Below are 72089 nucleotides of genomic sequence, written 5' to 3' on the forward strand. Positions count from 1 at the left end.
GGAGGCTGAGAAAATCAGAAGAGACAGGAGAGTTTGAAATTTTGCCGCTTGGGGGAGCGGAGGAGCGGTCACGTGACCGCTCCCATCCAATGGGGCTGCACCCTTTTTTTTCCTACTGTGTCGGTGTTCTGAGATAGCAGAAGCAGAGCCACCAGACCAGCACAGCGAGGCAGCACAGAGGTGTGTATGTGTATATGTGTGTGTGTCTGTGTATGTATGTATGTGTGTGTGTGTGTCTGTATGTGTGTGATGTATGTGAATATATTTATCAAAGTTGCACAATGTTAATAAATAATTTATTCTCACGTCTTTTTTTAATTTTTTTAATATTATATAATACACACACACACATATATACACACACACAGGTTCCCCAGTGACACACAAACACACAGACCATTTCAAAGTGACACACACACACACACACACACACACACACACACACACACACACTCTCTGACAGCTAACAAGTGACACACACACACAGTGATACCCGAGGATAGAGGAAGGGGGGATGAGAGGATGAAGGGAGGGAGGGGGTGGCAGAGGATGAAGGGAGGGGGTGAGAGGATGAAGGGAGGGGGGTGAGAGAATGAAGGGAGGGAGGGGGGTGAGGATGAAGGGAGGGGGTGAGAGGATGACGGGAGGGAGGGGGGTGAGAGGATGAAGGGAGGGAGGGGGTGAGAGGATGAAGGGAGGGGGTGAGAGTTTGAAGGGAGGGAGAGGGTGAGAGAGGATGAGGGGGTGAGAGGATGGAGGAAGGGGGTGAAAGAGGATGAAGTGAGGGAGGTTTTTTTTAGGATGAAGGGGGGTTTTAGGATGAAGGAAGGGGGTGAGAGGATGAAGGGAGAGCGGGTGAGAGAGGAGGAGGGTGATAGGAAAGGGGAGACAGGATGAGGAGGGGTGAATACTTGGAGTGAAATTTAGAAAAAATGACGCAACAGTCAGGTAATTTATAAACAACATGGCTTGGGCCGAGTTAGGTTCTGGTGACCCGGGTTTGGGTCCCCTAGTTCTGTTCAGGTTCTCTGAGGTGAGAACCGGTTGCTAAAATTTCTGAATTCCACCACTGCCTCCACTACAATAGATCAAAGCATCAATCATGACTGAGGCCAGAAACCGCAAGTCTAATGAATTTGAATCAATAAAACATCAGCTGTTCCCAGATCTGGCAGCGATTACGCTGCAAAAAAGGAGAAACTTAAAGAGAATCACAGAGATCCTTGGTAACGCTGGAATCAATATCGGTGGGGATATCCGTTCCGCCTCATGGTGCTCAAAGAGGGAACCCAAGTCAGAATCAAAGATCCAAGTGAGGCACCAGTCACTTGAAAAAGTCCTCTGAGAAGGACGAAACGTCGTATTTGGTGCTATTTTGATAATTAAATCTTTTTTGAAAATCCACATTGTGCCCTGGATCATCAATTCTTTAAGCATTAATAACAACATTTAAAATTATTGCCAAAAGTTTAAGACGAGGTTCCATGGGGCTGCTGCTTGGTGCCTATGGGCTTAGCACCACGCATCTTGTGCCTGGTTAATTGTTAGACATGTCGAAAAGTAGGTCAGACATTGATCCTTTCTATTTGTGCGAAAATGGATAAGCGCTGCACACCAAATAGAGCAAAAAGAGGGGTTTGAGACAATTACCGGTGCTCCAGTCAATGAACGAAAGGCTGCATTTAATCCTATAGTGCAAGATGTGAGATGGAAGATAGGGCACACGTATTTGAAAATAACAAATAAATTTATTAAGCTAACACAGCTTGTTAGCTTAATAAATTCATTTATTTTCAAATCTGTGTGCCCCGCATCCATCTCACATCCTTTCTATTGGTGCCGCCTAAATGGCCCAGATTTTTTTCTTTGGTATGTATTTTTGTATTGTTATTGTTGTTTATCCCCTTCCCTTTATTCCTGATGGTGCATGTTGGCACCGAAACGTTGGGTGCTACCGTGACTTTTTGAAGTCATTAAATTAACTTTTTTGCTATCTTTTAATTTTTTTTCATTTTTTGGTGTGCTTGACTCATAATCCCGTTCCCATGTTTTCTCCAAACTTCTGTAGCAGAAAAGGTCAAATGTGCACATATGGTTCTTCCAAGAACATTCAAGTTCCACAAATACAAACAATACTTGACTTTAAGATAAAAGGGAATGTTGTTATCAACTATCAATACAATGGCAGTCCATAAAATCATCTCACACAACATTAAAGGTCTTAAAAGCCAGGCTAAACACCGGATGGTGGTTTCCAATTATAAGAGGGAGTCCGCGGATGCCATCTTTTTACAAGAAACTAACTTTTCGAAACATCATCAACTCACTTTCCTGCACAGACAATTTTCCCAGGTATTCGATTAATCTGTAATAGTCAAAAAGAAAGAGGTGGCCATAGCCTTCAATAACACTCCATTTCAGCTAGAGCATACTAAAATGGACAAAGAATGGCGATTCATTCTCCTGCTTTGTCAGTTTGGTGGGACACAGGTCACACTGGTGAACATCTATGCCCCCAATTCAGCTAGGTTTCCCTATTTTGAAGAAGTACTAGGATTTAATCCAAGAATTTAAAAGGGGCCTCCTGATTGTGGCAGATGATTTCAACTTGGGACTTACCCCAAAACTAGACATATGTGGAGGACCCAAGGGTGAGATACATCGGTCAAATAGTAGGGAATGGAATGTTTTGTCTAGTTTACTAAAATAAATCCAAATAGTAGACATCTGGAGGTCTTTGCAGACAAACAATCGGGACTACACATTTTATTCAGCCCCCCACAAATCATATTCTAGGATTGATATGATTCTGATTGATGCTAGGTTGGTGGGGAAAAACTCCCTGGGCAAATATTCAATGTATTACTTGGTCAGATCATGCATTAATAGATATCACAATCATATACTTGGCTGATCCCAGGGTGGCTGGCCAATGGAGGGTAAATACGTCTCTCCTATGAATCTGTAAAGTGCTGATACCTCTAGAGGAAGAGGGATTTTTTTTTTTTTGCGACAAACTCTTCCCAAGGAGTACCCTCTTCTGTAGCTTGGGAGGCCCACAAAGCCATCATAAGAGGCTCATTAATGAGTAACCTCTCACAAGGGGAAAAAAACAGGAAAAAAAATAAAATGGAAGAGCTAACAAAGGAGTTAACTAAACTAGAACAGAGCCACAAAACTGTCCAATCAGCTGAGCTTATCGCCAAGATAATCCATACTAACGGGGGAGTTAAACCTGTCTGGCGATCAAAACGGAACAAGCCATGAGATGGACGTCTCAAAAGTTCTATGAGGGAACAAGCCCCACACCATGTTAGCCAGAAAACTAAGGGAGCCTGGGGAGTGTCCAGGCTATTAACCTTAATGGTGGGGCCTTGTTATATGATCCGACCAAGATAGTGGAAGAGTTCAGGAAATTTTTACACATATCTCACTGAATTAAAACCAGAACAATTAATCTTATCCAAAGAATCTCGTGAGAAGAAATAGCTTCAGCAATAAAAGAACTGAAAAAAATAAAATCTGTGGGACCTGATGGTTTTCCCCAATATATACTTCTGGACAATATGTACATCTGCGTTGCCCCAAAGGCGGACAGCCTGATAGGGCTCCCCAAGAGCTTCTCCCCTCTGCACAGGACCAGCGTGCTAAGGGTTAACACTTGCTTGTACTTTGTGGAACGTCAACCCCACCCACTGGAATGTTAATGAGCCAAGAGGACACAAAGAATTGTTTGTTCACAGCTACATTGAATCTCAACAACCCCAGTGTACATCTGCATTGCCCCAAAGGCGGACAGCCTTTGGCACAGCCAAAGGGTGAGCCGTTGGCTGCCATTCGCTGATGTTAAAGCTGCTCTATTTCAATCTAAAACTCACAAGCCCTTTAACCCCTGTACCCAATTTTCCAACTCTTATCTGTCCATGAAATGTCTGTGAATTGACTGTATACCAAAACGTCAAGGTATAACCAATAATGCAGGTCCTAATACTAAAACTGTGAACCCTTCCTTTTACCTCTGTATGAGGGGAAGCAACTGCAATGAGTCTTGTTCCTTCAGCAAATGCCAGAACCTCCCAAGTCAAAAAGGTGGGGAGGGGTGAGCTCTGGGGGGAGGTGCCACCTACCTCCATTTAACTGTTACCAGTCAGAAATTGATTAACACACACATTCCTAGTTAGCTCAAACTCCTACACCCACCACATCATGAATATATATTTATGCCAAAATCAGTGCTACTAGGCGTGGCAAATGTATACAACAAAAGACATGGGTGCCCAATGCTACATCAAATTGACAAAACATATGGTAATAAGTTTGAGGTAACATATGGTAATATGGGGGGTGGCGGGAAAGCCCCTTATCCAGTCTCAGCAGGACCTTAACACAGGTGGCCCTTAAGGTCAGTGGTGTCCAGGTAGGTGTCTGCTGAAGGGTGCAGGCATCGAGGTCTGGTCCCCTTGTGTCTTTCTCTCAGGACACAGCCCTCTTTTTCCTTCTGTCAGCTCCCTTACGAGCTAAGGAATCTCTTTCCGGTTACTCAGACCAGGCTTTTTCTAACAGTCCTAATCAGCCAGGTGGAGTCTGGTTGATTGCCTGTGCAATTAACCAGCACACTGCTGGATTTAGAGGCAGTTTCTCAGTGATAAGTCCCTGTTACAATACTATATAAAAAAGTGTGCGCTGAGCACGCGCATTTTGTATTTGTGATGGTGATGTTTTTAATAAAATATCAAAACACAATTTCAGTGACAACACGCAAAGAAGTTTGACTTAGAACGCGCATGCGTGGCCTACATCCCGTTTTAGCTATTCTTGCACTTCTTTATTAATAGTAACCGAATTCCTCGTGTGTGTCTCTGTGTGTGTGTGTTGCTTCTGCACATGGCACCGGCGGCTACTGAAGTGTGCGACGCTGGCGGCTACTGCACCAGTGACCTCTGCGCATGCGCACCGAGCTGCCAACACTGGCGTCGCCGACAGCCTCTTCTGTCAACAGTGACGTCACTCCCATTACGGTACTTTCTTCTGTCACCATCAAGACGATTTCTTGCAAGCAAAATTTTGGTAGGTGCCAGCAAAGAAGTTTCACTTCAAAAATGCTCCAAGATAATCGCCCCACAACTAATGGCCCTGTTTAATAAATATATGGAAGGTGAATCTATCCAAGAAACAATGTCTTCAGCTAACTCTCACAGTACTATGCGAGCAAGTTGTTTGGAAGACCCAATAAAAGGAATTTATTTTTACTGAAATCTTGATCCAGCCACCGTCGTTTTCTTTTTCCTCGGTTCCAAAAGCTGTGCACTGCCTGCACGTCTCCTCCCAGGACACTGTTTCTCAGAATCTACAGTGCAGACCACAGGATTACACTGACAAGTGCGAGTACTCTCAGATGTTTGATTGTTTATCTCAAGTACTCTGCAGCCCACCTAGTCTTGCCCCAGGGGAGTGACCTTATACACGAAGTCTTTAAGCTAGGTCAGCCCACCTGACAGTTCCTCCCCCTAATCAAAGCATATGACTAGATTTGCAAGCAAGACTTTACTTGCAAGATACCCGTTATCAATGTGGACTTGATGTTATATTTGGCTATATGATATGCTTTATGATGCTGTATGCTCACTTCTGAGCTCGGATACAGAGCTATGCTCTATTTATTCTGTACAGACAGGCGGAAAAAAAGTTTTTTTACAACATTAAAGCATTTCTATTTTTTTCTGACTATATAAATATGAAAAGTATGCTCTTAAAATGTATATGTACAGATGATCTGTTATGCTGAACTCTTATGGGCACCTCATACATAGTAAGGTAAGAGGTCTTTACATTTAGAAGACGTCTCGTCTCATAGAAAAAGGACCAAAGACGTGATTGCTTACATGATACAAAGACGTAAAAGAATCAAATATCACTAAGTGAGACTACGTTAACTGAGGACAGTGGAAATATGTTGTTACAAGTTAACAAAGTAATATTTTATTTTTCCAATGGAAAGGGGAATATTTGCAATACACAGATCCAATGTTCTACAAACCATACAGTACCTATTTGAGTAAGTCTATCAACCAGTGACTGCTTCATGTGCTTCTTTTATATAGAGAAAACTATACCCAAATGTTTATTCATTTTTTAATAAAAATATGGTCTTTTAGCTTTCAAACATTCTAAATGGAGTACCATTTCATAATTTCTTTGTAATAAAACCGCAGTTCTATTTAAGGTCTCAATGTGAAACCACAAACCATAAGCAACATGGTACATCTATACCATATTCTCACCATCAAAACAGACAACACAGTCTATTGTACATTGCAGATAATGTAATTTAATGTAGAAAACCGCATTTGATGATGTTTTGTAAACACAAAATAAATATATATTGATACATACATGTATGACCTCTGACAATGAAGTATTACACAACATGTAAATAATTCATCTTCAATTTTGGTAAACACAAAACCCAGTTTGGGTTTGTAAATTAAATATGAGATTTAGAATACAACATTTCTCAAGCATCTGCCTAACTACAGATAACCAGTGATAGCCGTTTTTAGTTTGGGTTCCTACATTCCACTGCCAAATCTGAAAATCTTGTCTTGCTATGAACCAGACCACAAAAGGGGACAGTTACCTTTTTTATTGGCACAATAAAGTAAAACCACTTTCTTTTGAGTTTGCCACACTTCAAACTTTTTGATGTTTCAAATTTTGATAAAATAAGGAAAGATGTGGAATTTACAAAGTACATAGGGAACAGAATATATATATATATATATATATATATATATATATATATATATATATATATATATATATTTTCCCTCAGTGCTTAGTTGAGTCATCCAACTACAACACCAGTTGTACAATGCAGATTTGTCATTGGCCATACATAAGGTTAATTTCAAGACATATTGTAGGAGCACGGATATTACTCAACCCTGGATATTAAAAGTGTCTGTGGTGTACATTAAAACATGAGGCTTCAGGTATGTTCTAGGAGAGCTCCAAACGCCTGCTAAATAAACCTGATCTACAGTATACTGATTTTTCCAGAACACAAAGAAAAAGGAAATGTACCGCAATCTCTACAAATGATTTTCATTTGCATACGAATCCCAGCATCTGTATGTAACTGGCTATGGAATTATATATGTTTTTCAGAAATCTATACCCAAATGTGAATAACACTTGTACACAGTCATGTAAATGCAAACAATATCATTTTCATGTATCTATTTCTATACATAAGAGGCAGCTACCCTGCAGCTGTAAGGATCTGACATGGAGATCACAGTTCAGAGACATTTCAAAAATATTAAAATGTTTATTTTTTGTTCTTACAAAGCCAAAAGGTCAAGGGCAATTTTGTATTAGTGTGTTGATCTAACAACAAGTGGCAGAAGGCAGTTAACAATTCAAATGCTACAGGACCCGTTGCCATTGTTCCTGTTGTCTCCACAGATACTTTGAAAATGAAATAGGGTGCATTTTACTTTGTAAGAATACGATATGCTTATATATCAATTAAACTTGAACCAGTATCTGAGTATTATACTCTGATTACCCCTGATGGATTAACTCAAAATACTGTTGATGGGATACCAACCAAAAGGTAGTTTATCACAGACATGCAGTAGTTAATTATTATTTTGTTTTTATAAAGTGTGAAAATAAGTACTAATGTATTCCATGTGCTCAAAGGGGAGATTTGCATATTAAGACGACTTGCAGACTGAGCTGATGTATTCAATACATAGAAGTTTAGGCAATTGTTATGCTGTACCAGATTTCATTGTAACATTAAACATGTATAATAGAACAGTTGCGTTTATCCTACTACCGGGCACATGAGCATCAACAAGGTTTCTCTACATTTGTGTTGCAGCAATCTTTCCACTTCTGACAAAACACTTTTGTGATCATGACAGTCTCATAAAATGAGTATGCAGAGCCCCTCCAAATCAAGGTTTTGTTTTTGTGCTGCTGAATTTAGGAACTATAAAAATGGGCAAGCAGCAACTTGTGACATACAAGTAAGGGACAAAGGGAGAAAAATGTAAGTGTTCGTGAACAAAGTAAATACTATTTAGCTTGTGATGTTAACAACATAGCTCCTTTATCTGTTCAGATCAGTTAAAGAAGTGCTACTACACATCATTAAATAAATAACTTCTGAAATGTGAAAAAAAAAAAAATAGCATTTTCCTTCATGAGTTTGGCACGAATATCCCGTTTTCCAACGTAACCTTTTGCAGTTCAACTGCAGTTTCGCTGAAGTCAAGTAGCTACGTGCAGCTGGTTTTAGTACAGTATTACTAAAATAATATTTCAAACATTTCTACAAGAAATCCGAACATTTGCATCTCAAAAAAAACAAAAGTATAAAAACACTACATTATACTTACAATATGTAATAATATAAAAAGCAAAGGTTAGTTCACTGCATCAAGATAAAGATTGACCAGGCAAACTAAAGACTTATAGGTTAATGCTGAACAGAATTTTGTGTTCAAACAGAGAGATAACCAACATGATGAAAAATCCCAATAGAATTCCTGCATTTTGTAACAGAAAATAACCCCAGCGACTGCAGCCGTGATCACTTGCATCATTATGCAACATTTCGGGTACCTGGAAAAGAAACAATGAGACATGAGTTTGCTTATGTACAATAAAATGTGATGAAGGGTTCAATTGTTTAACATTACTTTTAGTTTTTTAAACCATATCATACAGTACAATTTGGCAGCAGCTTAAGGAGTGTTCTTGTTGCATATAAAAATATTTAAATAAGTGTACACCAGTTGTGGGCAATGCAGGCTGCTAGAGGTCAACTTGTATCCCCTCTTTAACCAGCACCCAGATTACCAGGTCTGCCTAATTGCCAACAATTTCTGTGATGAGCCAAAGAGAAATAAGCAAAAATATAAACAAAAGGTTCTCTCTCTCTTCTTCCAATAACGTTCAGTAAACAGATACATTTAATTGATTGATCAAATTTGTTATCGACTAATGGTCACCCAATAGGACCTACCTCAAGTTAAAGGTCATTGATAAATCCTTATGGTGCATATCTACAGTACTTTTGTATTTTACTAGTTAAACAATTTTGCAGCCCAATTTCAGTACAGTATAACTTTTTGCTGTGCTTGTATTGTAGTGCCGATCTAAAGCATTTACAGTAAATCTGGCTTTATTTCTGCCTGAACGGTGCAGAGTTAATTGTTATGCAGGCTGCTGCTCAGCAGCGATTGACATCCCAGGGGGCGTACAATTCGATATGGTCTTCAAAAAGTGCAACCTTCCCAAAATCTCTCTAGACAATAAATTGCTTGAATGTGAAACTTAATTTTCGTTTCTCCTTAAAAAAAAAAAAAAAAAAACCAACACAGTATTATGCATGTGATCATTATGGCTTAAAACCACTATCAGCCATTTTTACCTACAACAAAAACCTTAAAATACAAGTAGATGTCAGCAATACCACAGGGGGGGGGGGGGGGGGGGAAAGCACATCACTAATACTTTACACAATGCAGTTTAACAAGTAGTAGTTCCACTGAAGTAAATTGCTTTCCTATACACCTAAATCTATTTAGTGAATGAGGCATCTAAATTATACTTGTATATTAAAATATTCAATAATATACAATATATTTGTACGCTTTCAATTTATATATAAATGAAACAATTTGGACTGTAATTAAAGCACAGGGACTCTGCAGGAAATCTCATAGATCATATTGGAGATATTGCCGAAGTGTCCTCGAAAACTAACTGTAATTTAAATGAAAATCTGTTCAGTTGCACAAAATTCCTTTTGCTCCAAAGTTTAAAAAAAATAAGGGTTAGTCTAGTCATTAGAAGATTTGGCATACAGTAGCAAATATATGTTGTTGTCAAGCATATAAAAATGGAGTCTTAATGGCCTACATTTAGCTCTCTCGCGGATCAGTCATTTTTCAAGTCTGTTTCTGCCACTGTGCAAGTTGCTAAACAGAAAAAAAGTTAGAAAAGCAAAAGCACTATTTCTCATATTAAGTGTCATTTATAAAAAATAAAGTTTTGCTTGAAAGAGGTTAATATTTACATAGAAAAAATCCCCCCTACATTATGCAGGAGATCTCCCACACATTCTATAGTGCCGGGCGCGCGCTACGCTGTGCGCGTGCACGGAATTTTAGTTGGCTGACGTTAGTCAGCCTTTCTATAATGGCGCCGTGCACGGCAGGGGGCTTGGAGCGGACCGACGAGGGAGAACATGAAGAAATTAATGATTTCGCGCCGCTACCGGCGCTGTAATATATATGTATGTGTGTATGTCTCAAAGTTAAATATTTTTATTACAGCTTTTTTTTATTTAAAAAATATTATTTCATACATTATTCACAATACACACGCACGCACGCACGCACACAGTATAGAACGGCCCTTATGCAGCTTGCTTTGCGACAGAAAAATCCCAAAATGAGCAATTGCTTTTAACAACCGTTTCACTATGTAAAGGCCAAAATACTGATACAATAATTGCACATTGTCACACTGGTAATATTTAATTCTGTCCTGGCTACATCTCCATTACATCACACTACCATACAAGAGCTGCATGGGAAGGGTATCACAGGGCTACTGTATGTATGGCCAGCCAAGAGCCATTCTCTCTCACATTAAGTTGTAAAGTACTGCAAAAACAATTTAGGTTCAGGACATCCAAAATACACACACATTCTATCCAATTAAATCTAATCAGGACAGATTATAGGCAAACTGGACTCATGCACAGATGTGCTGACAACATTGTCCATTTGGGGCCTAGGGGGACCAGGCCAGAGAAACAGCTTGAACCACAAATTCTGCCAACATTGCTCTGGCTTTGACTCAAATTACATGATTGAAGTTCAAAATGAAAATTATATTGTTAATTGCTGGGAGCTGTTCCATTGCTACAGTAGCAAGAAAAAAAAGTGGAACGACAGAGCAACAATCCTAACTAAACTGATTTTTTTTTCCTTCTTAGTCTTGCCTAAACAGATGTAGGTTCACCAGATCTCAACAGCGGTCCTCAAATATCCGGGCACTGCCCCGTTCAGGAGCAGGGGGTCCATCCAGCCAATTGGGAAACAGAATGTTTGCTGTGGCCAGGGCTCGATCCGGCAGACAATAAAAAAACCTGCATCATCAGGCCATGCATACAGTTTGGGTCAAAACATCTACAAATAGCTCCGGAAACAAAGCTCCACGGACATCGGGAACCTACCAGGTAATATTATTATTATTATTTTTTTACGTTTCCAGGTGGGAATGCAGCTTTAAGTCATTTTATTAGAAATGGTTACATTAATGTTTTACTTTTGTTTCATCAACAGTTCGTAGTAACGAAATTTCCATCTCTAGGACTATTTCACAACATAAGTTAATTACACAATGTTGCGTTATACAAAAACCATCTCCAGTTAGACAGGAACTGCAAGTCTTGTATTTGCATCTTTTATTCTCAATTGAATGTAGTGCATTTAACCCTCAGAATTAGCTGCTAGGAACTGGGAATATAAAACCAGGATTGAGTGCCTGTCAACACCTTGGTCTTGCTGCAATGGCTTCAACTGCTGGTAGTGATAGCGTCAATGGAGCAACATAAAAGTACCAGACATTCTAGGGTACATGAGTCTGAGCAAAGTTCGCACAAAGAAAAAACGTACAAAATGGAGAAGTGGCAGAACAGGAATCAGGGTCTTCAGATTAATGGAAATTGTGTGTAGATTATATTCTCAGTTTTATTACACACAATGTGAAAGCTGATGGACATCATTTTTTTTTTTTTTTAAATGTTTCCAAAATTACATTGCAATAGTCTTGAACTATTTGAGCTAGTTGAGCTAGTTGAAGGGTCCCACTTACTGTGAAATAAACTAATGTTTCTTTACTGTTATTTTCGCTCAGTGCTGAAATTTCACTTGCACTGGATATTGATTAAAATCTTAGCATCAACTTTAAACAAATAAGAAAAGAGCTCATGTAGTCAAGATAAAAATGTACTGAGATGGAAAAGGTTACAAAAAATAGCAAAAATATGTTCACTTTATTACAAATACTACCATTATAATTTTGCTCTAGTGCATCCCTTTCTCGACAGATTAACAGTGAAAAACATGTACTTACCAGGTCAACAAGAGCCACATACAAGAATAACCCAGCAGTAAGTGCAAAGATCCACACTGAAACATTTTCTGCATAATGACCGATGAGAATGCCAGTTATCATCCCCAGATATGCAAGCATGGCAGACAGTGCATTGTACAACACAGCCTGCTTAACGGTCATACCAGCTTTTAGAAGAACTGCAAAATCTCCTGGAAACAAACACAAATGACACATGAAATTTTTTTTTTTAAACGGATTGTTTTAATTCATACGTACAGTTTGGAAGTCTTAGGTCTGACTTATTAGCATTTTGTTTTTTTAGCTCTGGTAAAATTTGTTTCAAGTTATTATTGGAGTGGACGCCAAGATTTCATGGACCTTTGGCATTTTGGTAATGGCTTTGGTATCCCAGCTCTAGGTTTAGATCATTTAAAACTGTAACCAAATGTCTAATACATTGTTACAGAGTAGTGTTTGCCATCGCTACCTCTCACCAGGATCCTGTAAATTACAAGGGGGGTTCAGAATGGCATGAGGACAGAAAACGACAATAGACAGGAAGAGGGATCAGAAAGATTGTCAGCAAAGGTTCTCGTTGCAGGAAAATTGCAACTCAATCTATGTGGAATACTTGTAATTTTAAACAGGATTTAAAAGTAAAAATTGGGCTTAAAAGGGATTTAAAAATTGGGCATTGGGCATCTTTCATTGTGCACTGGGACTCGACACAAAACAAAAAACTGTTTGGGGTGTGGGGGTATTTTAGAACGATTGAGAAATGTTGCTGTAAAGTATGAGGGCATAATAACAAATGAAATGAAAGCAATGAAAGCAAAGCAATAAAGCACACAAAACAATAAATAAAGGGAAAACGAATGAGTGAAAACGATGAAAAGAAGCTATATGTGGAAAATGAGGAGGCAGATAATGAATAAATTAAATCCAGATACGACAGCATGCAAGAACTTGCAGGATTATTTTCTAGTTTAATGCTCGTCGGCATACTTCCAACTTTGTCAAGGGAGATGCAGAAGTTCTGAAAGTTACATAGTTAAATACCGTATTTCCTCGATTGTAAGACACCATCCATTTGGCCCTTACAATCGAGGAAAATAACTTTTTTTTCACTTACCATGTTTTAGGAGAGGTCCCATGTCAGCGGAGGATGAAGCGGGCGGCGGCGTCAGGAGAGGTCCCACGTCTGCAGATGGTTGAAGATGGAGAGCGGGCGGGAGTGCGGCGGCAGGACATGTCCCAAATCTGCAGGTGAATGAAGATAAGACAGAGCGGGCGTGCGGTGGCGGCAGGAGATCATAATAGCAGGAGAGCTGATCAGCAGCAGCAGCAGAGCGGCATAGGGGAATAGCTTGGGAGGCGCACACTAACACTGGAAATTGACCAGTGTCTGACTTCGGAGGTGCACACCAACACCAGAAGCCGTTCCCCTATGCCGCTCTGCTCCTGCTCAGCTCTCCTGCTATTATGATCTCCCACCGCTGCCACCGCCTTCTTATATTCATTCATCTGCAGACGTGGGACCTCTCCTGCCGCCCGCTTCGTCCTCCGCTGACATCGGACCTCTCCCGAAACATGTTAAGTGAAGAGGGGGTTAGTACTGTAGATACTTTTTTTTTTTTTTTTAGTACATCGAACCTAAGACGCACCTCCGATTTTCAGACGTGAAAATCAGAAAAAAGGTGCGTCATAGAATCAAAAAAATAGGGTAGTAGATAAGGTTGAAAAAAAGACATATGTTCATAATGTTCAACCTATGCTAAATTTGGACGACATAATTTATCCTATATTTGTATTTACAGTATATTGATCAAGAAAAAGGCAAACAAAAAACCCAGTGAAATATCATCTAATGCTGTCTCATAAGGGGAAAAATAAATTCCTTCCTGACTCCAATAATGGTAATCAGATTAATCCCTGGATCAACATCCTTCCCATGTTTACTTATTTGATATATCCCTGTATACCTCTCTTTTCTAAAAAGATGTCCAATTTTCTTTTAACAAATCTATTGTATCTGCCATCACAGTCTCCATGGGTAATGAATACCACATTTTAACTGCCCTTACTGTAAAGAATCCTTTCCTTTGTTGCGGGTGAAATCTCCTTTCCACCAACCTTAAAGGATGATCCAGTGTTGTTTCTACTGCCCTTGGAATGAATAGTTCTTTTGAAAGCTCCTTGTATTGTCCCCGAATATATTTGTATATAGTTATCATATCCCCTCTTAAACGCCTCTTTTCTAATGTAAACAAATCAAATTTAGCTAGCCTCTACTCATAAATCAGATTATCCATCCTGTTTATTAATTTGATGGCTCTTCTCTGCACTTTTCTAATTTCATAATGTATTTTCTATGGAGTGGTGCCCAAAATTGTACTCCATATTCAAGGTGTGGTCTTACTAATGCTTTGTAAAAGGGGCATATTTTTGAATAACCTTACATGTATCTTTATTAAAACTCATCTGCCATTTACCCGCCCACGTTTCCAGTCTATCCAAGTCCTTCTGGAGAGAAATTAGATCCTGTTCTGATGCTACTACCTTACACAATTTAGTGTCATCAGCAAAGATTGTGACTTTGCTCTCGATGCCAAACTCAAGGCTATTAAAGCTGCAGTTCAGTCAATATCCTGCATGTTTGTTTTTTTTAATAAATCAGTTCTGTAGTAAGAAAAAATACTTTTAGCATTTTCTGTTTTTAAAAAAACAACTTTGAAAGACCAATTTTCTTGTATTCTATTTTAACAGCCATTTGCTAAGGCACTGCCCCTTCATGTCCTGTCACAAGGTCTGGCACACCCCTTTGTCAGCCCTGCCCTCCCTCTAGCACTTGTCAGTGCATAAATTCTCATGAATATTCATGAGCTTCCACTGCCAGTCAAGCAGATTATAAACAAATGCCAGCTTTTAATATGTCACCAAATTTCGACCTATCAATACATGGAAAACGAATTCAGCTGCAGCTATACAGTTCTTTAGCTAATTAGAGATTGCACACATGAAACTATTGAAGTAAAAAAATAAATGTAAAAAAAAAAAAAAAAAGACTGAACTGCAGCTTTAATAAACAAGTTAAAAAGCAGGCATCTCAGTACCGATCCTTGGGATACTCCACTCACAACTTTAGCCTAACCAGAAAAAGTTCCATTTATTACAACTCTCTGTTCTCTATCCTTCAACCAGTTTTCAGTCCAGGTGCAAATATTTTTAGAGTACAATTTGCTTAATTTTGAACACTAACTTGTGTGGAACTGGATCAAAAGCCTTTGCAAAATCTAAGTAGACCACATCAACTGCATTACCCGGGTCTAAATACCTACTTACCTCTTCAAAGAAACTAATAAGGTTAGTTTGGCATGACCTATCTTTCATAAACCCATACTGACTATTACTAAAAAAAATTACCATTGGGTATTTCTGAATATTATCCTGTACTAAACCTTCAAGTAGCTTCCCCACTATTGATGTCAAGCATTAAAGGTCTGTAATTCTCCGGTTGCGATCTAGCTCCCTTTTTAAATATAGGCACCGTGTCTGCTTTACGACAATCTTGTGGTACTGAGTCTGTGGAAATGGGAGTCCTTGAATATTAAATGTATTGGTTTGGTTATTACTGAACTTAACTCCTTAAGAACTCTTGGATGTACAGTATGCGATCGGGCCAGGTGTCTTATTTACTTGAATGTTATCAAGCCATCTATCAACTTCTTCCTCAGTTAACCAATTGTTCGTTAATATAGAAGCTGTGGCTTCCTCCTGCGGCATTACTATTGCAATTGAGCCTTCCCTGCTAAATACAAAAGGCATTTATTATCCAAGGGTATACACACTGAGTGTGCTTTTCAAACAATGTTTTAAAGACTGACCATTTATCTTCTACATTTTTCCGTGCAAAAACCATCCCAATTTATTCCTTGTAGATTAGTCCTTAATTTAATAAAATCTGCCTTTCTAAAGTTTAAAGTCTTTGTTGAACCCATACAATATGGTTTTTTATAATTTATTTCAAATCAGACCATGTTATGATCACTGTTTCCCAAATGTCCCAGACTTTAATATTTATTATTACTTTTACATTGATTGATATTACCAAATCCAGTATTGCCCCTCTCCTGGTTGGGTCCTCAATTACTTGGGTTATGTAATTATTTTTAAGCACCCAAAAAATTGTTTTCTTTAATGCTAATCTTATTGCCACAGTCTATGTCTGGATAATTCAAATCACTCACAATGCAAACATGACCTGGTTTTAAGCCTTCTTCATTTGCAAAAGTATTTTGGCTTCCTCTATCTCAGAAATATTTGGAGGTTTATAGCAGGGGAGCGCAATCTTTTTCCCCTGCGCCCCCCCTGCCGGCTGTCCTGCTCTCTGCGCGCCCCCTCCCTCCTCCTTACTGTCGTTCCCGGCGTCATGTTGCCATAGCAACGTGACGATGCGCATTGCCATGGCGACGCATCTGCAGATGACGGCTGAACCACAGTAAGATTTACATAGGTCTTCACCTCTTCCCCGGCACTTAAATTAAGTGCCTTCGGGAAGCACGCGGGGCCTTTGTAAACCCTGCACCCCCCAGTTTGCGCACCGCTGGTTTATAGCATATCCCTACAAACATTTTATTTGTACTTTTACCTCCACTGCTAATTTCTATCAACAAGGTCTCTACATTTTCATTATTCCCTTCATAAACATCGTCCCTTATAATAGGTTTTAGCTCCGGTTTAACATATAAGCATACTACTCCATCTCCTCATCTATTTTCTCGATCCATCCGAAAAAGCGAATTACCCGATAAATGAACTGCCCAGTCATGAGTTTTATCCCACCATGTTTTAGTAATGCCTATGATATCATACTGCTCCATCGTAGCTATTAATTCAAGCTCACCCATTATCTGTCAGTCTTCTTCCATTAGCAAGCATGCATTTAAAGTTTTTTTTTTTTTTTCAAACCTGTACTATTATCTTATCTGCTCCTACGCCAATTGGGTTTAGTCTTTAGAAGTTTTCTAGTATTATCTGTATTTAATATGGTTGTCTCCCTACTTGCCAAACTCTCTTGCCCCCATTCTGCCTCCATGACCCCTTGCTATTTCCTCATCCCCATCTATTCTATTTAGTTTGTTATCTCTGTTTGTCCCTCCCCCCCTCCATCCTCATTTAAAACCTCCAACTTTTTTGACATCCTCTCCCCTAGCACAGAAGATTCCTCTTCATTGAGGTGCAATCCATCCCTAATAAAGATGGCACCTCTCAGAAAAGGCATGCCAAGGCTCTAAAAAACACAAACCCTCCTTCCTACACCATTTTCTTAACAATGCATTATAACCCCCTAATCTCCGACTGTCTTTTAAAGCCAATAAAAATAAAGCCCACTTCTATATCATGTTTATAATTAAAATTTGGTTTAGTGATTAGAACCACTGGTTTTACATTTATTTTGTACCTAAAATACCCAAAGTTTAAAGAATACCAATGCTATCCCAAGGTGTGAACAGTTGTGTTTAAGCAAAGCCACAGATCTCTTCAGGCAAGAAACAGCATTGTTAGCATGCTAAAATAAAATATAAATTATAAATACTAGAGAATCTTTTAAATAAATACAATATAATCAAATAAAAGATCATACACAGCATAGCCTGTCACCCAATTCTTTCTGAAGGATATAGCATAAGGACTAATCTTGGATGAAACATTCATGTGCTAACAGTAGATCTGCACCAATTTTTATGCATATGCAAACACGAGCTATCATTGGTAGTGCAAGTTTAGTTACTGCGAGAAGCCTTTATCATTGTTCCCGTGTCCTTGGATTTTTTGCTCATCTTTGAAAGGGAACGGCTGACCTTGTTTAGATGCATTTTCGAACAATACATATGGTCATGCAAAACACAGAACTCACTTATTACACGTACCGCTTCATTAAGATAGCTTCACTAAGAATATTCACTAATCTGTAAATATAAAATCAGAAGCATTTGCTTCCATTTAGAAAGGAGACAAAAAGACTAGACTCTTTGGGGCCTATTCATTAAACATTCATAAGTGTTTAGATTTGTACAATAATGGGAAAGAATTTGCAAAATAGAATTCTGCTTTTGCTGCCAGGCAGTATTACAGATGCAAATATCACAGTGACCGAAAGAACTTAAGACACCCAGTTTGTACAGAGAGGAAGAAACCAGGATACAAATGCCTGAAAATACTAATTCTGTATTAAACTACAGTCACAGGAAACTAAACTAATGATAGCAACAAAGGTGCAGATGAGCAGAAGTAAATAATATTAATGCTTTGTGGGACATTGCTGTATATATATATATACACAAGTAAACCGGTAATCTTTTATAACTTTTATATTTTTAATAAAGTGGTTATGATTGTCCAACATTAATAAAAAGATTTAAACGCAATAGCCATCTAAGAAAAGAATAAAACCATTAAGGTCCATATTTAAAGGCTGCTAAGCGTTAGCACACCATAAGTTACATTTATTTGAATGGGAAGCAAGGTGTGCTAAAGCTTAGCACGCTTTAGTGAATCTGGGCTTAAAGAGGCATATGATTAAATACAAAAAGGCACCATATGCAGAAAATAAAAAATTCCCATTGAATTCAAAAGAAAGGTTTTCCCTGATGTATTTAGAGCAAAGTTTTTTTTTCTCCAGAATTACACCACTTTCACCCTAATTGTTGTTCCCATAACACAAAAAAGTTAAATGCTAAATTTAACTGTGATTAAATGTTTCTTAGGAGGCAAACGTCATTGACCATTTTTTTTAAAGATGTTTTTTTTTTTACACCTGCAAAACACACACAATTATTTGAACCTTCACAGTTCTGAGGTAACCAGTAACAACAGTGCGCAAGCGGACCTGCCACACCTCCACATCATGTGATCGTCCCAGGAGTCATTAAGGCATTGCAAAGGTGATTAAGTGAATAAAAGGTTTTACTACCTTCCTACTGTACACGCTACTTTTCTAAATGACAAGACTGCATGAATATTTGTCAGATTACCATACTACTGTACATTGCCTGCCCAGAGCAGATGATCAACTGCCAAATCTGACTCCATGATTTCAACATTGCTAGTCACTAGAGTGAACAGAAAATCACCCGGTGCTCTAGTGGTAGTTGTGAGTGAGATGCCAAATGGCATCAAATAACACAAAGAATTAGTGCAAATTGTGACAGATAGTGATAAAATACAAATATGATATTAAATCAATAAACAAATGAATAGTGTAACCGATAACGTGCTGCTTCAACCCACGATGAACCTGCCTCTTTGGTTCTTAGTGGTGATGATTTTGAAGCATGCGGGGAGCAGAGGATACCGGTTGGTGCATAAAAAAAAAAAAAAATTTTAAAAGAGAAGAAAACACAAAATAGTGCAATACTGTTGTAAAGTAGGCAGTAGCTTGTAGTACCAAAAAGTGCACTCATATTTTCAAAAAATTAATCAGCATTATACCCTGCACTAGTTTGTATTTCTGCGTTTTCTTGTACCCACGTCTGAGTACCTGTCTTCCCGCTCGATATCCTACATCAGAGCCACTACATTCACACTACACCGGAGGAGTTCCCTCTGGGGTATAATGCTGGTTTCATTTTTTGAAAATATGAGTGCACATCTTTTTGGTACTACATTCTACAAGCTACTGCCTACTTTAAAACAGTATTGCACTATTTTTTGTTTTTTCTCTTTTTTTTATGCACCAACCGATATCCTGCGCTCCCCGCATTCTTCAAAATCATAGTCGCCGTAGTGTAATATACACATGTGGTTTATTTCATTTCAGTGCACACACAAAAAAAATCACCATGGAAATGTACACTTCATACTAAAGAATACAGTTTGAGAAGGAAGGTTGTGATTTTTGCTCTAAAAAGTGTTTTATTGAATATAGCAAAATAGTTTTCAAACACAAACAGCTAAACTTCTCATGTCACTGTTGGCTAACTAATGTAAAACAGAATGATGTTATATTTAAGTGTTAAATGAGCTGGAACAAAGAAAAACGTTACTCCACTTCGCAAAGAAATACCAGGAGCCCAGTACATACCAAATCTCCCATATATTGCCAGTCCTTACTTACCTAACTCGTGTGGCAATTCATGACAGAAAACAGCAACCGAAGTGCTTAACCCACTTGATAAACCTTCTGTAAATGCAGCTCCTGTAATAAAAAAATTTTTTTTTTAAAGTGTTAGCATAATTACTTTCTGGCGAATGAAGAATCAAATAATCCTTTACAAAATGTCTTCCAACTCAACAGAACTCCATTTGACCTACTGTACCTACCTCCCACATTTAAATGGTTAAAAGCTCACTCCATAGCATCTCCCACTCTCAGGGGGAACTTTCTTGCTTGCAGTATGATTGTGACAAATCTAATACAGAGTGCTTTTCCTGGTAATGTGCAGGTTAATAAAAGCTTCAGACTTAGAACTATGCAACTAATTTTGACAGATTTATTATAAATCATTCTTCCTGGTAATGCACAGGTTATTAAGAATTTATAATAGCGTTAGGGACCCTTGAGATGTGGTCTGCCGTGTAGTGGCTCAGGGGCTTACAACAACCTGGCCAAAATGTTAAACTAAAAGACCATTTTATTTAATAGATATCTATACATGTATATTTAGGCACTGTACCGTGTATAAGTTTCACTGGATGTGCACTGAGCTCTGTCTGTGTTTCATGTTCTGTCTCTGGTTTTAAATATATATTGCCATGCTCAGTAGCACTCCACTGTGACACCCATATGCTTATATATATGTTGTGGTTATTTTGGGGGTTCAATATGAGCTTGCAGGTGTCCTGTATGTTTTTCATAAATTTAGTCAGATTTTATGAGTCTTTTTAGAAGGTTTTTTTTCCTCCAGACACAAAAATGTCAACCAAGTAGCCGATTTACCCCCGGGGTGGGCTTATGGTGCTCTCAATTGGGGTTAGGATATAGAGCCCTACTTTTTAATAAGGAGTTCAAATTCAACAATGTGTGTTTTGGAATCAGACATGCGAGTTCTCATCTTCCCGACAGCAGTGGCCTCTCTGGGGGGAAAATGTTTTATCCTTTTATTTTAAAGAAACGGTTCTGCATTTATTGTAACTATGTTCTTGTAATAAGCTTTTTCTGTAATCTAAAGAACTGTATTTTTATATATATTAAAACAATCTTAATATGCAACGCTTTCAGCTCTGGATGAAGTGCTGCACGCTTTGTAGAGAGTAACTTACATTTTCGGACACAATTTGCTACAACAGATGTGTGTGCCAAGGGCATAGTTTTCTTTCAATAAACAGGGATCTTAGACTCTGCAAATGTATTTGATATTTCTTGGGTGGTGGCAGCGTATAGATATGATTGCAATCGTGAAAGGGGTAAATATGAACTCATTTGAAATACCTTGTCGAAGAGAAAGGAGAGTTGGCAAGAGTAGCTGTGTGTATTAGGAATTTAGACCAGGATAATGCAGTTGATGTGGTCTACTTAGATTTTTCAAAGGCTTTAGATACGGTTTCACACAAGAGGTTGGTGTACAAAATAAAGAAAATTGGACTCAGTAATATATGCACCTGGAGTGAAAACTGGTTGAAGGACAGACCACAGAGGGTTGTCATAAATGGAACTTTTTCAGGTTGGGCTAAAGTCGTGAGTGGAGTACCTTAGGGATCGGTACTGGGACCCCTGCTTTTTAACTTGTTTATTAATGACCTTGAGGTTGGGATCGAGAGCAAAGTCTCCATCTTTGCTGATGATACTAAATTGTGTAAGGTACCACACATGGAAAACTACAATAACATAAAGGTAGTACCATATATGGGGTGTGTGTGGAGGAAAAAAGTGGAACAAAACAGGGGGGGGGGGGGGGTGGCGCGCGCAACAACAAAAAGGTGGGTATACAGGGGGCAACGTTTCGGGGATTAACCCTTCGTCAGGCCCGTTCCCCTCAGGGGGAACCTGAACCTTTTCCCAAAAGGGACAAAAGGGTACTTCCCTGATCCCAGAACCCACAAATAGGCCCCAAATGAGAAAGAATAAACCCTCCACTAATTCTGATAGCCACAATTGGTAAGTCTAAGTGAATAAGTAATGACAAATATATCCTCCAATAATCTAAGTGTTCAATACTAGACAGAGATAAACATAGTGAGATAAATGCAAAATCAAAACAGGATGCAGCACTAGGCATTCAAAAGTCATAAGAGGTAGGTAGAATAAATCAAACCACAAGGTTCTCTGCACAATAATCAGAACGCGCCTGCTCCTCACTCAGAAGGGTGCCTGCAATCATCTGCACAGTCAGGAAGTGTTTTAAAGCCCTGATGACGTCATCCTCAGTGGGCGGGCTCTGAGATAAGGCAATTGTCAGCTGCTGGTAACCTGCTGCATACTGCTGTACACCTATATCCACCTTCTGGATGACTCCTGGGTCCCAGTGTGATTGCTGGTGATCTGCTGCCTGCTGCTGTGCATTGACACACAAGTACACCATGGAGTACCACTGCGCATGAGGCTTACACTGATCTCCACACATCACGGGGGCTCTCCATGGCAACTGTTCTTGTTTACATTTATGCAGAGGACGTCTGTTAATGATTTTGCTCTGGTTGTCAGCTGAATGTAATTACCTTATCTCAGAGCTGCCCACTGAGAATGACGTCATCAGGGATTTAAAACACTTCAACTGCAGATGATTGCAGGCCCCTTGTTTTGTTCCACTTTTTTCCTCCACACACCCCATAGAGCTCTACTTTGCATCTCATTTGGGCAATTGTGCCTTATTGCTTCATTTATGCTGGCCACATATTCAGAGCTTTTCCCAATTTTGTTTAACCCCAATTCAACTACCCAGAATCTGCAAACAATCTACATCATCTATACTCCAATGCACTTAAATTAATGTGATGTTAAGTCACTCAACTGAGCTTTGTGAATCTGACCCCACGTATGTATTGGCTGTAATGCTAAAGGATACCTTAACAGTTTGTTTACTTCTTAACCCTTAGAGATTTAAGAACAATGCTCCACTTTCACTTACCAATTGCTAGCCCATCACTGAAGTTGTGTAGGCCATCACCCATGATCACCATCCAGGCCAACGTGGCAATGCCAGCATCTTTCAGTTCTTCCCTGGAATAGCGCTGGGAGTGGCTGTGTGGGTGGTGGTTCTGGTGATGATGATGGTGCAGGATATGATGGTAATCGTGGTGATGATGAATAAGGTCATCAGACTGGCCAAGTGTGTCATGAAAATGGGAATGGCACTTGTTTTCACAACCTCTAGATACATATTCCCGGTAACTCGCTTCGTCATGGGAGTGAGCAATCATTATTTCCTCCTCCTCCTCCTCTTCTGGTGCCGTCGGCTGCTGAGCGTGGAACTGGGATACATCTGGTGCCTCAGCTTCCATGTAGCTTTCATGATCTTGGCAATGATGTAAAGGAAACAAAATCATTAAACTACCCTGGTTAATGCTATAAATGACTATATACAATAACGACACTAACCTTTCCATTAAAAAAAAACAGATCAAAAGCAAACTAACAGAAAGGGGAATTAGGTTGTGTGTACTTGAAAGTACCATGTATTTACCAGTGATCTGGACTCAGTCTTCAAATTAAATGCCGTTATCTAGCACAAAGGTCATCTTAGTTTTGTTGAAAATGACTCCAGACTGAAACAAGTCAAACTGTATGCTTCTATTAAAAAAACTGAGTTACATTATTGCATGGAATAGTATAAACAAAATAGAATCAAATAACCGATCTACTCATTATATAGAGAAGGACTGCAGAATATCTTTGCTTATTAAAAGATATGTACACTGCAAACTAAACAGGAGTCGGGAACAGCCACTGATGCGATATCACTGATGAAATCGGGAATAGCTTGGGGTCTGAAGTGTACATACATTTACTACTAGTCTCTTTTACATCTGCTTATAGTAGAACATGACAAGCTATTTCTTGTCTCACTGCTTCAGTATACAACACTGTATGAAAAAAAAAAAAAAAAACTTGACGGGTTTATACAAGTTGAAAGTAGAAATCAGAGTGATTGGTATTGAAGGTCAATGCAACTTTGACTGTGATGCTTCCATTGTTAAATGACGAACAAAAACACAAAACAAAATGATAGTTGCCAAAAAGAAAAAAGTAATATAGTATTTTTTAGCTCTTCTAGTTTATATGTGCAAATCTCAACAGTTGTAGGCTATATTTTTAAAAGGGTGTAGCCAGTGTCAAGTGTTTTTATTTCAGAGTTCGCTGCCAGGTGGATTTGATGCCTACGCTCTTTCGCTGCTAGAAGACCGGTGACCTCTTCCGGGATTCCGACCGCTTGGATTAGCAATCACATGGTTGTGATCCCCAGTGAAGTGGAGAAAACAAAACTGTAAGATGCCATAAGGTCCCCAGACGCGTCGATCCTCATGGCGTTCAAGAAATGTCATAAGGGACACCGAAGAGTTTTTTTTTTAAATGGTTATTTTTAACACTTATGCTGGAGGTAGTGCAAAAAATACTGACAGAACAGCGTCCCAGAGGGGCGGTTGAATCAGTGAGAAACCCTATAAAACAGCACTCGGACACATGAGATGTGTGTGAAGTAATACAGGTGAGAGCTAGGATATCCAAATGAAATGGGTGATATGATGATAATAATTAAAAACACTTTATTAATACCAAAATGTATAAAACACAGGGTGTTAAAAATACCCCAAAGGGCCAAGCTACAATGAATGAAGCTTGGGTAGTCAACACTAAAAAAGGGGGGAATGACTAAGGCAGAGATGCCTGACAAAAATAGGATTGTGCAATTGAGATCTATATTAATGACCAATCAGGTAAGTATGTTAAGATAAATGCATATATTCATATGGTCACTGCAATGGGATGCACAATGCGTGCTAGATATACAAGAGGTAACTCTCAATGTATTACTTCCTGGTAAAATATGTTATAAATAAATAAATACACAACAAGCCCACAACTATCAAATTGTGGGTGGGTATGTAGGGCAAAGGTTTATGCTTAGTAGCAATAAACACTAAACACACAACAAAACATTGGAGTGCTAGTGTGATACTCCTGCATGAATGGTGAGGAGATGAGACCCATACACTAGCAACTAGCAATAACAAAGTATAATACTATGCTGGAGGTATGAAGAAGTCTTTCTTTGTCTTTGAATCAACCCCAATAAAATTTCCAATAAGGTCTTCATTTAAAAAAATAAAAAAATAAAAAATTGCTCAAAAAGCTATTTGGAAATAAAAAAAAAAAAAATACAACTTGTACTCAAATATATTTAGAATGCTAAAGCACCACCTCATTATCATTAATTTGTTACGCTGATACTTAAATCTACACCGCAACTATCCTTGATTCATTTTTATCTCCAAGATGTATTAAACCTCCTAAAGCCTTCAGAGATGTCTGCTACCATGTCAAACAATGGCAAATATACCTAATTTTTTTAAGGTCTTTAAAGTGTGCAATTCCCCACCAAAAAGTCTTACGATTAAATCATAAAAAAACCAAAAAACACAGAATGTGACCTAGAAATTACTTGAGCATGCAATTCACTTCCAAAACAAATCAGCATATACAAGCATAAGTGATGGAGCTGAAATGGCTCATCAAAACTATGCTTATAAAAAATATCTGGTAGGCTACCAAGGCACCTTTATATTCTGCTGTGGCATGTAAAGTAGAATATTTAGTAGCATCTGTTCAGTCCCTGTGTGGAAGGTCAACCAAAGAATAGGATATACTTGCTTGCAGAGCGTTTTTTTTTTTTTTTTTTTTTTTTAAAGATTAATCCCCCTCAACAGCAATTCCTCAAAGATTTCTAGGAATAAGAAAGCAAAGAGACTTCTTTTGTGTTTGTTAACCAATAAAACAAGCCAGTCGGCTCCTTTAAGCAAAGGTCTGTGATAGGTGACGTTATTAACTGGAGTTCCATGTCAATACTTACGGGAACCAGTGTCAGATCCACCCTTTTCTTCATTATTTGAATGGTTAGACAGCTTCTTACTAATTTCCAAGTCCTCTTCATTTTCTGTTTTTTTCTGATTCTTAAAAATAAGAGCAAAGGATCAGGAATTATTTGCCACGAAACAAGCCTGTAAACATTGTAAAAAAAACAAACAAAAAGGCATTATGCCAGTATATTTTCAGTGCTCATCTAGGAGCAGCTTTCCCTAGCGAAGATTTACATAAGCCTCAATAATGAAGTGTTAGACATAGGGGGTCAGTTAATAAAAGTTGTGCAAAGAAAGCAAGTCACCAACAATATGATTGAGTGATTTAAAAATAAAACCTCAAGTGACCACAACTTGTTTGTAAAATGAGATTCAACAGGGTTCACTCAAGGTAAGGCTTAGTGTTTTACAGCAATTTAAATACACAATGACAGAATGCTGAATTGGCATATGAATAGCAGGTGTAATTAAATGTGGACATATCTGTACTGCTTCTAAAAAAACACTTGATGAAGCCAACAGGACACAAAACTAAAATGGAGTACATGATTTCAACCAATGCAAACATTAACCAATTTATATGTAGGAAGTTATTTTGATACCACATAATACACATAAAATAGGTCAGAAAAAGCCACCTTAGGACACTGAAGAGGGACACCAGCAGGAGAGACGGAGAGCATGATCGAACGTGCTACACAAAGCAGCAGAGATTAAAAAAAAAAAATATCTATAAATGGCTTGTCAAAAACTGATATATATATATATATATATATATATATCTATATATATATATATATATATATCTATATATCACAACAAGCAGAAAATAGAAGTAGCGCCTCTAAAGTATCCTGATAAAAATGAATTCTTAGAAGAACCAGTTGCTAATCATGAATGTGCTTAGCGGGGCGGCTAGATGTAGGCTAATACACTATGATACAGACAATAAAATAATACAATAATAGTGCAATCTTTTGACAATAAAACCCTTTAGTACATAAAATGCTGTTCCAATGGCTCAGACTCCAGGTTCTTACAGCCCGTTTCGAAGGGATCACCAGTCCCTAATGATATCTAGAAAAAAATAAAAGAAAGAAACAGGCGCACACCTAGTGCATTACCATAATAAAAATGTATTAAAGGAACATAAAATCTATAAAATGCCCACTCACAAAGGTACAGCAATAATAAGCGTGTATGAGATAGGCTCTCATGTGCCAGCAGCTCAAGCATCAGCGTCCGGCTCAGATCAGTGGCGTCGTCACGTGGACCTCCTTCATGTAGCAGGAACCGGAAATGGAATCCCTCGCCTTTGGTGTTCAGCGTGTACAGCGAAACAGGTCCCACCAGGAAACAAAGTCTTGAGAGTCCTCAGTACAGCTGAGCAATGGCCGCGACAAGCACACACGAGAGCCAAAAATCTCTGTGCAAGTAACAGCAGTGTTCGTGGGCAAATGGCGGCCGCAATCTAGCCACGCCCTACGCGTTTCATCATCGATGATGACTTCTGTAGGACTGAAACGTTGGGTTTCTGGATGTATTTTTGCTTTCACTAATACACTTTGATTTTCAACATTTTGTGCTGTCTCTTGTTTACTACATTCTCTATATGGGACGTGCACCTGTGGCTTACCATCACCTATTGGAGTGCCAACTGCCTTATCTGACATATAGATATATATATATATTTATATTGCGCTCGTCATTAAAGCAGCATATTGAATAGCATCTGTTCAGTCCCTGGGTGGAGGGTTAACGAAAGAATGGGATCTTTAGTTAACTACTTATTGAGTAGTTCAGATGTGAAAAAAAATGAATAATAATAAATACTAGTACTGCTATATATTTTTCATTTATTTTTAATGATTAAAATACAAATTGTGCAACATCTGAGAGGATTCTGAATGAAATTAGGTTTGTTGAAGTTTAACATTTAAAGGTGCATTGCTTTTTCTTCTTAACAGCACAGAGAAAGAGGTGTAACTATCCACAGAGAGAGGGTGTAGAAAACCTGTTTGCATGCACACTCCAAACTGCCTGGAATATGGGAAATTACTCAGTAGGAGGATAATGTACATAGACTAGTAGAGAAAGAAAAAAGACAGCGCACAACTCTCTTAGTATAGTAATTTAGTAATGTGCTATGGTGGGACAGGTAAGTATTGCACATACATCAATTTGAATCTTTCAAGCATTACATGTCCTCAATGCACACCGAAGGAACTCCTTGCGCCTCAAAGCGGCGGCTAATGATGTCACTGGACTGCGTCACTAGCAACGACCAACCATTGGATCATCACTTTGCCAAATGGAACTGCAGACGCAGGTAGCTTTACCAGTGTGTATGGAGGGTGCTCCCATGTAAACAGAATGCAGTCTTAGTGGGGTACTAGTATAAACAAAATATGAACTAAATAGGGGAGATTGACACACACACACACACACACACACACAAGCCACCAATGAATCAGGCTGATCTAGGCAGGTGCAGGTCAGGAAACCGGCACACCTAGGTAGCAGCCGAGTCAAGATACACACTCCTCTAAATAGTCTAGATAAGAGGGGAAAGTCTATACCTTATTCGGCTAAGGATAGAGCCTGTTGGTGGACAAGAACCCGGAAGTTTAATGCTAAGGTGGTGCTGCCTTGCTCACAAGATTTGTAATGTAATCAGACCTATCCTAACCTGAACCGAAATGTCAGTGCATATTAGGTGCTCTGCTCCATAAGCACACAATAACTGGATAAGTGTATAAGAAGTTACGACCCCTTGTTTAGTCAGGGTGCCCCGGGTACTCTATAGGTGCCATATTAACAGACAGATGCAGATTATTTGCCTAGGCTCTACCGGGAACGGTTTACTGGAGCTCTGCAGTGTTCAGATTAGGTAGCGAGTAGACCGATAAGTATATCTGAAGCCAGGACAGTCACCAGACGCTTCCCGACACCCGTGAGGGTGAAGCACTCAGAGGCGCTGGTGACCTGACCCTTTTACCAGCTGATAGCCACTATGTTAACGATGCTGCCGTAGAGACTTTACTGTATCTCCATGTACAGACGTGATGTAGAAATGTCAATAGTTCCTCCTCATTAGTGGATTTAAGGAAGAAAAATACATAAGGATACGATCAAATGGATACCCAGATCAATTTTATTATTCTGGGCAGGGTGGCAATAAAAGAATATGCCACTCGCTTGTTCCCTTTTTTCTCGCCCCACTATTCATTTATACATTCACTTTCTTTCTTTCCTTTTCTGACTAGCTCATCAGGATACTTCAGTTAAGGACTAATGCCAGTAAAGCAGCCGTCCACCCGCTCGACTTTTTTTTTTTTTTTTACCAGAACCAAAAGGTCTCAGATCTGATTCGTGGTCCTCTAACCTATGGGAACCCGTTTTCCCAAGATACTAGCAACTGGCAAGAATACACAAAATGGCCCTGGGGTCAGGCTCATTGTCAAACTAGAGCAACGTCATTGGGACAGGACCCTACGGCTACGTTTGTAATTTGTTCACAAAAACAAATTAAATTAACCATGTATTTTATCTGGCAACTGGGAGGGGGAGGGAGTCACGGGATGGTGGTGGACCATGGATCAGTTCCAAGGGACCACCCAGGTCAGATAAGGCAAAACATACAAATAAAGAGAATGGTGGCGATTGCTGCTTTAAGATCCTGGCAAAAAAAGTCAGCAACTAGATCCTGGCCACCTTGTGTCATTCAAATATTGAATTGATCTCACCTTTTGTTTCTTGTCCTTATATTGCTTGACTAATGTGATCAAATGCTCCACCAGAAACATGAAGTAAAGGCCTCCAAGAGCCGTTAGCCCCTTCCATGTTGCATCTAAATCAGAATTATCTTCTGCATCTACCCAATGGCTGCTTGTTTCCATAAGTGATCCCCCATGGCTGTGGTAATGTTTAGAATGCGACTAGAAAAAGACAAGAACAAATAGAGACCATTAAGATAAACCAGCAATCCCAGTTTTGTTTCATTTTTTTGTTTGTTTGTTTTTTTTAATTGTGTGCAGATGTGTGATCACAGTGAGGCAATCTTTCCTTTTTCGTGTGCGTACTTTCACAAATATATTTACAGTTGTGGTCCCACATAGGACCCAATTGATGTGTAATAGGTAAATCCTAGGTTAATAATTGACCGACAAGTATCAGGGAAGTTTATGCTGACAATGTTTGTCACCTTGTTTTAACCCATCACTGCAACTAGTTCCATCTATATAGTCCTATATAAAATGTCACCCCAAGTTAAATCAACCACTGTTTCGGGCACGGTGTAAGACTTCTCTTCCTTCTGACTTTTTCTGTCTAACAAAACAATTGTATATCATTTCAATTTGTTCCTGAACCGTAAAGTATTGCAATTTCCCCTTAAGTGGAGGCGTGTTTTTAGTCCAAAAAAAATAAATGATGAAGTTATGGTAAGTTTAAAAAAAAAAAAAAAATGTGTGGCACAAATCCTCCACCGTACAGTATACAGCAAATAACATAGCACTTAAAGGCACCTCTTCACACTCTGAGTGCTCATTTGCCTGTCATTTACCCATTATCCATGGCTGAAGTGGAAGCATTGTATGCCAAGAGATAATGGGGAAAGGCAGGGTTGTGGACCTGTTTTGAGAAATGTGAAAGTGCCCATAAGTAGCATCTTTTTTTCCTGCACCCTAAATAAAGAAAGTTACCTTTTTCCTTCTCATTATAATTATGCACTTTTCTTTTAAAATGCCCACATTTCATATTTTGTGCAATGAAAAAAAATAGCCTTTAGAAGGGCTTCAAGTCAACTTTTTTATTCAAACCGTTGTCCAAAGTTGACATTTAAGGAGATTTTGTATAAAATACACAGTTAGACCACCACTTTTTCCTTGAGATGTGAGTGACTGAAAAGTAGTTCCAATCAATTATCTGCAACTTTTGCAAATAAGAATCATTGCCGAAGGATATCACTGCAATAATAAGATCTCTTTGGAGGACAAATGAAAACAGTAGCATTTCTTTAGTGTACAATGTTAGATACAGGACAGGTACAGCACAGAACTCTGCAAAGCTACAATATCTGAAGGAAACAGAACAAAACTGATTGCATTCCTGCAGGTACTCATAAGCACCATAATTAGGCTATGCCTTGGTTAGCCTATATTTTTGGAAATATTGGAAGAGGCCAGAAACCGAATTCTCTAATAGAAAACACGCCGTCTTTTATTACAATTATCAAAGATGATAAACAATTTTTAAAAATGAACTTTTTACATGAACATGTAGTTCCTAACCATAGCAAAAATTGAGATAATACCTTAAATTTAACTGGACTAGTGCTAAGGGCTATATGTAAGTGTGGGCAATAATCCAGTTAAACTTAAGGTATGTTACCACTGGCAGAAGTTAATAGGGATTTTTTGTATTCTTGTTGCCATTGAAGCTTAACGGAGGTCATTAGACATATTATGTTTTAATAGTTTGGTTGTGCTGGGACAAAATTTTACTTTGTTGTGAATAATTTGTTATTTTTTCAATAAATGTATTCTGCATTGAACAATTTTAGTTGTTACTGTTCTATTGAATACATAGTGTACAACTGAAATGTATCTTCATAATGAGATTATATTGTATTGCACGCCCAACAAATGTGTAACTTAATAAAAAATGAATTGCAACAGTTGGACGTAGTTTCCAATAAAGCAGAATGAGAAAAAAAAAAAGTAGTTTAAAAACATTGAAACGGAAATAAAAATGACTTACATGTGGAAGTAGGTGTAAAAAAGCATCTCCACTCAAAGTGCCCACCGCCAGCGCTACTAGGAAGCTCAATAAGAACTTGAAGAACACACGGTTCATCAGGGGCACTAGGATAATGCCCAGCAAAGACAGCACACTGATGACGGTGATGGATATAAAACCACCAAACCAAGCTGTTAAAACAGAAATGAAAAAGGTGAGACAGATGTAACACACCACTTTTAAAATGTGTCTGTGTGTTTATTGTCTAATATGCAGAGAAAGATCTGGTTTTAAATAGGCAGACTCTCTTGCATCAAAGCAAAATAAGCATAGCAATGTGTTTTAGAAGTTAAATGGAAGTCATTGATATGCTGTTCTGTGGCAAATGACGTCTGGAGGGGTGTTTGACCTTTACTTAACCTATTTTTGATAAGACAGTTTGTGAACTCTTGTTTCTCACAATGAAACCGATAAGTATGAGTTTTCTTTTTTTATTATTAAAAATTATTATAAACGCAATCATTAACCAGCTATGCAAAAGGTGAAGGGCACCCAATATCGGGGACAATTAAAGCAGGAATCTCCCCTGCTCGGTTTTTCTCTTGACGGTGGGATCCATGGGGTTCTCTGGTCCTGAACCACATTCATTTCAGTCCTGGGAAGCTCCCGGTGCACAGGACGATACCGGTGAAGTTACTGGTGTTCTATGTCACGGAGGTCAATAGGAAGCAGCAACGTCATCCATTGTGGATTCCAATTGGAGGGCCATTTAAAGCTGCAGAACATGCTGCATTGTGTTTTAAATTGTATTTGTTTAAATTACCAAGATTAAAAAGGATTGAAGCAGGGGTCTTCAGAGCTTAACAGGGTTAAATTTCAGCACCTGGGACCTCCCTGCTTCCAGAGATACTTAAGTAGCGGTGCCGGTATCCCTGTGAAATGAAAATATCCCTGTCACACTGACCAATAGGAAACCGAAAGTGATGATGTCACAGCTTCCTATTGGCCCGTGTGACATTTAAAGCTGCCATTATGTTACACTTAGTTTTTCTGACTGCAGATATCGGCACCCCCTACAGAGGTAAGTATCTCTGGAAACAGGGGTCCCTGGAGCTGAAATTAACAATTCAGCTCCAGAGACCCCCTGCGTCAATCCTGTAATTGTAAATCTAATTTTTTTTAATGTAGACCATTCTATTGCTTTAAACCCCCTGTAGAAACAAGGCAGTGGTACCAGTAACATCACCTGTTTTTGGGGGATTTGGGCCGGTCCCCGGAGCAGTAATTAATGCAGTCCAGCTCCGGAGGACCCATATCCCATCCTGTAAAAATAAGAATAAATAGGAGGTGTTGGGTGGTGATGGTTGAGGAGTTTATGTTTTAAGTTTGTAAGAAGTTACCAAGACTTACCCTGAACGTCATGTGGGCCGGCAATCAAGGGGCCTATGACATGGTATGTCATGATAGAAATGCTCGTTTTCATGGGGAAATTGCGTTTTTTACTACTATGGAGCGGGGATCATGATCGGAACACTGGCGTAACACTTTAATGTAGCACATACATGGGCATAGCTATAGCCCGGGAGCCCGCGCTCTTGGGCAGCCATGCTATCTAGCATGAACAATGCATATTTTTGTTGCTGTGCATGTGCGACCGGCACTTGGCTACTGCACATGTGCAATTGCCCATGCGCATGAGTAGCCTGCAAGTGCCGATCGCGAATGCGCGGTAGGAAAGAGACTAGCGCACATGCGCGGTAGGAAAGAGACTAGCGCACATGCACGGCCAAACAATACAACATTTTTGCCTGAGGACCCGCGCATGCCTTGCAACGCCACTGAGCACATATGCAAGTTATTTAAACAGACAAATTGAATGTTATAGATCCATCCCAAACAAGACACAACAATCTGATACTTGCAAAATTATAGCTTTTGTGAATATTAAAATACTTTTTGATAATTTCTTCAGTCATGGAGGCACAATATCTTAAGGTGCTACAGGTCACATCATCTAGGGATTTAATACAGAGAATGTTTTCAATATTGCAACTTTAATACTTACATTTGTAGTGAAAAACTAAAGAAAATGGTGGCGGACTGCACTAGTTTGTAATGAGGGCTGGAAGCATAAAAGATATATTTAATCAGCATAAAGCAAACAAGTGAAGGTGAAAAAAATCCTGACACGTTTCACGCCAGTCCGGGTACTTTATCATAGTTAGTTTAGTCACCGATATCTTTTTTTGTAGTAGTTTCAAACCGGACAAGCCGCCTCTATGGTCAATAGGATAACTCTGTTAAAGACAGGAAACACAATGTTAAAGAGAGAGTCGTGGCGGTCCACTCTGTGTGGAAGCACAGGGGTCACCAACGTTTTGCAAGCCAAGCCTTTTGTGGGTGCCCACGACTGACTTTGTAAGACGCTATGTTCTAGGTATGGCATTTTTAAGCCGCGTCTCATAGATTTTGCCATGTTTACATCTCTGATTTAGAGATATACTCTCTCAATTCAGATATGCTGAGTTTTTCTCTGAGACCAACATAAACCACTAGATAGCAGCATGTGACAAAGCGTTTAAAGTCTCTTCCGCATGGGACACGGCATTGGAGGCCTCCCCCACAGGGTAAGTGTACCGAGTGTCTATGTGCATGATAATTGGTAGGTGCCCGCCACTCTCTCCTGAAATCTCAAGTGTGCCCTTGGTCGGGGATCCCTGCACTAAGCACTATAGGGCAACAGAAATACAAACACTAAAATCACATCATGAACAAAAAACACAATGTACAGTATCACACAGTATATCAACTGATTAACATACACCATGAATGAATTGACATATCTGTTAAAAAAAAAAAAACAACAATATAACATACCAATATAAATGATATACAGTTGACATATTGTGTGATACATTGGGCTTTATTGATGATGTTATTTGTATTTCTGTCGTCCTAGAGTGCTTTGTGCTTCCACACAGAGGGGGCTGCCACCGACTCTTTAATATCAGTTTCCAGTCCAACGGAGAATTATCCAGGTGACCACAGAGGTAGCTCGTCCGGTTTGAAGTTACTACAAAAAGGATATCAGTGTGTCTGTGCACTTACTCTTTGATAAGGCTCCAGGACCGGCGTGAAAACGCACCAGAGGATTTTTTTTCACCTAACCTTACTCGCTTTGTGAGAATTAAAGACACCTTTATTATATCTATTTGCTTCAATCCTCATTACAAAAACGAGTGCAGCGCTCCGACATTTTTCGTTCCTTGCTTGACTACGACTGGCAGAAGCACCCCCGGAGGAACTTCCAGGGAGCATGAAACAGAGTACCATACATACTCGCCAACAGATTGTGATGGACCTTAAACAGAATTTATTACACGTGTAGTGTCAGACTAGGGCTGACCTGGAACGGAGTTGAGGTTGGGGCTTATCAGAGATCGGGTTAGCACTCTCTCTCCTCTTCTTCTTCACCCCCCACCCAGGGTTGCAGTTTAAACCCATAGTCTGACTGATGCCACAAGCTCATGGGTGCCTTAATTGTATCAAGGACAACAATCACTAACATTGTGAATCCTTTATGAAAGACAGTTCCACATTTATTAAGGATTAAGAACAGTAAAATATTTTAACAGATGTTTACCACTGGTATATAGATTGTTTACGTACATTTGGATACTCCGTATTAAGAACAATGATCTATATTTAAGGTGTCCTTTACCCATCAAATAGGATTCAGGCACATATAGAAACATACGCCTCTGTAACTATGTAATGCTCAGAATACCTCAAATGAATACACCTGAAGATGATCATTAGGAACCATGCTGTGAAACACTTTCTTACCTACTTTCACAGAGTACACATTTTGGTTACTTTCAGCCTTATTTTCCACGAAAGTATGGATCAGGCAGGATTTCCGGTCAATCTGGTTGATAATTGCTGGGCAGATGTAGCCAAACTCTGTTACACCGAGAAGCACCTGCATGTCTATTCCATGGTATGCAAGGAGTTTTGACGCATTTAAACACTGAAAGATAATTCGAAATGAGACCAACCATAACATTCCAGATTATATTATATTATCTTTCTAGACGTACACGTTAAAGTCACCAAGTCTGGTACACACACCTGTCATCTACACCCCCCAGTATTATGCACACCTGTCATAACGCCCCCCCCCCATGCACACACCTATCAAGCCCCCCCCCCCACCCCGGAGGAACTCACCTGTCACGTATACCCCCCATGTGCACACCTGATATATACAACCCCCCACCTGACATATATACCCCCCCATGCGCGCACCTGACACACACCCTCCCCTTGCGCGCACCTCACGTATACAACCCCCCGCGCGCACCTCACGTATACAACCCCCCCGCGCGCACCTCACATATACAACCCCCCCGCGCGCACCTCACGTATACAACCCCCCACCGCGCACATCACGTATACAACACCCCCCGCGCACATCACGTATACAACCCCCCCGCGCGCACCTCACGTATACAACCCCCCCCCCGCGCACCTCACGTATACAAAAAACCCCCGCGCACCTCACGTATACAAAAAAACCCCGCGCGCACCTCACGTGTACAACCCCCCCGCGCCTCACGTATACAACCCCCCGCGCGCCTCACGTATACAACCTCCCCCCGTGCGCCTCACGTATACAACCTCCCGCGCGCCTCACGTATACAACCTCCCGCGCGCCTCACGTATACAACCCCCCCGCGCGCGCCTCACGTATACAACCCCCCCGCGCGCGCCTCACGTATACAACCTCCCCCCGCGCGCGCCTCACGTATACAACCTCCCCCCGCGCGCCTCACGTATACAACCCCCCGCGCGCCTCACGTATACAACCCCCCGCGCGCCTCACGTATACAACCCCCCGCGCGCACCTCACGTATACAACCCCCCCGCGCGCACCTCACGTATACAACCCCCCCGCGCGCACCTCACGTATACAACCTCCCCCCCCGCGCCTCACGTATACAAACCCCCCCCCGCGCGCACCTCCCGTATACAACCCCCCCGCGCGCCTCACGTATACAACCCCCCCGCGCGCGCCTCACGTCATATACAACCCCCCCGCGCACCTCACGTATACAACCCCCCCGCGCACCTCACGTATACAACCCCCCACGCGCACCTCACGTATACAACCCCCCCCGCGCACCTCACGTATACAACCCCCCCCGCGCACCTCACGTATACAACCCCCCCACGCGCACCTCACGTATACAACCCCCCCCCGCGCGCACCTCACGTATACAACCCCCCCCGCGCGCACCTCACATATACAGCCCCCGTGCGCACCTCACGTATACAGCCCCCCCCGCGCGCGCACCTCACGTATACAGCCCCCCCGCGCGCGCACCTCACGTATACAACCCCCCCCGCGCGCGCACCTCACGTATACAACCCCCCCGCGCGCGCACCTCACGTATACAACCCCCCCCCACACACACCTGACATATACCCCCCCCCCACACACCACACACCTCCAGCTGAGCTCCACTGATATATTCCGCCCGCCCATGATGATTCGCCTCAGTGGCCGCTCTCTGATTGGCTGGGCCGGTCGGTGACGTCACGGAGCGCCCTCCCCTGCCGCTCCCCGCAGTCTCCGCGCAGGTGTCCGGGGGCCGGTGATGATGATGATGATGACGATGCTGCTGATGCTGATGGTGACTGTGCTCATGATGCTTGGCCCGGTGGGAGGTCCGAGCCTCCATAGCGATGCTCTTAACCCTCTCTACCCCGAGGTTGTGCAGCAGGCGGCGGAAGCCGGACACGCTGAGGCTCCCGTTGTTATCACCATAGCGCTGGAAGAGCAGCAGCAGGTGGTGGCGCTGCGACCTCTCGGCCAGCACCGGGTCCACCTCCGGGGGGAGAGCACTCGCCGCCATCCCGCTGCTGCTAGTGCTCACGGCGCCTTCCAGCGGCGGGAGGGTGATAGTGACGGTGGTGGCGGCCACATCGCCTCCTGCCGTCCCCGGGCACAACATGGCGGCGGCCAGCGCCAGCCAGTAGACGCCAGCGCGGCTGTCGGTTAACGGGCGCAGCCTCCGCGTGCAACTCATTGTCAGGAAGGATCCCCGTGCGCGCGCTGCTGCCGTAGCACTCGAAAGGGAGAGCGTCTGGCCACGCCCACTTTGGAAGGCATTGTGGGGGTCATAGGCGGGGCTGGCACTCACATACACTACATTCGGAGACAGGCATGTAGGCGGGACTATCAGATTGAAGCCCCGCCCCCTCACTCAGCCACTCCAGGATGTTCCAGTCACAGAAGCCTAGTCCGTGCACCTCTTGCGCAGCACAAGATGTGCTTTTCTGCAAGGGGTTCCTGGGAAGCCTGGTTTTCCTGGGCATCTCTAAAGGGTTCCCTGTAGTTTTCAGGTCTTTTATAAATGGTACCAAATACAGAAGAATTTACAATGCATCTGATCTCAGACGCGCTATTAGAGAGGGTTGGGGTTCCATACAATGCATCTGATCTCAGACGCGCTATTAGAGAGGGTTGGGGTTCCTTACAATGCATCTGATCTCAGACGCGCTATTAGAGAGGGTTGGGGTTCCTTACAATTCATCTGATGTCAGACGAGCTATTAGAGAGGGATGGGGTTCCTTACAATGCATCTGATCTCAGACGAGCTATTAGAGAGGGATGGGGTTCCTTACAATGCATCTGATCTCAGACGCACTATTAGAGAGGGTTGGGGTTCCTTACAATGCATCTGATCTCAGACGCGCTATTAGAGAGGGTTGGGGTTCCTTACAATGCATCTGATCTCAGACGAGCTATTAGAGAGGGATGGGGTTCCTTACAATGCATCTGATCTCAGACACGCTATTAGAGAGGGATGGGGTTCCTTACAATGCATCTGATCTCAGACACACTATTAGAGAGGGATGGGGTTCCTTACAATGCATCTGATCTCAGACGCGCTATTAGAGAGGGATGGGGTTCCTTACAATGCATCTGATCTCAGACACACTATTAGGCACGTTCTATAGTGGTGCTACGCCGTGCACGCGCAGAATTTTAGTTGGCTGACGTCAGTCAGCCTTTCTATAGAAGGGCCGCACGCACGGCAGGGAGCCAAGAGACGGCGGCGAAGATTAAGAAAATCATCTTTTCGCGCCGCTACCGGCTCTGAAATGTGTGTGTGTGTGTGTCAATGATTGCGGAATTTACAAAAATATATATTTATTAAACTTTTATTTTCTTTAAAAAATCTTGCTTAGGTTTTCCTTTCACTCACACAACCCATGCACATACATATACTCGCATATACATGCACATACACACACATACACAGCTCCCTGCTCTATAAACATGAAAAGCATGCGGCACGTGCACGCACGACCGCACGGCCGCATATAACAGCCCTAAGAGAGGGTTTGGACAGCTCAGAATTTCGCCATAGGATTATAGAGTTAATAACCAATAAAATATTGAAAACCACTGAGTATGAACTGCCCTAAAAATGTAATCAGTGATATTTCATTTAAACATACTTGTGTTGATTTAAACAGGTTTTTTTGTTGTTGGTGTACACAGTTTTTCTTGACCTAAGAGTAACACGGCAGGCAGGAGCTTATAGGGGTTCATGTTAAAATGGACAAGACACAAAAAGTTACAAACTGAGTGCTCATTTGCATGTCATTACCCAGAATCCCTGGCAGCAGTGGAAGCACTATATGCTAAGAGATCATGGGGAAAGTCAGGGTTGCGGACAAGTCAAACGTGAATGTTCTCACAAGTTATATTTCTATTTGCTGCACACTGTACGGTGGAGGGTTTTGTCACATTTTTTACTCCGCATAACTTTTTCTGTACCTGGTTGTATTCACAGAAATGAACGTGTGTATTTGGATGTATTGTATATCCATATCTATAGGAAACACATAGGGGTTGGAACTAGACGTGCTGTAGCCTCCCTCCCCCATGGGCTTACACATTTTTACATTATGGTAATGTATCTATGTTACTGATTTTGTATATACAGCACCAGCACTCTTGCATAGTGGAGATAGACTATGATCTACCCCCAAAATGTAATCATTGATATTTAATTTAAACATACCTATGCTGAGTTTAACAGTTTTTACAGGAAGGAGGGGGAGAGGGGAACTGGGGGGTGTACACCGTTTTTCTTGATCTGTGTGTTCTTCTGTACAGAGCTTTAAAAACTCTGGGGAAACCAAGATATTTGGTATGTAATCTATAGCTATGTGTATGTAACGGTTTTTCTGAACCGGCCTGACCCACCCAATCTCATATTGGCCCCTGTGGTCTAACCAGTCCCCATTACAGTGTGATTGTGTCTGGTGGTGCACCTGTTGGCAACAGGACTCCTGAGTCTCCCGCATGATGGTGTGTGGGGAGGACCCGTCCAGACAGGCAGCTGAGGTAGTGTGCTTGAGTCCTACCTAGGTCCAGTGCAGCGCCTCCACCTCATCAGGGTCCCTTCGGTCACTTGGGGATGGTCCTGGCGAGGAACTCCTCTGTGGTGCTCCTCTCTGTACAATCACTCCACACATGTACACAAGAGGGTTTGTAATTAAGAGCATCTTTATTGGACTGTGGGCCATGCTGCCCTCCACAATGGGGTGTATTAGCCCTTCATTGTCACAGCACTTCCCTTTACAAGGTGTAGTTCTCCTCAAATTAGGGATTCCCTATCCCAGCCGGGATGTCTTTACTCTGTGCCAGGTCCCTGGACACAGTCTTCCTATTCAGCTACTACAACATAACTCTTACTCCTCTCAGAACTCTGGCAGAACTACTAACTTTTGATCAGTGCTGTGCCTTATGTACACACTGGAAGCTGACACACCTCTGACATCACTAACCATGGAGTCAGAGCCTGTGACCACTCCCATCCATACATAGGGCACCTCACCAGGGTGTGAGGGCAAACCTCCATAATTACTGCTGGCATGCCCACAACTTACCAGGCCTTACTGTCAGCAGGAGAGATGACTGTAGCCATTTTACATGACCGCTACATGTATATATCTATACATAAGTCATAAATTGAATTAAATAATGTTTGTCATTTTATTATTTAGTTCAACTGCACAATGGAGGTTCTTAGATCTTTCCTCAGCGCAGTATAAGGTTCTATAAATAAATTGTAAGCTGCACTCATAGCGCCCATCATTGTACGACATGGCGAGGAGAAGTTATGCAATTGATGTAACTTTTATGCAGGAATATGGTCTCAGTATATTTGTGTAGCTGCAAATGCTTACGGAGTAAAAATGATAGTGTACAGAGTTAACGTACCAACACAGCTGGGCTAGAGTCAGGGCCGGTGCAAGGGTATTTGGCACCATAGGCGAGCCTTTAGCCATGCTCCCCCCCCCCCTCTCTCTCCACCACCCCCTCTCTATCCCCCCTCTCACTCTCCCCCCTCTCTCTCGCACCCCCACCCTCTCTCTCTTCCACCTCTCTCTCCCCCCACCCTCTCATTCTTTTTTTTTACACCCGCTTCCTCCTCTTTTTGCACCTCTTCCCCTTCCCCTCTCCCTCCATTTTTGCACCCCCTCTGTTTTTGCACACACCCTTCGTTTTTGCACCCCCTCCGTTAATGCATTCCTGTTTTTACAGCCAACTCCCCTCCTCCACCCCCCTCTCCTCCACAGACTTCGAAAAGGATCCGCCGATCCAGCGCAGTCTCTCACGAGTTGGTGATGTCCACCAGCTTGAGCCCAAACCGCTGTCGCCACCGCAGCTTCTCGACACTCTGTCCCTATCTGCTACTACAGTAAGGGAGTAGATGTCTCTCTCTATAGGGCGTCCCTGCAGCACCACAAGCTTATGGTGACTCAGGGTATACACTGGAGCCTGAGGGGAAATCTGGCCTACGCAGGTGGGTCACTGACCCCCTGCACACACACTACCTCTCCCCTTGCTCCTCCGGTGCCCTCTGGCTAGCGTGGTCTCTCCCCCACGCTTCCCTTTCCTGCCTGCCAGCAATCCTGCACTCCTATTGGTTCCCTGGTGTCAGGTGGCTCTGCTGAGGCTCCTGGGAATTGTAGTTTACCCCAGAGCCTCCTACTGATTGGCCAGCCATTCGTGCGCTTCATACTGCGCATGCGCGAACTCTCTCTGCTCCGGGCCGTCGCGCCTAACTATTGCGCAATGCCGGCAAACAAAAACAAAAGTTCCCCCCTGAATGCACTCGAATCAACCTATATTATTTAATGATAGTTGTATAGAGGGGAGTGGTAAACAAATCCATGGCCACCCCCAAAATGGCATACCAACACAAATATTAGCTTTATTAACTGTTTTATACACGTCTACGGAAAAAAGCAAGATTTAAGGAAATACACCTAAACACATTGGGTAAAAGGGGACGATAGACAGCACTCTGATGATGTTAAATATATGCAATTGCAGGGTGCACGGAACAAAAGGGGACCCTTATTCCCCTGTATAGTACTAACAAATCTACGTAAGTACCATCACTCACTGTCTAATAGCTAAATGATGAAAACAGTTGTAATGCAGAATAAACATTTAATAATAAAATGAACCAGAAATAAATCAAATGTGTTTGCAGAAACCAGTATCACAAATGGGCATGTCACAAAGTGAGGGGTGGGGGGGGGGGGGAAGAAGGAAAAGGGGAAAAAACATGAAACACAAGGAATATACACAAAAAAAAAAAAAAAACGGAGAACGGAAAGTATGCTAGGGGGGCGACGTTTCGAGGGACTACCTCTTCATCTGGCCCATTCCCCCTGGTCCAAAAGGACCGAGAGGTACTTCCCTAAGCCTCCCTTCCCCTATACCTGGTCAAATCAGACACCCCTGAAAATAGCTAGTAAACATATAGTGTAAGCTAAATACAGCTAAACAGCTAAGCAGCTCTCCACACGAGCAGCTGAAGGAGCAGAGCCACTGAGGGTTTGACCACTTCATTTATTTTTCTCATTAACCTTTCACTGACTGTGTGGACTCTTGGTGCTCATTTGCAAGCTGCTTTCTTGCAAGCTGTGTTCAGCTTTAACTGTACCATTAGTGGATTCTTGCTGCCCTGCTATTAGCTGTTTAGCTGTATTTAGCTTACACTATATGTTTACTAGCTATTTTCAGGGGTGTCTGATTTGACCAGTTATAGGGGAAGGGAGGCTTAGGGAAGTACCTCTCGGTCCTTTTGGACCAGGGGGAATGGGCCAGATGAAGAGGTAGTCCCTCGAAACGTCGCCCCCCTAGCATACTTTCCGTTCTCCGTTTTTTTTTTTTTGTGTATATTCCTTGTGTTTCATGTTTTTTCCCCTTTTCCTTCTTTCCCCCCCCCCCCCCACCCCTCACTTTGTGACATGCCCATTTGTGATACTGGTTTCTGCAAACACATTTGATTTATTTCTGGTTCATTTTATTATTAAATGTTTATTCTGCATTACAACCTAAACACATTGGTTTAGGTGTATTTCCTTAAATCTTGCTTTTTTCCTTAGACGTGTATAAAACGGTTAATAAAGCTAATATTTGTGTTGGTATGCCATTTTGGGGGTGGCCATGGATTTGTTTACCACTCCCCTCTGTACAACTATCATTTTAAATATAGGATATTAATAAAATTATTAATTTTAATTTATAAATAACACTAATATAGGTTGATTCGAGTGCATTCAGGGGGGAACTTTTCTTTTTGTTTGCCTGCTTACCCCTTATCCCCTTTTGCACCTGATACAATCTCTGACTATTTCATATTAGTTTATGTACTTTAGCTGATGCGGGAGCCTTCCCTATCCCCCTTCCCCCCATCTTTATTGCGCAATGTCCACAACATGGCGGAGATCTGTGCTACCGGGCCGCCGCGGAACCTCCAAACGCTCCCTCAACATGGGCCCTGCACGAAGGTGAGAGGGAAACCAGGACACCCCTACATTCTCCCCCTGGCGGAATCCAACGTCCCCGCTTGGGAACGTAACCAATACACATATTTACACAATAAAAATGCATATATGAAGAGCACAACTTATCACTGTATACTCTATATGAGATTATACATTTCACTGAACATTCCAATCACAGATCTCACTCTATGACGAGCCCACTGCTGAGCCTCATAATGGGGTGCCCCGAATTGATCATACGCCATCCTCATGGGAGGTTGACCAGCTCATTGGCTTCTGTGCAGGTGCTCTTCCGTTACTCCCTCTGGAGAGTAACAAATCTCGCTTGGCACTTCAGTCTCTCCCCTTAAAGCAACAAACAACAGCAAATAGCGCACAGCCAGGGAGCGAGGTGGAATAAAAGTTAAATGCACTGAAATAAAGGACATTTAACTTTTATTCCACCTGGCTCTCTGGCTGTGCGCTATTTGCTGTTGTTTGTTGCTGTTATTGGATTCATCTTCATGGCTGGCACGCCACTACTACGTTCCTTGGAGTATACAGGAGTGGGTAAGAGACATTATTTTTGACTGCAATAGTTGAGTACTTGGATGCTATCATTTGTCATAGTGACTCACAGGTCAATCCATATATATACCCACTCCTTAGATCCAACATTGGAGTTTTTATCTACTTAGAATTGTCCTATTGGATGGAGTGTCACTGGGTGGAGCACCCTATTTGTTTTTCTCTCTTCCCTTGAAGGGCTAAATGTTTCTACACAGTCTCTCTGAGACACAAAGCATGGGCTCTGTGGGTCTAATGGCTGGCTTATTGGAGTCAGCGTATCTGTCGTTGGACCAAGGGGCCCTTTACCCGTAGCTCCTTCAGGAGATGCCCCCGCGGTCGGAAGGCCCCTTTGAGAGGTTCCCTCCATAGGATCCTAAGAGTTGGTATTTACTACAGTCTCTGGACCACCCTCTGTAATATCTGACTCTCCATCGAGCGAAACAGTGGGCACTTCCAATTCGTTATCGCCTACTTGAGGTATGGGAAGGAGATGATTTCTATGCCATACCTTTACCCAGCCGTCTGAGTCTTTGATGTGGTATACCGGGAGGCCAGGCATCTGCGACTCCACCTCATACACGCCATCTCTCCATCGATCGGCCAGTTTGTGCTTCCCGGGACACCCAAATTGCGAAGGAGGATCGCATCCCCTGGGCGGATTTCCTTATGACGCACTTTGTGATCATAGCGCCTCTTGTTACTCGCATTCAGTTGCGCAGCCGCCTTCTCTGCCAGTTTATAGGCCTGATGCAAGCTGTCTTGTAATCTTTGCATATACCGAAAATGCGTCCTGTTGGATACCCCATCAGTAGATATCCGCAGACGCACATCCACTGGTAGCCGAGCTTCTCGTCCAAACATTAGGAAGTAAGGTGTATACCCTGTTGACTCGTGGCGAGTACAATTATAAGCCTGCACTAAAGTCTCTACGTGCTTACTCCATTCAGTCTTCTGAGAGCCTTTCAGAGTACCCAGCATGTCGAGCAGCGTTCGATTAAAATGTTCAGGCATAGCGTCCCCTTCCGGATAGTACGGGGTAGTTCGTGACTTAGTGATGCTCAGTAACTTAAGCAATTCTCGTATGAGGTTACTTTCAAAGTCCCGGCCTTGATCAGAATGCAATCGATTTGGCAGTCCATAATGAAGGAAGTATTTTTCCCACAGTACTTTAGCCACAGTCACAGCCCGTTGGTCTTTGGTAGGAAAAGCTTGAGCATATCTAGTATAGTGATCCGTGATCACCAGTACATTTCCAATGCCCCGGGTGTCAGGTTCGATGCAAAGAAAATCCATACACACCAGATCCATGGGTCCTGAACTCTTCAGATGGGCCATGGGTGCCGCCCGGGTGGGGAGTGTTTTCCTTTGTATACAACGGGTGCACTGTCTACAATGTGTCTCCACAGATTCTCTCATATTGGGCCAATAGAATCGATCACGAAGTAGGCCGAACTTTTTGTCAATGCCAAGATGACCATGATCGTCATGTAATGCCTGGAGCACCATGGTTTGCAGAATCTTGGGCAGAAATAACTGTCGCCTGTCGGGATGATTGTGTTATGGTATGATCCTGTACAATAGACAGTTGTCTAGTTAAAATTTTCCCATCTCCTTCATTAGTAGGGCCACCAGTTCTTTAGGAGCCTGTTTGAGTATGGATGGGTTATCTTGTTGCAATGCTTGACGAACTAGCCCAACTACTGGATCCTGAATTTGATATTGCACCAATTCCTTCCATGCAATAATCTTATCAGCAGTGATGTTCATCCCTTGTGGATGTCGGTATGCCCTAGGAATCGCTCTTGACTGGCATCCTAATGAATCGGCTATCCTTAACTCAGAAAAGGCTACTCGATCATCGACCACTGCGGCTAGGGAGCTCAATGCCCGTATGCCAGGCCCCGGAATTTCCTCCCATACTTCCTCGTCTGTAGTACGGTTGAGCCCAGGTCTTCGAGACAGAGCGTCCGCCCCTATGTTGGTAGGCCCCAGTTTGTATTTAAGGTTGAATCGATAGTTTGACAGTGCCGCTAGCCAACGGTGGCCTGTCGCATCCAACTTAGCAGAAGTATTGATGTATATCATAGGGTTTTTATCAGTCCTGACCTTAAATTGAATACCATACAAGTAATCGTGCAACTTATCCACTATAGCCCACTTGAGAGCTAGAAACTCCAGTTGGTAGACTGGGTAGTTTGGTTCACTTGGCGTCAGACTGTGACTGGCATACGCCACCGGCCGGAGCCCAGTGTCATATTTCTGGTGTAACACTGTGTCAGGAATTGGCGTTCTCCGCGCTCCCCACACAGAGCACTCTCTTCTCACAGGGAGCCCCTGGACACACAACTCAACCCTACCTTACCGGTCTCCGCGGCTCCCCGCCCCTGCCGCAGTCGCGGGATCACTCCCCTCGACGATTCCTCTGCTCAGCGCCAGGCACGCCCACGTCCTCCCGTGTGCACACCTGCACCCTCCTCTGGCGCGGTCCACGCGCGTACATGCGTTATGGAGCATGCTCATTCTGCACACTCTTCTTCCTTTCCTCCGGACCTCAGGCTGCACCCCCGCACGCCGCACGGGCATACTCAGGTTACCAACAAGACTCACCTGGCTTGTTATGCCTGCACCAATCTGCAGTGTCTCACTTTAGCTCTTCCTGTCCCGCCTCCGTTCCTGATTGGATCTCACTGTTTTATCTAGCTCCTCTCTGCCCTTAGTCTTGGCTCGACATAGTCTCTGTATGGAAGTACTCCTGGATTCTCTTAGTGTTTTCTCAGGTTCTGACGCGGTTCGTACGACTACCACCTCTGCCTCTCGATCTCGGCACTCCTTGGACAACGCACACTCTGGTTACCCCTTGAACACGGCTTGGACTACAACCTACCTCCACTCTTCACTCCCTGACCTCGGCAAGGCATTCTTCACTCTATCTCTTCAACTGGTACCAGCAAGTATTGTCTACATTTCTACACCTGGCCTGGCAACACTTTATACCACACTCCGGACATGCTCCCTTTGCTGCGGGAGCGTGTATTACCACTTCCCCCTTCAGCTCAGGGGACGGGTGTGGTCTGCGGGCAGCACCGGCGTAACAACGGGTAATCAGAACTAGGACAAGGTAACAAGACAAGGAAGGCAGAGGCAAACACCAGGTAACGTGAGTCTATGCTCAGCCGAAGTGCTAGTGGCACAGCTGAGCATAAGTAGCAGGCAAGGACCAATCACCCCATGGGGTGGAGCGGAGGCGTCACCACCGCGGGGGCCAGGGATAGGCTGGAAGGGAAGAGACAGCTGGCAGTGCTGGAACTAATGAGTTCCTCTTGACTCTTCGCTTGGGGGCGTTGCGCGTGCGTCGCGCACGTACGTCACACGGCGATGACGCGTCTCACCTCTGCGCTCCAATTCAGCAGGGACTGACGCTCCCGTGGGGAGCGCTCTGCGCGTGCAGGGAGAGGCGCGTGACGGAGGACAGCGCGGATGGTTGCCAGCAGGTGTCGGGACGGAACAGAGGTAAGTGCGGGCACGCGGAGTCCACGAGTCGTGACAGTACCCCCCTCTTCAAGAGAGACCCCCAGGCGATTCCAGTAAGGTTTCAGAGGATATTTCTGGTGGAACCTCCTGATGAGTTCAGGAGCATGGATCTGGTGGTGCGAGACCCAAGAACGCTCCTCTGGGCCATATCCCTTCCAATGGATGAGGTACTGAGTGGTCCTTCTGGAAATTCGGGAGTCGATGATGGCCTGGATCTCGTACTCCTGTGGTCCCTGTACAAGACGAGGAGGAGGTGGTGTGGGAACACGATCTGGTAGCTGTGATTGGCAGGTTTCAACAAGGAAACGTGAAAAACAGACAGTATTCTCATAGATGCTGGAAGTTTTAAATGATATGCCACCGGGTTTATTCTCTCTAGAACTTGGAAGGGACCCAAAAATCTTGGTGCCAGTTTGGGAGTATTAGTCTTCATACGTATGTTTTTGGAGGAGAGCCACACCTTGTCTCGTGGACTGAACTCTGGAATCTCCCGGCAGTGGCGATCTGCTTGAGCCTTGTGCCTGGACGTCGCTCTCTTTAAATTGTCCTGAATTTTGGTCCAAGAGGACTGCAAGGTCTGGACCCGGTTATCTGCTGCCGGAACCCCTGAGGAAGAGCGCGTGATGGGCAGACGTGCTGGATGGAACCCGTAGTTTGCGAAGAAAGGAGAGAGTTGCGTAGACTCATTCCGCAGGGAATTGTGGGCGAATTCTGCCCAGGGAAGAAGATCTGCCCAATCGTCTTGTGTCTCCGAGACAAAGCAGCGCAGATACTGCTCTAGGGACCGGTTGGTCCTCTCCGTTTGACCATTCGTCTGGGGGTGATATCCAGAAGAGAAGTGCAAGGATATGCCCAGTCTCTGTGAGAAGGCCCGCCAGAATCTGGAGACGAACTGGGAGCTTCTGTCGGAGACGATGGTCAATGGGACTCCGTGAAGACGGAAGATCTCCCTGGAGAAGATGTCTGCGAGGGTAGGAGAATCGGGGAGACCACAGAGCGGAACAAAATGTGCCTGTTTGGAGAAGCGGTCAATAATGACCAATATGGTATTCATGCCCTTGGAGACAGGAAGCTCTACAATAAAGTCCATCGATAAATGGTTCCAGGGGCGGTCAGGGATGGGTAGTGGGTGTAGGAGTCCTTGGGGTCTACAGCGGGGAACCTTGTTCCGGGCGCAAATGGTGCAAGTCTTGACGAAGTCACTGATGTCCCTGCGCATGTTGGGCCACCAAAAGGTCCGTTCTATGAGGTCCATAGTTCTTTTGGTGCCAGGATGTCCTACAGTCTTCGAAGAGTGACCCCATTCCAGAATCTTCCTCCGGTATTTGGGAGAAGCGAAGAGGCAACCGTCCGGGACCTCCAGACCCTCCGGAACCTTGGACTGATCCACGAGAATTTTATCCAAAACGTCAAAGGTGTTGGCAGATATAATGTGCTTGGACGGAAGTATGGTTTCTGCTCTGGCCTCGGCTTTGTCCTCGCTTAGGAATTGACGAGAGAGTGCGTCTGCCTTTAGATTTTTGGACCCAGGAATGAAAGAAATTATATATCTAAACGGGAGAAGAAAAGAGACCAACGGGCCTGACGAGCCCCCAGTCGGCGAGCGCTCTCCAAATACATGAGGTTTTTGTGGTCTGTTAGAATGGTTATTGCACTCTCCGTGCCCTCCAAGAGATGCCTCCATTCCTCCAATGCGAGATTAATGGCTAATAACTCCCTGTTGCCCACGTCGTAATTCTGTTGTGCTGGAGAATTTTTTTCTTTTTTAAATGCACAGGGATGTAAATCGGAAGAAGGTGACTTTCTTTGAGAAAGGATGGCGCCGGCTCCAACATCCGATGCGCCCACTTCCAGCGTAAATGGGAGTTTGGGATTGGGATGGATCAGTTTCTGGGATGGATTCACCGTTGCTGTGCTCCGCTTCCGGATTCCACGGACTACCTTCATCTTGCTATTTCCAGCGTGATGCACGCTCTACATGGGGACTAAGCTGCTGCATTTGTGAGTACTCCGTTGGTTGCTGTTATTGCTTTATTGCCAAGGTTGATATTTGTCCTGTGAGTTTAGCTGACAGTTCGGTCATGGTATATATGTATGGACAGTCAGCTGCTCACGGAGACTTATAAATGATTCCACACATGATACCATGTTACATATAGGCACCATACATTGAGTCTCACACAGCCTTCATAACTTTGACTACCCTAACTTCAATCAAGCCTATTGATACATCCAGTTCTGCTTGTTCTGAGCCCTGAACACTGGGACTAGTGCCCTCACGAACTTTGGGATGGATCAGGACCAGTGCTGAGACAAAAGATTTCTTCATAAAGTCAAAGGCTTGAACAGTTGCGGGAGGCCAAGAAGAGACATCGGCTCCTTTCCTAGTGAGGGCAGAGATGGGTGCGACAATATACGAGAAATTACGAATAAATCTTCTGTAATAGTTCGCAAAACCGAGAAACCTTTGAATGCCTTTGAAAGAGGTGGGAAGCGGCCAGTCCAAGACGGATCTCAGCTTGGAAGGATCCATCGCAAACCCGGAATCCGAGATGATGTACCCCAGGAAGGTGGTAGGGGATTGGTGAAAGTGACACTTCTCCAGCTTGGCATAGAGGTGGTTCTGACGAAGGCGTAGTAGTACCTGTTTGACTTGTGCAATGTGTTCGGGAAGACTCTTTGAGAAGATCAGAATATCGTCGAGATACACTATGAGAAAAACATTGAGAAGATCCCTGAATATTTTGTTTACGAAATCTTGGAAGACCGCAGGAGCATTGCATAGGCCGAATGGCATAACAAGTACTCATAGTGCCTGTCTCTGGTGTTAAAGGCCGTCTTCCATTCATCGCCTTGTCTAATCCTTACCAGGTTGTATGCGCCGCGTAGATCCAATTTGGAGAAGATGGTTGCATTTTATTTACGTTAATACACAAAGATCGGGCGCTTTTTCTTCTTTTCTAGGTCTATTAAGGGAGGTTGTTGTGGCCAAGAAGAAGACATCATGGTCAGACTTTTCCAGATCCCATTGTTGGTTTGGTATCTGAATACTTTACATGCACATAATTCATTTACTTGATTTTTAAACTATTATTGTGTTTTTATATTTTATATTGGTTTATGCATTGTTACACACTATAGTATAATACTATTGTGTGCACTTTAGAATTTGTCAGTAATTAACATTATATTGAGATCATTCTTTACATACTAGAGGTGTCTCATTTATATTATACATCAAAACTATACACCACACTAGTTAAATATATCCAGATACTAGGCGCAGTCTTTTCTGTTTCTAACAAAAAACAAATCAGTGCTAGGACTAGCACAAAGTGAATACATTATATGTGATATATTAAGTTTATAGGGTGAAAAGTATAATAGAAATATGCACTGATTGAGGAGAAATGAGCTATAAGGGATGCAGCTCTCAATAAGATATGCCTACCCTAAATAAAGAGAAAAGAAGAAAGCGCAAACCTACAGTAAATACTATAAAATAAGGAAGAAATTTAATAAAGACAAATATTGGCTTGGTTGCAGGATAAACAGAAGGAGAAAACAAACAGTAAATATCAAAACATAACAATACAATACATAGGGGTATATTAGGAAAATAAATATATATATATAAATATATATATATATATATATATATATATATATATCCAATAACTGTGTCCAAAAATAGTCCAAAAAGGTCTAAAGGGAGGAAGTGGCACTGGTAAATACCAAAATGCTGAATTGCATAGCAATTGATAGTGAACGTAGCAGCAATAGGAATGGATGGGTGGAGATAAATAGCAGTGTGGAGTGCTAAGTAGCAAGAAAGGCTACAAATTGCAACTTATTGATGGATCCACGGGATGAAGGCAGAGGGGTGTATGGGAACGATCTCACCAGGTAAGTGTATCCGCGATAGACCCTACGAGGTCTCCGCGTCCCTTTGTCAGCTGTGCCGGCAGTTGCACAATAAAGATGGTAACGCTGATCCGGGCTAGCACTAGAGATGCCGTCCTGTCTCCTCAATATCCCCCTCACACGACAGCCAATTTCCTCCAAAAGGGTATGTGGCAGCAGATGAGAAATGACTGTTGGAAAGCCAAGTGCAGCCGCACACGCTGCAAGTCCCACTAATAACCTCCGATATAGACAAAGCCAGTGCTCTCCACTCTCCACTCTCCAAACTCCTAACGTTGCTCGGCCCTCCTCCCACACCAGCTGGTGGACACAGTGACGTAACCTACACGTTTCGTCAGCTGTAGCGCCGACTTCTTCAAGGGTGTGACATAGGGAGTAATTGATGAGCTTATATAGGATAAATATGAACCTGAAAGGTTAATTGAGTAGAGATATAAATATCTTTAACCCTGTAACTTTAAAAGAACATAATCATAGAAATATACACAATAATTGGAGAAGTATAAATATATATATATAAAATAATATAACAATATTCAAAACAGTGACCAATTAATATCAATATATGAATATAATATAATAACTCAAATAGAACATTTAGAAAATAAAATATATATAAATAACAAAATACATTTTAAAAGTATAAATCTAAAAAAAAATATTTTATATAGAAAAAACTTATTTATATATATTAAAAATATATATATTTATACATATGTTTGGTCATTGTTTGAAACCAATATTTGTCTTTATTAAATGTATTCCTTATTTTATAGTATTTAGGTTTGCGCTTTCTTCCTTTCTTTCTCTCTCTCTCTCTCTCTCTCTCTCTCTGTGTATATATATATATATGTACTGTCTATGTGTGTGTGTGTGTGTGTGTGTGTGTGTGTGTGTGTGTGTGTGTGTGCGCACAATGGGTATATCTCACATCTGGAGATTGTTTGAAAATGCATGGATATGTGCACCCTTTATGTTTACAATAAAAAAACAAGTTTCTTATTGTGCCATTCAGGTGGTAGAAGTGCCCCAAATTGTAATAAATCTGAAGCAGGAGGAGCTTTGTCTGTGTTTCTCAAGCCCCCTTTTTTCCTCGTCAGGATTAATATCAACTTTGCCTTGGCTGCCCTGTGCTATATTGCTAAGTTAAAATGATGATGGTGTTCTCAAAACACATTAGCATCATCAAAAATAATAAAAGGTGAGCCTTGCACTATAGTTGGTGCCCTCTTCAAATTCTTCCTGCTTTACCTAACCACACAGTACCTTAATACTACCCATATCCCATCATATTTCCCAAATGAGCCAGTGATGTGTGTGGCAGACACCTCCAGCACTGACAGGGTTACTTTGTAGCGTCTCCTGGTCTTTATACTATTCATGTTTCCCTTTCCCTTTATTCTCCTTTTTAATTATTAGTTCTGTTGTTCCTTGGTCATGTTTATTTAGTGGTTTGATTTTGCTTTCCCTTTTCATCCCACACTTCATATTAGCTTTTCTCTCTCCACTACTTAAAAGCTACAATCCTCCCCCCTCCAGCCCCCCCCCAAAAGATTGTATATAAGCTTAGCAGAATCAGAGGGTCCAATGGAGCTGATCTGAGGTTCCGCCCGGGGTCCTGGTGAAATGGAATGACATTGTTATGTAGTTTCTTTAAAAAAATAAAATAAACTACATAATGGTCACCAATATACTTTCTATTGGCTGCCTGTGCAAGCTCTGACTCCGTGGCTATTTTATGTCCACTGCGTATGAAAAAACCCATTGGTGCTCAGAAACTGCGGGGTCGCCAGATCAGCTCCAGGGACCGCCTGGTTCGAGTATGCTGCTACACTTAAAGCAGCAAAAAAAAGTGTGCAGGCGGGACTCCTTTTTTTCTGCATGACCTGATGTGCTCTTTGCAGCTCGATCACAGATCAAACAAATTCCAAACAAAGTAGATATTTTGTTTAATTCAAAAGTCCACAGAAATAAAGCACAAGCCGGTAGATGCCAAGAAGATCAGATTCTCCCGGTGTATCTTTAGGGTCAGAGTTACTTTATCTACATATGTGCATATGTCATATTTTTCATCATACAGTATGTGTCAGTTAGAAATTTAAAAAAAAAATTGTCTCCAACATTGTGCTAAAAAATGTTTAGCCTATGAGTAAATATTAATGCTAACAATGTTATGGTTTGTTAAGCTGCAGTTACTCGCATCATTACTTGCTTTGCATAATACCCTTACTTCACTATCTGCGTAGCTGTCCTCCTTGTTTCAATGTGATAGAGTGACGTTTCCACTTCCTCTTTTTGTGTCTTCGGACAATAATTATTTTTATACACAGTAGCAGGGAGAATGTAAAAGTAAATGATCAGTGGGAACTAAAGAAAATCTTATATTTTAACAGTGAGGTCTAAAACAATGTTACCCATTGGACCCAAACCCAAGGACATTGTGAGGGAGCACCTTATTTTAGAGGAAATAATTAATCATTTATAAGGCCACAGGAAAAAAATGAAACGTCGTGGAAATTGGCTGGTCAGCATCTAGGAACTCCGTTCAGAAGGAAAAGAAGAGGAGAACCTTTAGAAGAGGAGGCAGAGGAGGAAAAAAAAGCTTAGCAAAGATAAAACATGAACTAGTGTCTCATCCAAGTCATTTGGTATATTGAATTTTTTTATTTTATTTCTTATTCCCTTAATTCTGAACTTTTTATTGAGTGGCTGGTGGTTGCCTGGACGATGCTTGACATCACAGTGCCCAGGAACATATGACATCACAGTTGCCAGGAACATGTGACATCACACACCTGGAACTAAGTACAGTCAGACGCCGCATACTCCTGAAGAAAGACGGCACACTGGGAGGAAGTCGATTGGCAATCCTACAGTACATTTCAAGCTTGTTATACACGTTTGTGAGTGCATTATGATCTATTTTTTACATTTCATAGAGTAAAAAACGTACTTCCTTTTAAAACGTAAAAAACGCTTGCTCTTCCTTTTCTGTGTTCTCTTGGGGGAAAATGCAATTTGTCCATTAGGTAACCGCCTCTTATTTCTCTGAATGAGGCAGTACCACAAAGAAAGTGACCACTACAGATGTAGGCAACAGTATTACTCCTATAGACGCTGTGTTAATGCTATCTCGTTATTACTACAAGAGTTTCCACGAGCCACATTGAAAATAATGCATGACATCACCTGAAACGTACTTCACCTGTACATCTGCAACAAAGATCTCCTCCGCGGAGTTGGAGCTTCACTAAGCCGCGTCCTAACAAAACCCAATTTCTATCCAGATCAATAAGCTTCAGACGGTGCCTGAAATCCCTTCTTGTCTACTAGGAGTATACGTATGAGACTATTGTTTTAACAGATTTTGCTTTTATCCCACCCTTCTACCATGCTACAGTTTTTTATTTTTTTTTGTTCTAGCCTTGCATATTTCGATTCTCCCTAACAGATATAAAGCAAATATTTGTATTTGTTAACATCTGTTTGTTCTTCTACAGTACTAGAGTTTTTAAAGTCTTGTGTGGGTTCTAAATCACAATGAGAATAAAATGTGTTGTGGCCTTACCTCCTATATCATCCCAAGATTTATAATCCGTTTTTGTATTTTTGGGTCTAGTAAATTGGAGACGTCACCCTGTCTAGTTGGACTCTGCCATGTCCCCCATGAGTAGCCAATTGTGTCCCCTCCCCCACTCTGTACAGAACTAACATTCCTAGACCTGTTCCGTATTTTTTGGAGTCTGGGAGTTCTTTATACCCATTTTTTCCCTTTTATCGATCTCCTCTATTTGCTCTATTCGTCCCTAGTTTTTAGCCTTTCTCTTTTAAGACTGAATTGTGCTAAGAGAATGTAATAAAAATGTTTTCACACAGGCTTATGGTTATTAAACAGAGTTGTAATACATTTATTGTTATCTGTATCTATAATACACTTGTGACCTTTGTTATAGCATCTTTTGACTAATGACATGTGTCATGAATCCCACTAACCTTGTGCACGTGACTGTGTATGTGAAATTGCCACTAAAAATGAGCAATAACTCCCCCAAAAACATCACACTGCACCTCAATTACGCTTTCACCAACAAGAATAATTGAAATGTCATACTCTTAGGAGTGACGTTATCACGAAACGCGTAGGGTCAGAGGTCACGGCGCCTTGGAAGTAACCGGAAGTGCGTCACGCGGTGGATCTTCTCACAGCACACGTGTAGGAGCAGTCCCTGTGTGGTGCTACGTTTGCTGCGCTATTTGTTGGGTTCTTTGCGGCCAACGGGAGGAGTGTACGACTACCCCCCACTTGTGCAGGTGTCTGCAGAGGATTTTTCTTCGTCCAGAGGAATTCGATATTGCCTGGTGTTCTCACGCTTGTTTTTCCAGTCCTGTTGTAAGTAGGTTTCTGGTTTTAACCCCTGATGACCCGCTGCAACAGGCATCCTTGTCTTAATAAATTAGTTTTATTTCATCAGCTTCTGTGTTACATGTTCTATGTTGTTAGTTGGTATTGTTTTATGTTTTATGTTGTTGTGTTTACTGTACACACTATGATTATTTTCTTGTCATTTTTCCACGTCACGAATCTACTGAGTGGAGCCTGACCTACCATTGATTGGACTATACTTTGGACTCATTGGACATTCCATTCACTATTTTGGGCGCTGTTCTGTATTTGTTTTTGTTGTGCTCTCTCTGGTACTGGTTCTACCAGTCCATATCTGGCTGCCCTATTTTTTTATTTCTTTTTATTAGTACATTTATTGTCTTTATTGGTATACTATCTGATATACCCGGTGTTGCCCGGGATGTAATGATCCCGCTCCCCTTTCTCTCTCTCCCCCTCTGCCTCTCTCCCCTCCCCCCTCCTCTATCCCCTCCCCCCCTCTGTTTGTCCCCCGTTCACCCCACCCTTTACAGTTCCCCCCCCCCTTTACAGCTTCATGCAGGGTGTGTGCGGCAGTGTGTGGGTGTGTGTGTGTGCGGCAGGCATTGTGTGTGGGCGCATCAGGCAGTGTGTGTGTGTGCGTCAATCAGTCAGGGTGTGTGCGAGTCAGGCAGTGTGTGTGTGTGCGCGGCAGTGATTGTGTGTGTGCGTGGCAGTCATTATGTGTGTGTGTGTGTGTGCGGCAGTCAGTGTGTGTGTGTGCGCGCGTGGCAGTCAGTGTGTGTGCTCGTGGCACTCAGTGTGTGTGCGTCAGTGTGTGTTTGCGTGCATCAGTGTGTGTGCGTGCGTCAGTGTGTGTGTGCGTGCGTCAGTGTGTGTGCGTGCTCAGTGTGTGTGCGTGCTCAGTGTGTGTGTGTGTGTGTGTGTGCTTAGTGTATGTGTGCTTAGTGTGTGTGTGCATGCGTTAGTGTGTGTGTGCGTGAGTGTGTGCGTGCGTGCGTCAGTCAGTGTATGTGTGCGTCACTCAGTGTGTGTGTGTGTGTGCGCGTCAGCCAGTCAGTGTGTGTGTGTGAGGCAGTCAGTGTGTGTGCGCATCAGTCAGTGTGTGTGTGTGAGGCAGTCAGTGTATGTGTGTGTGTCAGGCAGTTCGTATGTGTGTGTGGCAGTCAGTCTGGTATTGCTCCCCCTCACTCTCCCCCCACCCCTCAGTGGTGCGGAGGAAGGGGGAGACGGGGAGGCTGCTTTTGCTGTGACCGGGGGGGGCTTGGGGGGGTTAGAGAGAGGTGAGGCCGTTGGCCTGAGGAGCGGCGGCTGCTTGTGCTGGTCTGGTGGGAGGAGGGTGAGGTGAGGCAGTGAGTCCGGCGGCGCAGAGGAGCAGTGGCTGCTTGTGCTGTACCGGCGGGGGGAGAGGTGAGGTGGTGACTGTTTGTGCTGGGGGTGGAGAGGTCAGGCGGTGAGGCGGTGAGCTTGCCGGTGCCAAGGAGCGGTGGCTGCAGCGGCTGTTTGTGCTGTGACCGGGGGGTGGGTGTGGGGGGATTGGTCAGGCGGTGGGGACGGCGGCGCCGAGGAGCGGTGGCTGAGGCGGCTGCTTTTTGTCGGACGGGGGATGTTGGTGTGGGGAGAGAGGTGAGGCAGTGAGGCCGGGGTCGCAGAGGAGTGTGGGTATCATTGAGTAGCAAAGTTGTTCTCCTAGCAAGTCAGCTTCCAAGTGAGATGGTCCTGCCAAGTGAGGTTCCAAATCCAAGTGAGATGGTCCTGCCAAGTGAGGTTCCAAATCCAAGTGAGATGGTCCTGCCAAGTGAGGTTCCAAATCCAAGTGAGATGGTCCTGCCAAGTGAGTTTCCAAATCCAAGTGAGGGCAAGAGGTGCACGCAATGTGAGAGGGGGGAGGCCTCCGTGGGCCAATCACACAGGGGGAAGAAATACACACAGGGCCAATCACACAGGGCGAACAAACACACACACAAACATTATTTCAGTCTTATATATATAGATTGTATTATTATTGTTTTGGGATTAGCACTGTGTAAGCACATTTCTTTTTGTTATACTCTTAGGAGTACCTGGTCCCCTTTTTACTAGAACAATATGCAATTACAGAGGCGACAAACTTTATTCTAACTCGGCTAGCTCCGCGAATTTCAGATTATCCCGGTTATCTGCGGTTTTGTGTCGTTCTCTCCCGGGGTGTATTGCGTTATTTTCGCGGCTGTGATTTAAGCATTTTATTCCCGCTGTCTGCAATACTGCAATGCCGTGTAAAAACTCATGGGGGCATTTGCGAGCTGTTGTCTTTGAAGCCGAGAAACCGTCCCCTGGAGATGTGTTTGCAGCAGGGAGAGATCCGCTGCTCTCTCTGCGCAAACATCTGCACATTAAAAATGATTTAAAATACATTTTTATTCATAGTGTAGATGTGCAGGGGGTCTCCGGAGCTGAACCGCATTGGTTTCAGGTCCAGGGACCCCCTGCTTCCCGACATACAGGCCCCTTTATGAGGTGCCGGTATCCCTCTGCATTTAAGGGTCCCAATCACGTGACCGCAGAATGTAAACAAAGCAGAGGGATACCTGCACCCCCTAAAAGTGCCTGTATCTCGGGAAGCAGGGGGTCCCCGGACCTAAAACCAAAGCGGTTCAGCTTCGGAGACCCTCTGCACATCTACACTATGAATAAAACACCCATATCAATAAACACTCGTTCCTTACCTTTGCGGCTATGTGCTACGGTAACGAAGCAGCATGAATGTATTTTTAATAATATTGTACAGTGAGCAGGGGGTTCCCTGAGCCACAAATCAAAGCTCAGGGGACCCCCTGCTCCTGCACAATATTATTAAAATACAGAAATGCTGCTTCTTGTGTGTGTCGGAGACCTATACGTTACCAATAAACAATAGTAGATCCCTTCAAAGAGGTCTTGAAGTTGAAGATATGAGAACTCATGTATAATTGATATAACACCCCCTTCAGATGATTTTGGTACCCCTAGGCCCTTACATTTAAAGACATAATTTTTTGTTTGACAAAAAACTGCAACCTTTTGTGGCTGTGTCATATCTCCTACTAATCAATCTTTCCTTCAGCTTTTTATAAATTTCCAGGTCGTGGGGAGCGCAGATGTAGTAACCAAAAAGATAAAATACATAATAGTGCAATATGTCTGAAGTTCACCATTAGACTGTGCATAAATCAGGTGGGGATATACTCACATATTCCCCACTCGTTTAGGCATTCCCAAATCAGTGGCAATATGATGGTCTCTGGCAGTCTTTAAAGGGAGAGGTAAACCGGGAGAGGCAGTGTCAGGGCGTGCTCACCACAAACGAGACGGGACCGCGGTGCTGAGGTGGGATAGGATATAATGCCACCCACAGCCACGAGGGCACGTCTTGAGAGTAGAGTGGTCTGGGAGTCCGGATCGGGGCAGGAGAGGTACGGATGGTAGAGGGTGCTGTTTGCTAAATCCGGGGTTAGAGAGAGGGCGTGTAATCGTTTACCGTTTGCCAAGATCGGGATGCCAGAGGTGCGGAGAGTCGTGTTGCCGTATGCCGAGTTCAGGATGCCAGAGGTGCGGGTAGACGTAGCAGAAGCCGGTTCGGTACATGAGGAAGACTGCAAAACAAGACAGGACAAGACAGAACTAGGGAGGCAGAGAGTGATGAGAACAACTGGTTCTATGCTCAGCCGATGAGTTAAAGAAGCTGCAGGGTATATATAGGCAAGAGGGTCCAATGGCTGAGTAGCAAGGTGGAGGTGTATGAATGGGCCAGACTGAGTCAGGGATAGGTCCAGAGGAACTCCTGGGGGAGGGAGTAGACGAACGGATGTATTTGATTGCAGCATTACAAATGGGCGATATGCCTTTAAGAGGCTGACGCTCCTCTATGTGGGCGCGCCCCCGTGTGGCCGTTCCTGCGAGCGCGTGACCGGACACACGCCCAGACCCGACAGTAGAAGGGGAGTTCTGGCGCGCGCGCGTCTAGGCAAGATGGCGACCGGCGTCCTGGAGGAAGGATCGCTGAGAGGCGCGGGAGAGTCCGGAGGAGCTGCGGGTAAGTGAGGTGCATGCCGAGGGCAGCGTGACTCCCAGGTCGTGACTACCCCCCCTTCAGGGGCGACCTCCGGGCATCCATGACATGGCTTGGAGGGATTCTTACGATGGAAAGCCTGGACGAGTCGAGGTGCGTGAAGATCCCGGTGTTGAATCAATGAACGTTCTTCTGGTCCGAACCCCCTCCAGTGGACCAGGTATTGTACTCCACCTCTGGAAATTCTAGAATCCAGGACATACTGAACCTCGTACTCCTGTTGACCTTGGATCAGAAGAGGAAGTGGAGGAGAGGTCGTCTTAGAAAAGCGAGGACTCTGAAATGCTGGTTTAAGCAAAGATACATGGAAGACTGAAGGTATCTTCATCGAGGGTGGAAGACGCAGGCGATAAGCCACAGGATTAATCTTCCTGACCACGGGAAAGGGACCAAGGAACTTGGGTGCTAGCTTCATGGTAGGAACCTTTAGTCGGATATTCCTGGAAGAAAGCCAAACCCTGTCTCCTGGGACGTACTTCGGAACCTGGCGTCGAAGGCGATCTGCCTGGAGTTTCTGTCTCCCTGTGGCCACCTTTAAGTTCTCCTGGAGTCCATAAGTCTTTCAGCCGGGAGATACGCTTGTCAACCGCTGGTACTCCTGAGGATAGCGAGGAGAACAGTAAACGGGAAGGATGAAATCCACAATTTATGAAGAAGGGAGATTCCCGAGTGGAGTCATTGCGAAGGGAGTTAAGAGCAAACTCGGCCCAAGGAAGCAGATCCACCCAGTCATCCTGTGTATCGGTTATAAAACATCAGAGGTATTGTTCCAGGTTTTGGTTGGCCCTCTCCGTCTGCCCATTGGTCTGTGGGTGGTATCCCGAGGAGAATTGTAGTGAAATACCCAATTTTTGGGAAAAAGCTCGCCAAAATCTTGACACAAATTGCGACCCCCGATCAGAGACGATGGTTGCAGGCACTCCGTGAAGACGAAAAATTTCCTGAATGAAAACATCCGCAAGCCTGGAGAAATTCGGAAGACCACTCAAGGGAACAAGGTGCGTCTGTTTGGGAAAACGATCAATTACCACAAGAATCGTATTCATCCCTTTGGAGTTTGGGAGCTCTACGATGAAATCCATAGAAATATGGTTCCAGGGCCGGTCTGGAATGGGTAAAGGAAGAAGAAGGCCTGCTGGTTTGACCCGGGGTACTTTGTTGCGAGCGCATGTGCCACACGCTTTTACAAACTCCTCCACATCCTTAGCCCTCTCTGGCCACCAGAAGGTACGTTGAACAAGGTCGTTGGTTTTCCGTATCCCTGGATGTCCTGCCGATTTAGAGGAATGGCACCACTCAGAACCCTCTTGTGGTGTTGGGGTGCCGTGTAGAGTCTTCCCTCCGGGACCTTGAGACCCACTGGAGCTTGTGATTGCTCGGATCGAATTTTGTCCATAATATCAAAGGAGTTGGCGGACAGAATACATCTAGAGGGGATAATCGTCTCTAGCTGTTCTTCAGACTTGTCCTCTGCCAGGAACTGTCGAGACAGAGCGTCCGCCTTAAGATTCTTGGAGCCAGGAATAAAGGAGATGAGAAAATTGAATCGTGAAAAAAAAAGTGCCCAGCGGGCTTGTCGAGAGCTCAAACGACGTGCCCCTTCTAGTTAGAGAAGATTCTTATGGTCTGTGAGTATGGTTATAGGTGTCTCCGTACCCTCTAAGAAGTGTCTCCACTCTTCTAATGCCAACTTGATAGCCAAAAGCTCCCGGTTCCCGACATCGTAATTCCGTTCTGCGGATGAGAATTTCTTCGAGAAGAAGGCACATGGGTGTAGTCTGGCTAAGGGAGAGATCCTTTGGGATAAGACAGCCCCAGCCCCGATGTCAGAAGCATCTACCTCCAAGGTAAATGGAAGTTTAGGATCTGGGTGGGTGAGGATAGGGGCAGACACAAAAGCCTTTTTCAGAAGATTAAATGCCCGTATGGCGGTCTCAGACCATGATGAAGGATCTGCACCTTTCTTCGTGAGAGACGTTATGGGAGATACCGTAGAAGAAAAATTGCGAATGAAGCGTCGATAATAGTTTGCAAAACCTAGAAAGCGTTGTACGGCTTTGAGAGTGGTCGGACGGGGCCAGTCCAAAATAGCCTTAAGTTTTTCTGGATCCATATTGAATCCGGAGTCAGAGGTAACGTATCCCAAAAATGCCACAGACTTGAGATGTAACTGACATTTCTCCAATTTCGCAAAGAGATGGTACTCCCGGAGGCGTAACAGCACTTGTTGAACGTGTTTGATGTGTTCTTGAGGGGATTTAGAAAAGATTAGGATGTCATCCAGGTAGACGATAAGAAATGTATTAAGAATGTCCCGAAAAATCTCATTGACGAAATCCTGGAAAACTGCTGGTGCGTTGCACAGACCGAACGGCATGACCAGGTATTCATAGTGGCCGTCATGGGTGTTAAAAGCAGTCATCCATTCGTCCCCCTCACGTATCCTTACTAAATTGTAAGCATCTCTTAAGTCCAATTTAGAAAAGATAGTTGCTCCCTGAAGACGGCCGAAAAGTTCCGGTATCAAGGGTAGTGGGTAGCGGTTCTTGCGTGTGATGTTATTCAACCCCCGGTAGTCTATGCATGGACGAAGAGAACCGTCCTTCTTTTTGACAAAAAAGAAGCCTGCTCCGACTGGAGAGGAAAACTTACGGATGAAACCCGTCTCTAAATTCTCTGCAATGTAAGTGTTCATGGCTTTAGTCTCTGGGAGAGAGAGAGGATAGGATCGTCCTCTGGGAAGAGGTGCCATGGGTAGTAGATCAATAGGACAGTCGAAAGGACGGTGCGGAGGTAGAACCTCGGAACGTGCTTTGTCGAACACATCACGGAATTCCCAGTACACAGAAGGTAGGGAGTCAACCTTCTCTGGCAGGGTAGACAACCCACCAATCTTCTGGAAAATTCTGGTACATGTCTTGGCACAAGGAGCACACCACTGGATGGGTTCCCGATCCGTCCAGTCGATGCGAGGATTATGGAGTTGAAGCCAAGGAAGACCCAAAATCAGCTCAACAGAGGGAGTGTGGATAACATCGAGGGTAATGATCTCCATATGAACGTCGATGTACTGCAGTAGGAGAGGCACCGTCTGGAGCGTGATGAATGCAGGCTGTAGAGGTCGACCGTCAATGGCCTCCAGACCTACTGGCTTCTTCTTACTGATAAATGGAATATTGTTCCGTCTCGCAAAAGTCTCATCGATGAAATTGCCTGCGGAACCGGAATGAACGCCCGTGCTTGAGTGTGAAACCCCTCTCCAGACAGTGTTATAGGCAACATTATCCTGGTGGGAAGAACGTCTTTGATGATGTGAGAAAGTGTCAATATTCCCAACGAAACTCTCCGGGATTTCATTGGGAGTTGGCGTTTCCCGGCTTGTGGGGACACTGAGGTAATATGTGACCGGAATTGCCACAATAAATGCAGAGACCAGCATTGCGCCGACGTTGTTTCTCGGCAGCAGACAGCTCTTTACCCCTCAACTGCATTGGTTCCGGGACGTCACCGGAAGGAGGTGTAGGAGCCATGAATGATGGAGCCAGATGCCTTGAAACCCGTAGACGGTAACGAGAACGTTCATTTCTCCGCTCCTGCAGACGCTGGTCCACTCGAACACACAGACTGATCAAATCCTCTAGGTCAGTGGGACGTTCCCGCGCTGCGAGCTCATCCTTTAGGGATTCGGACAGACCTTGCCAAAACGCTGAAGATAGTGCTTCATTATTCCATCCGTCTCAGCAGCAAGTGTGCGGAACTCCACCGCGTACCAGGCGACGGGTCGATCTCCCTGGGTTATGTGATGAAGAGAAGATGCTGCCGTTAATTGCTGTGCAGGGGTGTCGAAGACTCTTCGGAACTCCTCGACGAAGAAATCGATGTCCTGTGTGAGGAGACCTTGTTGTTCCCAGATGGGAGAAGCCCATGCCAGCGCCTCGTCGATGAGAAGAGCCACGATGTAGCCGACCCTGGAGACAGAAGAGACAAAACGAGAAGGCGAGAGTCGAAATTGAATGAGGCATTGGTTAAGGAAGCCCCTACATCCTTGGGGATCCCCAGCATAGTGTTTGGGAGCCGGAATACGAGGTTCCAAAGCAAACGGAGGTGCTGGAAAGGCGGTTGCGGAGACTGTGGAAGCCACGGGTGAAGGTGGCCGACTGAGAGCTCGGACTTGAACGGTAAGCGAATTAACGCTTTGCTGTAAGGTATCCATTCGCCTATCAGCTTGTTCCAAATAAGTCTCTAGCCTGGTGAAGAGATTAGTATAAGCATTTAAAGTGCGCTCCACCTCAGCGAGGTCCATGTTTGTAGGGCTGAGCATAATGTCAGGGCGTGCTCACCACAAACGAGACGGGACCGCGGTGCTGAGGTGGGATAGGATATAACGCCACCCACAGCCACGAGGGCACGTCTTGAGAGTAGAGTGGTCTGGGAGTCCGGATCGGGGCAGGAGAGGTACGGATGGTAGAGGGTGCTGTTTGCTAAATCCGGGGTTAGAGAGAGGGACGTAATCGTTTACCGTTTGCCGAGATCGGGATGCCAGAGGTGCGGGTAAACATAGCGGAAGCCGGTTCGGTACACGAGGAAGACTGCAAAACAAGACAGGACAAGACAGAACTAGGGAGGCAGAGAGTGATGAGAACAACTGGTTCTATGCTCAGCTGATGAGTTAATGAAGCTGCAGGGTATATATAGGCAAGAGGGTCCAATGGCTGAGAAGCAAGGTGGAGGTGTGTGAATGGGCCAGACTGAGTCAGGGATAGGTCCAGAGGAACTCCTGGGGGAGGGAGTAGACGAACGGATGTATTTGATTGCAGCATTACAAATGGGCGATATGCCTTTAAGAGGCTGACGCTCCTCTATGTGGGCGCGCCCCCGTGTGGCCGTTCCTGCGAGCGCGTGACCGGACACACGCCCAGACCCAACAGTAGAAGGGGAGTGCTGGCGTGCGCGCGTGCGTCTAGGCAAGATGGCGACCGGCGTCCTGGAGGAAGGATCGCTGCGAGGCGCGGGAGAGTCCGGAGGAGCTGCGGGTAAGTGAGGAGCACGCCGAGGGCGGCGTGACTCCCAGGTCATGACAGGCAGGCACATGGGCTTAATCAAAAGGGCCCTCACCTTGACAATGGCAGTACTATTCTGCCGAAACGTTGGTTTCATGGCACAATAAATATCTTTTGATTAAGACCGTGTGCCTGCATCTCCTTGTTTACCTGTTGTTAGTTCTGGGATCCGTGGACTCCCTTTGTGGTACAGTGCAACGGCAGCTAAGTATCTTACTATTAACCTTTTATTGAGTGCCTGCATCTCTCATTGAGTCTTTAAAGGGAGAACATAGTGTCAATAGGTTAAAAGCATGAGAATAACAGACTGAACATGGATCCGAGGTGGGTAGCGCTCTCACCACCTCCTCTCCTCCGCGATACTGGCATATCTCTTTGGGACTCCCGTACTTCTGGGTTGGATCCCCGGAAGACAAGCAGCATTGCACGAGCGTCTTTACTTCTCTAGAGCTCTCACACCCTTCAGCTTTTTATGGCTGGGAGTGAGAATGATTTTAAATCCAAATGATTCTGAGAGTATAACATACCCCATAACTCTCTCCCTATAACCCCAAAAACAATGCTACTCACATCATTGCATTCGGACGAGTTTGCCAAATGGTGGTACCATTTCTGCTAACACAACTTCCAATTTTGAGATGGGGGACAAATTTCTGAGATATGCAACATAAACACTCTTGAATATATACTATCAATAAAACCAGGTATTTCTGCACATCCCAAATCTATATCATATTATTCTGGTTTGCACCAGATATGAATTATCATACATTTTGTAAATCTGTAAGAATATGAATAGTGTCCTGTCTGTCACACTTGTCTGCTGACCAGAGAGGGCCCAGGAATTTTTAGTATGTCTGTTGCAGGGTACATGCAACCACACACGCGGGTTCTCTTGATAAGGCTTATTTATTGAGCCTTACAAAATACAGAACACAAAAACAAAATAGCTTCTTTTCAGCATACAAAAAACACAACAGCTTCTCTTCAGCATGCAGGACACAGACAGTTTATCAAACATGTACTTTGAAAACAGACCTTATAGCAGTAATCTTACTTCAGCATTTCAGTCCTATCTCTTGACTAGCTAGCCTGCATGTGTGTACAGCCAGGCGGTTTTAAAACACCTTGATTATGCAGCTGGGACCACTCTAATTGTCAGGAGCTTATCAGCTGAAAATTAACCTTGTCACTGCTGCACTGCATACCTACACATACGTCTGCCAGGCATATACACTGGCGACACACTTTATCGCAGTGCGGCCAGATCCGCAAGCCGGGAGATTTCCCGGCTTGCTAGTGGCCGCCCCTCGGCGTGCCGCGCGTCATAGACGCGCGGTCACGCGTCATCGGGAGCCTGCGCCCCCTGCACGCGTGTCCAAGGGCTCCCCGAGGGAGCCCTGGTGTCCCGCGATCGCGGGACAGCGGCAGGGGGTTCCGGGGGACCCGGCGGACCCGGCGGACCCGGCGGACCCGGCAGCGGTAGGGAGAGCGCCCCGATCGGAGGGCGCTCTTCCGCTGCTTCGGCGCGCGCCCGTCACACTCGGGCGCGCGCCAGGCTACTGCTGCGGCACAGAACGGGCAAATGCTCGAATAAACTGTGCCGCAGCAGTAGCTGGTGACATTCATTCACCCTGTCACATTCCTCCCCTGTTAGTGTGTGGCTGGGGCAACGCACGGCTGAAGCCCGACCATCCACCCCTTCTCTAGAAAAGAAATCAGCATTGGCATTTTCTTTTCCAGGCCTGTGCTGAATCTCAAACGAGAAGGGTTGGAGGGCCATATACCACCTGGTCAACCTAGCATTGGAGTCTTTCATAGTATTTAACCATTTTAATGGAGCATGGTCTGTTACCAATGTAAAATGGACTCCGCCAGGTAGTGCCTCAAGGCCTTGATTGCCCACTTTACTGCGAGACACTCCTTCTCAATTACTGAGTAGTTTTTTCCCCTTGGGAACAATTTCCTACTCAGAAAAAGGATCGGATGTTCCACTCCCTCAAACTGTTGCGAGAGCACTGCCCCTAGCCCTATCTCTGAGGAATTGGTTTGTACAATAAAAGGCTTATCGAAGTCTGGGCTTCTAAGGACAGGACCCTCTGATAGACACATTTTTACCTCTTCAAAGGCTCTCTGGCACTCCCTTGACAATACCACTTGTGTAGGGGCACACTTTTTGTGAGGTCTGTTATTGGGGCTGCAACTTCCGAATAGTTGGGGATGAACCTACGATAGTACCCTGCTAAACCCAACAGGGAGCGTACCTTTGTTTTTGTTCGGGGGGTCGGAACTTCTTTCAGGGCAGCTACCTTATCGGCTAGTGGCCTTACTTTTCCACCACCCAATGCATACCCCAGGTACTTGGTTTCCGCCTTACCTAAGGCACATTTCTTAGGGTTGGCTGTGAGCCCTGCCTCTCTTAGCGACTTGAGGACCGCTTTCAGCCTATTTAGATTTGCCCGCCATTGTTTACTATAAATGACAATGTCATCTAGATAGGCCGCGGCATAAGCCCTTTGAGGTCTCAGTACTTTATCCATGAGCCTCTGAAATGTGGCTGGGGCTCCATGCAGTCCAAATGGCATTGTCACAAACTGGTATAAACCCATGGGAGTGGCAAAGGCTGTTTTGCACTTTTCCTCTAAAGGTATTTGCCAATATCCTTTTGTTAAGTCCAGCGTGGATATATATTCCGCGTTACCAAGGGCGTCAATTAATTCGTCCACCCTTGGCATCGGATATGTGTCAAACTTGGATACCGCATTGACCTTTCGGAGGTCCACACAAAATCTTACGTTCCCATCGGGTTTATGGCCCATAATTAGTGGACTACACCACTCACTGCATGATTCCTCAATCATGCCTAAATGTAACATTTCTTGTACCTCCTTCTCTACCAGGGCCTTACGGCTTTCAGGCAACCTGTAAGGACGAGAACGTACTTTTACCCCAGGTGCTGTCTCTATCACATGGGAAACTAAATTAGTTTGCCCTGGTAAATCAGAAAAAACATAATTGAATTGTGTAATTATTTCTAACAAGCCCCCTTTTTGTTCAGAGGACAATTGTCTACCCATTGGGATTTTATCGTCACCCACGATGTTCTCCTGTGGGGGCTGAGGACCCAGGTCCGTTTCCTCCTCCACCGGGTGGATGAATAGAGACCGCTGCACCTTCCAGGGTTTCGGCAAGTTCACATGGTAAATTTGTTTACCCTTCCTGGACTCTGGTTGAGCGATCTCGTAATCCACATCACCCGTGCGGCGGAGTACTTCGAATGGGCCCTGCCATTTGGCTAGGAGTTTACTCTCACAACTGGGTAATAATAACATCACCTGGTCTCCCGGGTGAAACACTCTCATGCGAGCATTCTGATTGCAATGTCTCCTGACTGTCCTGGGATGATCTATGATTCTCCCTAGCAAAATGGCCGACCACATCTAGGCGCTTCCTAAGTCTAGTACATATTGCAGGGAATTCTTAGAAGGGGACTGCTGTTCCTCCCAGGACTCCTTTAGGAGGTCTAGGATTCCCCGGGTTTGGCGGCCATACAATAATTCAAATGGAGAGAACCCTGTGGAGGCCTGGGGAACTTCCCGCACTGCAAACAGCAGAAAAGGGAGAAGTTATCCCAGGCTCTCTTCTCTGAATCTACAAATTTTCTCAGCATCCCTTTTAGAGTTCGGTTAAATCTTTCCACCAATCTGTCAGTCTGTGGATGGTAGACTGATGTCCGAACAGACTTGACCTCTAGTAATTTTAAGACATCCTGCATCAGTTTAGCCATAAAATTTGTACCTTGGTCTGTCAACATAACCTGGGGAAGTCCAACCCGTGAGAACAGCTCCAACAAATTGTTGGCGACTTGCCTCGCCGTTGCTGTCCTCAGGGGGAACGCCTCATGATATCTTGTTGTATTGTCGACTATTACGAGAATAAACCTGTTTCCTTTCGCAGAAGGCTCCGGCGGTCCTACCAAGTCTACACCAATTCTCACAAAGGGAACGGACACCAAGAGTAGAGGAACCAAGGGGGCTGTTTTTTGTCCCTTCGGACTAGTTAGCTGGCACTCAGGACAAGCCGCACATAACTTAGCAATGTCACTATGCATCCCTGGCCAATAGAAGCGGAATGAAATACGGTCCAAGGTTTTATCTCTACCCAGGTGACCACCCCAAGGGACAGTATGGGCTAGGGTGAAGACAGTTTTAACAAACTCCTTGGGATCCAATATTTGTCTGGTGACCTCCCCTCTTTGTGTCTGCTTGTTCACCCTATACAGGATATCATTCGACAATTCAAAATGAGGGAACACCATTAACTCATGTGCATTCAATATCTGGTCATCAATCTTTACCACTTTATCATATTGTTTGGCCAGGACTGGGTCTTCCCTCTGCCTCTGGTGAAAATCAGGCAGACATAGCTCTGGTAAATCCCCAGGGTCTATCTCTCCCTCTTTCTGGCCATCCCCAGTCATGACTTGTGACTTATGCCTATTAGTATGGCCACCTTGAGTCCAAGATTTCTGCAACCAGTCCTGTTTGTCACAGCGTCTTTGCCTCGGAGTCTTTGGAACCCGGTGTCTACTGGGGAACAGGTCGGCCGAAAAGGGGAACAGTTTACCAGGTTTCTCCTGAGTCAGAGAATGAGGCTCCTCGTGAGAGACTAGAGCCATTAAGTTTGAAAAGAAAGGCCAGTCACGGCCGAGCAAAACGGGGGCAGGGAGCCAAGGAGCGACTCCTACTTCGATCCTGGCCTCCTGAGATTTCACCTGTAGCAGGATTTTGGCCGCCATGTATACACTCTATACTCCATGGGGAGTCAAAGGAAAGCACGTCAGGCGGTAACAGTTTCCGGAAGACCAGCGTTTTTCCAGAGCCTGAATCTATAAGGGCCTGGACAGTTTTACCACCATTCTGGACTGGAAGTAGCCAGGGCTTGACACTTTCTATGGGGAAGGCAAAGGCTACTGTCCTGCTGAAGGAGCATTTCATTTGTGGACAGTCCACATGACAGTGGCCTTGTCCTCCGCAGGCTGAACATGGAGAGGGTTCCCTTGCCGGAGTGTGCCGTGGATACCGCTCAGCGGGACCGGATACTGGAGACCAGGCCTCCGATGGGTCCTGTGTGCGACGTCCTCTGAAGTTCCTCTCATTTGGTGACGAGCCGACATCAGGAAGTAGATGAGGGTCTCGGCGGGGACCAGCATTTGAACCCCTCCCTTGCTGGAACGACTGCTCCTTCCGTGGGACTTGGCGGTTGCGTATGGATAGGCCGTAGGTTCCCCATTGGTGCCGGTGGAGTCGGATCCGTCGGGTCCAGGACACTCGCCTGCTCCTCGGCCCCAAGGAAGTTCTCAACGAGTCGGACCGCCAAAGCTAGGGTTTCAGCAGCATGGCGTTTTACCCAAGAGCGTGCAGAAGGGGGTATTACCTGTAGGAATTGTTCCAAAACAACTTGCTGAAGAATTGCCTCCATAGTGCACTCCTCGGGTTGTATCCAGCGAGTACACAAGTCCAATAACCGCTGAGCGAGGACCTGGGGTCTCATCTTAGCGGTGTACTTCAGGCAAGGGAACTGCTGCCGGTAGGTCTCTGGGGTCAGACCTAAGCAATCCAGTATGGCGGCTTTTACTTGTTTGTAATCTATTGCCTGGTCCGCTGGGAGACCCTGATATGAAGCGTGGGCTTCTCCTATGAGGAGCGGGGCCAAAGCGGTTGCCCAGCGATCTGCAGACCAGCCCTGGGCTTCGGCAACTCTTTCAAGTGTCAGTAGACAAGCCTCTGGATCCTCATTCTGAGCCATTTTCCTCAGGAGGACCGGGGGTTTGTTCGCAAGTTCTGGACTGGCAGACCCCTGGGATTGAGTCAGCAACCTGGCCATCCGCTCATCCTGTGCTTCCTGCTGCTGGATTAGGAGCTGGGTTTGCTGCTGCAATAGTCGTTCATCTCTCACTGCCTGTAGTTGGGCGTGCTCGCACAGAAACGCTTTTAAAAATTCTTCCATTTTTTTTTTGTGTGTGTGGACCTTCAACTGCAGGGGCCTCTCAAAATCCCTGCACTTCTGACACCATATGTTGCAGGGTACATGCAACCACACACGCGGGTTCTCTTGATACGGCTTATTTATTGAGCCTTACAAAATACAGCACACAAAAACAAAATAGCTTATTTTCAGTATACAAAAAACAAAACAGCTTCTCTTCAGCATGCAGGATACAGACAGTTCATCAAACATGTACTTTGAAAACAGACCTTATAGCAGTAATCTTACTTCAGCATTTCAGTCCTATCTCTTGACCAGCTAGCCTGCATGTGTGTACAGCCTGGGGGTTTTAAAACACCTTGATTATGCAGCTGGGACCACTCTAATTGTCAGAAGCTTCCCAGCTGAAAATTAACCTAGTCACTGCTGCACTGCATACCTACACATACGTCTGCCAGGTATATACTGTAGCTGGTGACGTTCATTCACCCTTTCACAATGTCCATTTGAAGCTGCTCCTGGCAGATCTGGGCTATATCTGTACACTGTCACTAGTCACTTTGATTATAAACATGTTCTTTTTCATTGTTTTATTGGCCCATTGATGCAGACACAATGACGACCCAAGCTACCCCTAAATAAGACGGGGAAAATAGTTACAGTATTTAAAAATGAAAGTTAACTCCTTGGTTGCTGTATTGTTCACACAACTAAACAGGTTTATAGCGTTATCATAACATTCTAGTTAATTTCCCTTCATGGGAAGGGCCTAAAC

The 72089-nt window shown here is 43.8% G+C and overlaps 1 protein-coding gene across 3 annotated transcripts; it reads right to left on the reverse strand.

Annotated features, from left to right (window-relative positions):
* Positions 1 to 6825: 6825 nt before the first annotated feature.
* On the reverse strand, positions 6826 to 38107 carry SLC39A6 (solute carrier family 39 member 6). Of its 3 annotated transcripts, XM_075585979.1 has the most exons (10): positions 37410 to 38105; positions 35746 to 35929; positions 31921 to 32090; positions 29907 to 30098; positions 26154 to 26253; positions 23214 to 23600; positions 20264 to 20344; positions 12166 to 12356; positions 9940 to 9998; positions 8514 to 8637 (listed from the first exon to the last, which is right to left on the reverse strand). In XM_075585979.1, the coding sequence occupies exons 1-9, from the start codon at positions 37989 to 37991 to the stop codon at positions 9969 to 9971; spliced, it is 1917 nt and encodes a 638-aa protein (XP_075442094.1). In that variant the 5' UTR covers positions 37992 to 38105; the 3' UTR covers positions 8514 to 8637; positions 9940 to 9968. The 3 variants fall into 3 exon arrangements, with proteins under 3 accessions (XP_075442093.1, XP_075442094.1, XP_075442095.1); XM_075585978.1 differs by lacking the exon at positions 9940 to 9998 and having other exon boundaries at positions 6826 to 8637; positions 37410 to 38104; XM_075585980.1 differs by lacking the exons at positions 8514 to 8637; positions 9940 to 9998; positions 12166 to 12356 and adding an exon at positions 15447 to 15955 and having other exon boundaries at positions 37410 to 38107.
* Positions 38108 to 72089: the final 33982 nt, after the last annotated feature.

Source organism: Ascaphus truei, chromosome 2 (assembly GCF_040206685.1).
Source record: "Ascaphus truei isolate aAscTru1 chromosome 2, aAscTru1.hap1, whole genome shotgun sequence".
NCBI lineage: Eukaryota > Metazoa > Chordata > Amphibia > Anura > Ascaphidae > Ascaphus > Ascaphus truei.

What these genes read in the sequence shown, in the direction of transcription:
- SLC39A6 (XM_075585978.1), bottom strand. Translation starts at nt 37,991, where the DNA reads ATGAGTTGCACGCGGAGGCTGCGCCCGTTAACCGACAGCCGCGCTGGC. An exon ending in TTTTACACCTACTTCCACAT is followed by an intron (nt 30,099 to 31,920) that starts GTAAGTCATTTT and finishes GTCTTTTTCTAG; the next exon opens with TCGCATTCTAAACATTACCA. An exon ending in ATGTGGCTCTTGTTGACCTG is followed by an intron (nt 8,638 to 12,165) that starts GTAAGTACATGT and finishes TTTCTTTTCCAG; the next exon opens with GTACCCGAAATGTTGCATAA.